This window comes from Xiphophorus maculatus, chromosome 1 (genome assembly GCF_002775205.1).
Source record: "Xiphophorus maculatus strain JP 163 A chromosome 1, X_maculatus-5.0-male, whole genome shotgun sequence".
In the NCBI taxonomy this organism is placed as follows: domain Eukaryota; kingdom Metazoa; phylum Chordata; class Actinopteri; order Cyprinodontiformes; family Poeciliidae; genus Xiphophorus; species Xiphophorus maculatus.
Window position 1 is genome coordinate 28,132,930 of NC_036443.1, and position 58,548 is coordinate 28,191,477.

General features: G+C 37.8%; 2 protein-coding genes across 4 annotated transcripts in view; both read left to right on the forward strand.

The window, feature by feature from the left end:
- The first annotated feature begins 2,168 nt into the window (after window positions 1-2,168).
- nfatc2 (nuclear factor of activated T cells 2) lies at window positions 2,169-29,485 on the forward strand. 3 transcript variants are annotated; one of them, XM_023341142.1, is made up of 10 exons: window positions 2,169-2,677; window positions 6,051-6,957; window positions 7,037-7,205; window positions 11,756-11,958; window positions 12,043-12,215; window positions 14,377-14,517; window positions 17,792-17,847; window positions 18,046-18,178; window positions 18,258-18,971; window positions 28,242-29,485. In XM_023341142.1, exons 1-10 carry the CDS (start codon window positions 2,620-2,622, stop codon window positions 28,295-28,297), a joined length of 2,610 nt encoding a protein of 869 aa, XP_023196910.1. In that variant the 5' UTR covers window positions 2,169-2,619; the 3' UTR covers window positions 28,298-29,485. The 3 variants fall into 3 exon arrangements, with proteins under 3 accessions (XP_023196910.1, XP_014330390.1, XP_023196902.1); XM_014474904.2 differs by lacking the exon at window positions 2,169-2,677 and adding an exon at window positions 4,853-5,232; XM_023341134.1 differs by lacking the exon at window positions 2,169-2,677 and adding an exon at window positions 4,853-5,232 and having other exon boundaries at window positions 18,258-18,965.
- Window positions 29,486-55,604: 26,119 nt separating this feature from the next.
- The window catches only part of kcng1 (potassium voltage-gated channel modifier subfamily G member 1), a 16,091-nt gene continuing 13,147 nt past the window's right edge, over window positions 55,605-58,548 (forward strand). The window contains exon 1 of the mRNA XM_005811110.2: window positions 55,605-55,750. The gene's annotated coding sequence lies outside the window, so the exon portion shown is untranslated. The remainder of the gene's footprint in view (window positions 55,751-58,548) is intronic.

Below are 58,548 nucleotides of genomic sequence, written 5' to 3' on the forward strand. Positions count from 1 at the left end.
TGTGCTCTAAGGAATACAAATTACTGATATATTTTTTTCTCTTTGTTGTTTATTTGAATGTGGACAAGTGTTAAATACAAGCAGATACTAAACACTAGAACATTTATAGCATTTCTTAACTTGCAATGCACTTCCCCTTTAAGATGTTACTGAATACAAAGAGTACATTTATGATCCCACTTGTTCTCAATTTAAAATCTTTACTAATTACATGTGTCATTTCCTGCTAATGTCAACGTTGATTCATAATATTTTTGTCTGCTTGTGGAGACATACCAACAGACGTTTCTCTTTAATGCTGAAATGAAATCTAAGATTAGATCAGAAAGCATCACATTTAACAGTTGACTCTTCTCTTTGCCTCTTGAATTTCTCTCCATGTGAAAGTGGGTCGTTTTCATATCAGACTTCCACTCATAGGATTTACAATCCTTGTTCCTCCTGGAGAAGTGAAACAGGGCAGAGTTTTGACCCAGACGGGTCTACCCCAATGAGCTGTTTTACAGTGACGGAAAATCCAACATGGGATGTCTGAAAAAGGAAAACCTCGACCGTCTGGACACTAGCAATTTTCCTTTTTCAAGCGACTGCCGTGATCATTTTACTCATTCATCATTTGAGTTGCATAAGTGCTCTATTACTGCGGAGGAGTTTCCATCTGGTAGACTCGGCTCCTGCGAGGTTCTCCCCAACATTTCGGGCTCCGGCCCCTGTGGTTTGCACGCTCACTGCTGCAGCCCTGTCCAGTGCACCGTCTTACGCAGGCTCCCCTCGCTCAGACTAACCCATGCCTCAGTCTGACACAGATCCTCTGATTGCTTCCTTCAGTTCGCACACTTCCTCACAGAAAAACCTGGGACTGAGAAAACAGACGTAAACTCAGGACCAGCCGCTGTGGTTAAGGCTGTGACAAAACAGATGCGGAGATTACTTCCAGCTCTGCTTGTGCGGCTGAGCCTGGGCTACACATGTTAGTGAGCCATTGTTTAGCTGCTTTTCTAGAATAGTCTGTTCTGGAAGCTGGATATAAAACTAAAGCCACATCAATGTGTGATAACCTTCCCATCAAAATAACAGAAACAAAACAAAAACAGAGCTGTTCATTTGTAGACACATGCAGTGCCTTGAAAAATGATTCAGATAGATAGATAGATAGATAGATAGATAGATAGATAGATAGATAGATAGATAGATAGATAGATAGATAGATAGATAGATAGATAGATAGATAGATAGATAGATAGATAGATAGATAGATAGATAGATAGATAGATAGATAGATAGATAGATAGATAGATAGATAGATAGATAGATAGATAGATAGATAGATAGATAGATAGATAGATAGATAGATAGATAGATAGATAGATAAACATCAATAATGTTCTCTTGTGAACCCAAGGCCTTCAAAGAATAATAGTTGTATTTATACAAAGATATAAATCACACAAAGGTTCACTTTGTTTATTAATTAGGTGATTTATGTAAAAAAAAAAAGAATTTATTTTGGGGTATCAAAGTAAAAGGGGTCTGAATACAATGTACACAATATTGCAGAGTTGTATTTGTAAACATGTGTAATATTCCTTCATGTCAGAATAATGTGTTGCTCTGGATTCTATATACCTTATTAGGTGGAAAATGAAAAGAAATGTCACTTTAGGTGTGTTTGTTTGCAGCACTAAGGCAGCTACATTTCTTGTCAAATCGGGCAAAACCTCCAGTTCAATCGGAAATGCCTTCATTCCCATCGAAAGTCGGATTATACAACATTTTTTATGTGTCCTCTTCCTGGCTGGGGTCAGGTCTTGTTCAGGTTTTATTCCAGTCCAGTATTAAGATGATTTCCAACACGGTCATGGAAAAAAACCATAAGTTTTTCCTTGAGTGGAAACAATCCAAAGCTTGTTGCTCAGGCGTTTTATTCAACATTTCAGTTCTGTTTGGACTTTTACATTCACAAAGGAAAAAAGAAAAAAAAAAGAAAGAAGGAAAAGAACTCCTAAAACTTTGTGATGATTTTATATCGTACGTTCCGTAATCAAACTTCTTTTTTATTCTCTTTCCTTCAGTGTCCTGACAGTCATTTCTTCATCTCCTACAATGAGGTTCTTGTGTGCTACTGTCTGAGAGAAGCCGCAGAAATGCCTTGGCGCGGGAGCAGGAGACGTCATGGATTCCTGAGTGTGGGGCTTTGCAGGAAAGCCCTGAGTCTCGGACATGGACCGGCTCCAGGTTTCCATGGCAAACGCGCACAAACAGGAGGAAACACTGAGGGAATCCCGTTATTTTACAGCATGGGAGCATTATAAACACCCAGAGCGAGGAAGGAAGCCGCTCTCGATGCTTAAGTAATCCTCACAGAGCTCGAGGAAAGGGGGGACCTCAGAGCAGAACCGCTACTGAAGCCGAAGCGGACGCACGCTCTTTGACTCTGAAAGGGAGTTTTGCGCCGCCTTAAGTTTTTAAACAATAAACGAAGATTTTTCTTTCTCTCCTCGCAACATCTAACCGAAGAACGTCTTCTGTGCTATGCTTTTTCAGGGAGAGTAATTTTTACTGCATATATATACTTTTTTTTTTTTTAGTATTGTTCCTTTTTTCCGCTTTCTTCTCCAGATGTTTAGAGAGAATTGGAGGCTGGCGCAGTACCACATGATGAGGTCCATGGATCAAGGTACTGCTGAAGTGTTGTGATTATCTGGTAATCAATCAATTTGATTTTTTTTTATTGTAAATGCAGCTTAGCATGACTGAAGTGATGAACTGGAATTTGTTTTGTATGAACGTTTTATGGCTCAAAGACAGATTTTCTGCTTTTAGCCAGCTTTGGAGATAAATTTCGCTTTTAATTGTTCTTGTTTTTGCACAAAATGCTTCAAAATAAACCAAAATCAATATAAATGAGAATATTAAATATGAGTATATTCATAGATAGGAGTTACTGCTGACAGAGCACATACCTCTGCAGCCATGGGTGTAAGGGGTGTAGCTGCGTGTTGTTGCGTCGTGCGTAAATCCGGGGATACCCCGAGGAGAACCCGAGATTCTCCTCTGTCAACAAGGAGCGTCTGACTACGAAATTCAATCCAAACGCAGACATTAATGTTTGGAAAAGTTATGAAACTGAAACGTTTTAAGCTTACGACTATATTTGTGGGTTGCAATACCCTTACAGATGCCTTTTTAGTTTTGCAACAGGTGAATGACACGCGATAAGCTCCGCTGATAGCCGCTACAACCCGTCAGACACCCGGGGGCAGCACCAGGCCGTGAGTCAAAAGGCGCAGATCGCTCCTCTGGTGACCAGAGGTGTTAATTCGCTTCCTGGTGTTCTGTGTCGAGCAGAGTTCAATCGTTCAACCTTTTCCCCACCAGCCAAGACTCTGCCTTGCGCATCTAGACGATGTTTTATAACTCTATGCAGCAACGGCATGGTGCGTTCAAGTACACCTTGCACATAATCAATTTAAAAATAGCTCTAAATGGTTTGATCGACTTATATTACCAAATCTCAACCAGGTCTCAATCAAGCTTTTTGACATTCTTGATAATTTTCAGGTAGTTTTACTGCTGTAGATTGGCTTAATTAAATAAAATTTGAAACATCAATCAGTTCTATGCTTTAAAAAATCTTTAAAAAAATGCTTCTTACTGTAAAAGTAAAATATAAAAATGAAATCAGAGTTATCAGAAATCTCCCAATTAAGAAATCCTATATACATATTAAATGAAAGCACATATAAATTGAGCAAGCTAATGTTTTTGTTGCATTTCTTCTTACTATGAAGATTTACGTGGCTCTATTTTTGGCACAGTTACCATGTCAACAAAGCTTAAGTTTTATTTAGGATGAAAAAATATCACTACATAAGAAGTAAATCAGCAGATCACATTACATTTTCAGTAATATTCAGTGTTTATGTTTCAGGCACAAAATATATTAGGGTAGGTGTCCATTCTAAATCAATAAAGCAACACTAATGGCAACAATAGTTGCCCATGCTCAATTCTTTGTTTTAAAATGTTGCTTAAAGCAGTTTAGATTACAAACATATTAATAGTTATTATGCAGTAATTCAAGTGTAATTGATTTTAAACAGTGAAATCAGTGAATAGACAGTATAACCGCTGTTTTAGATATATTTTATCATTTAATAAAACTTAAAATCTGAAAGTGCTTCACAAGAGAACCCATTGGTGTGGGGAGCCCATTCTGCCAGGGACCTATGAGTGCAGAAGCCCTCTGATAGAATACAAAGAGCTCTCCAAGTCAATAAAATACAATTTATTTGCGCTCCAAAATAAACAGGAAGTCATATGTCAAAACCTTGGGGAATTTAGTTGGAAGCCAGGCAGCAGCATTTGGATTAAAATGTGAAGTTTTACTTCAACATGTGAGAAGTCCATTATAATAACCCAACAATGGAGAAAAACAAAAGTATGAATAATTATTTTCAGCTTCCTGCTTTAGATAGTAGAGCTTAGTTTGGTAATATTTTTCAAGAATGAATCAGAGACTTGAAATGTACCATTATAGTAAGATTAGAACAAGATATATATCACATATTATAGCCAAGAGTGTTATGTAAAATATGCTGAATATCATTCAGTTATATTTTATTATTTGAAACGATGTTTAATCACTTTTAAGGCGTTTTAATGTAGAGTTCCCCAATGTCCGGCTTACTTTGAATGCACCATCTCTTTAAATGCTGCCGTAAATCACAGAATAGACGCGCATTTCGACGGGGAGGGGGACGTCGGCGCGACACAACACCTGTTTGCACTTTTGCTCTTTGCCGCTCGACGCATCTTCTGAGGCGGGGGTGGCGTGATGGGGGCCTCGGTGATGCACTGAAACAAAAAAAAAAAACCCAAAAAAACTCACACTCTGTTGCTCAGTTCGTAAATAGACCCGCCTTCTTTCTGAAAATAACCGCGGAGAACTGAAACAGGAAACTTGTGCGCCGCTTCACCTTTTTCCAGCTCATCAGATGCGGGATTTGACGCTCAAACACCAAATTGGCATCAGCCGGCCGCGCACATCCCCAGCTCTGCTCCCAGAGGAGTCGGTAGATCATTTTTAGAAAATCAGACAGATGACCTCCTTCTACGACGAAAAGGATCTGGAGGAAGACCTCAGTCGAGCCAATTGCCCTGATGAGGATTTGCAGTTTGAGTACTTGTTTGAATATGAGCCGCCTTGCAGCGACTTTGCAGGAGATCAAGGTTTGTCCGATGGTTTTTGTTGACCTGAGCTGACCTCTGCTTCTTCTGGGGTTGTTTTGCTTGTGGCTGATTACCATATGGCCTGTAAAGGTCTGTTCATTAGAATATAAAAATAAACCAGGAAGCAAATATGACACGCTTGTTGTTGATGTGGGATCAGATAAGAAGCCATGTGAGAGAAAATGCCAGAAAGTTCTTGTGCTTTCAGCTGATAAGTACATATTAATGTATTTAGTTTTTTGTTTAGTTGGAGAGGAAGAAATATTGTATTTTTTGGTTTTTCAGAAAATATTCTGTTTTGGAAAATATATAATATTTGGAAAACATGTAATTACATCTTCCTCACTGCTCTCTTTTTTCCTCCATCACTATAATCCCCTCATCACCCTTCCTGACATTTATTCACAAAGATTAAGTATCAGCTGGTCAAATTTACTATTAGCAAGCAGAGTCTGAATACACACATTAAATTTATTAGTTACCGGATGGCATGAGGCAGGCGAGATATTACTCATTAAGGCAGCAACTAACGATTCTTTTAGGAACTGATCTGCATAATGTATATATTTTTTATATTTTTATATAATTTTGGATTAATTACTGCTCTGAGCGTGTTGTTCTTTGAGCAATTTACTTTTTATTGAGTCTGTAATATGATTAGTTGACAATTTCAAGAATTGATTCATCACCATAAATTGTTTCAACCCTATTGCATATTTTAATATTGCAGTTAAGATTAAGATTCAATAAATTGTACAGCTCTCATCTGATATTGGTTTCTGCTTGTACTTAATATCTTGTGATCCTTTTTTCTGCAGATGACCCTGGCCTTGCCTCTCACAAGGTCCTCCGTCCTGAATCTGAGCAGGTTTTCCCTTTGGATGAGCAGTACAGGATCAAGTCCTGCAACTCCCCTTACTCCAACCTCAACCCCGAAGTTCTCTCAGGGTACGAAAACCAGGAGGCCAGAAACTACCTGGACAACACCCGGCCCCCAGGTCTGGCCCTGAGCCCCCGGATCGAGATCACCCCGTCCCGAGAGCACTACAGTCATGGCCGGGACTCGCTGCCGAACCAGCACCTGAACCTCAGCCCCAGACCCACCCTCACTGTGCCCGGCCATGAGAGCCTCGCCTACCGTGAGCCCCAGTGCCTGAGTCCCGCCAGCAGCAACTCCTCCACCAGCTGGCACTCTGAGAGCTACTCGCCCTGGGCGTCCCCCTGTGTTTCACCCAGTAGCGGCCCAAATCCAGCAGATCTCTGCCCCCGCATGCAGAACATCCACACCTGCTCCCCACGCACCTCCCCGGGTACCTCCCCTCACACCAGCCTTGGAGAAGACGGCGGCCTGGGAGCACGCTCGCCCTCGCCCCGACCGCGCTCCACCTCCCCGCAGGGCAAGCGCACCTACGAAATGTACCGGAATCCGGGGCTGATACCTGGGCAGCGGTCCCGCAGTCCGTCCCCTCACAGCGGCCAGGAGAACCCCAACACGGGAGCTCATTTCACACACGTTGTTGAGGGCGTGAATGGATTTGGCAGCAGTCAGCCAGGCATGGTGCCCACCAAAATAGTCAAGACCTCCAACCAACTTTACGCTTTAATCCCAGAGAATCACGGAGACGGGAACTACTGTGATCAGGACATTAAAACCAAACCTGCTGCAGAGCCTTTCTATGTTATCCCATCAATCTGGCCCAAGCCGCTGGTTCCCAATCTCTGCAGGTAAGTTGGTGAAAAACCAGGAACTTTTGAATCTCATGTCTTTCAACATGAATAACTAATCATCTTTGTCCATTTGCAGCCTCCCATTGACCACAGCCCCACCACTGGAGTGGCCCCTTCCCAGTCGCACAGACCAGTATGAGCTCCACATTGAGGTGCAGCCCAAGCCGCACCACAGGGCTCACTATGAGACGGAGGGAAGCAGGGGCGCAGTTAAAGCCCCCACAGGAGGACATCCAGTGGTGCAGGTATGTCCCAAAGCTTGAATACACCAATACAACTCCATTAAGCAGAAAATATTTATAGTGAAAGTTTTTGTTTTATTTGTACTTTGCTTTATGTAGTGCTCTTACTTGAAGTAAAAGGACAATTATTTTTTTGATTTTTATTTCAGATTCAACCTGTAATTTAAAAATCAGTTCTTTGAGCAAAGCCTTATCATGGAGACCAAGGAACACATCAGACTAGTCAGGGAGAAAGTTTACACCAGGGCTAGGTTTTTAGGCGCAGGTGTTCAACTCCAGTCCTGGAGGGCCACTGCCCTGCAACTTTTAGATGTGCCTCTGCTGCACCACCCCTCAATAGAATAATTAGGTCATTAGCAAGGCTCTGGAGAACTGAACTACACAGGAAGGAGGTAATTAAGCCATTTCATTCCAGCGTTTTGTACCTGTGGCACATCTAAACCCTACAGGACAGCGGCCCTTGAGGGCTGGAGTTTGACACCCCTGTTTTAAGGCAATATCCCAAGCTTTGAACATCTTGTATATCGCTATTAATTCTTCTGTCTCAAAGTGAAAACCAATGCAAACATACCAAGACATTGGGTGTGTCCAAATTCAAGGCCTTTTGTTAACCTCAAAGACCAGGAATTTGAAATTTGACTGTCTGGCCTTCAGATTTATTCTTGCCCATACCCCAGTGTATGTCCTGTTGCCTAGCAACATCGGCGGTGCTAAATACAAGGTGGTAAAAATGGAGCTTGAAATCTTGCTGAGTGTTTTTATGGCTGGTTTAATCTTTTTAATTATAGAGGCAATATTATGTATTTTCCAGACACATAGTCCCATTTTGTAGCACAATCAAGTACCATCAAGTTACCTCCAGTTCTTATAATAATGCTGTATGCATCAAACATAACTTAAACCAAATTTGACTTTGCAAGGTAACACTTTGAAATTGGCTTCTGTCTCTTTAAGAAGCTTCGACTTTTATAGACGCTCTTTAACTTTTTCCGTTTGTTGAGAAGAAGTTTGTATGATAAACTCAGCAGATTTGCAGTTTCGCCAAGTGTTTGCAACTTGCTGCTGCCGCTAGTCTGGAGGAGCTGAGTGAGGATGGGCTGCTCTGTAGGACAGAAGTTCGGCTTGGGGACTGCAGCTCAGAGGAGGGGCTTTGTGGAAGTGGGCGGAGCTTTGTGAGAGCAAGCGTGGAACCTCCTCCCCAAAATGGTTGCCAGGGGAGACTCAAAAATTTCTCAAACATTCATCAAAGAATCAAAGCAACACTCCCTATTTATTTTTAATGAAGGGATAATTTTACATAATACCCCCTGCAACCTTTAGTAAAATCAATGAATTAAAATATTATTTAAAAAAAATTAATATTAAATAACACATCTATAAAAATGACAAAAATCTGAGAGCAGAATGGCGTTAAGCTTTTCTTTTTTGTCTCGCTATACTTTAGTATATTTTAATCTTTACCCCTCGCCTGTGCTATCTCCTGCTTCGTCCGCCATTTTTACAAGAACAAAATTCTACCATTCGGCCCTCAATGCATCTTGGGATAGGGTGGGCAGCAAAGGACACACCAGACCTGACCTTCAGGTCTGTGTGTTTGTGGAGGACCCTTCAAATTTGGAAAACCATCCTCGCCCTGGCATAACGAGTCTCAAATTCGACCGTCGACCTGAATTTGTACACAACCATGGCAACCTAAACTGGCAGCCTGGACAAGGAGAGCATTTATCGGAGAAGAAGCCAAGAGACTCATGGTCTCTGTGGAAGAGCTGTAGAGGTCCATCCCAGGAGGAAGAGTTTGTTGACTTTACCTTCATTAGTCATGCACTCCACAAGGTTGGCCACCATGCAAGAGTGGCACGATTGTTGAATTGTTGAAAGAAAGCCATAAAAGTTTCTGTTCCCTGCAGTTTACCATTAGTAGAGGACACAGCAAACATGTGGAAGAAGGTGTTCTGTTCCGATGTGAGTAAAATTAAACTTAACGACCTGTGCAGGAAAATTACCAGTGCACGTCACCTTGAACACATGAGCCCCAACATTAAACATGGTGGCACTATTATGCTGTGATAATGCCTGTATTCATCAGGAAAGAGTTCAAAGGAGGTTCACCTTCCAGAAGGATAATTATCCCAAAACCTACAGCCAGAGCTGAAATGCAATGACCTAGAACAAAGCTTATTTATGTGTTAAACTGGCCTAGTCAAAGACCAGACCAGAAATCTTATTGTTTACGGTTGTTTTTTATTCAGTCTGACTAAGCTTGAGCTATTTTAAATGAAGAACAGGTAAAAGTTTCAGTCTGTAAATGTTGAAAGCTGGTAGAGACATAAACTCAAAGATGTGCTGCTTATCGCAGCTAGAGGGTTCTACCAAGTGTCAGGTCAGGAGGGCTGAGTATAACTGCAAAAATTTGTAAATCTTTCCCTCCTCTTTGCGGCTATGTGTTACTCCTTGGTCTAAAATCTAAAAGAATCAACTGAAGTTTGTGTTTCTAACCTGCCAAATTGTGAACAAATTTAAAGGAGTTTAATCTTCTTTTCCAAGTTGCACGACTCTTTAATTCAGTGTGTTGTTACTTCCTACTTCATGATGTTGTGTGTGTTTATTGAAATATATGAGCAATGTGCGACTCAGGCAGCGTTGCTGTGACAACTCGTTATGCATCAGTGTTGCCCAGCTGTATGAAAACACAAGATGCCATTTCTCACTTCCTTAAACAAATCATAGATGGACGCTCTAACCTCAGATACACAGTATGACACATAGTAACCAACTCAGGACAACCCTCAAGACTGAACCAAGAGTCTGTGTTTCTCACTGACCTGAATTCTCTTCTTTTTTCTACTTTCCAGCCTAAAATAGCTGTCTGTGTTGCATCCTCGTCTCATGGTTTTAACCACACACACAGATCTGTGTTTATGTAGTTTTGAGTTCCTCTTTCACACTGTTTCGTTTACTGTGCAGCTCTTGTATTAGGAAGCAAAGTTGAGGTACTGGAAAGCTGTCAAGGCATGAGAAAATAAAAAAAGAAGAAAAAATACAGAAATGGTTCCTGTCGTTAGGGTAATTGCAGTTCAAGAGGAAAGAAAAAGTTTTCTTAATGTCGGTCACGGTCCTAATGCTGAAAGAAAACACAAATTGGTTGTGGCACAGTTTCAGCCGGCCGTAGTGGCCATAAATAGTTTCAGCTTCCTTCTTCTTCGCGTTACTGTGGCAACTTTTCTATACTGTTTTGCTCCTTTTCCATTTTCCGCCCAGTCCCTGAAGAACTCGCCTGAGGTCAGAGCTGCCAGGTTTGCCAGAACAGCCGGACCTGGCTATCCGTGGCCGTACACTTTGCCTAAACTTTCCTTTACCTCTCTTCCACTCCCTCTGCTGCCTTTTTCTCTGAGCAGTCCACTTTACTTTTCCTCCACTCGCTCGCTGCCGTGACTCACTGCTCCTGTCGCTGCCATGCCAACCGGCCGACTCCTCACGCCTTCCTTGGTGTTTGCAGTTCACTCCTGCACGCCGTGTTGTGTGTCCACCTGGAGATGGAGGGAATGCGTGCTTTCACGTTGCCATAGTTTCTGCAGACACTGAACCCCTCTTTGAAGTTTCATGGTTACAACCACCAGAGCAAATGGTAGTTTGGAGAGATTGTTTCTAAAGTTAAGAGAACTTGAAATAAAACTTTTCTTTTAGGTTTGATTAAATCTTTCTTGTAAGTCAGCTTTGCTTCAACATTTAGAATCTAGTTCACTCATTCATTCTGCAGCAAGGGTCATGCTCTATGCAGTTTGCACAAAAACAGCATTCTGATGCAAGTTCACACCTTGTGGTTTTTGCAGGTTTCCTCAGAAAATACTCATGTTAAAAGTAGCATCTTTGTCAGTACAGTGTCACTTACTTTGCCAAGTCTGCAAGTTAGGCATGATTATGATCTTGTTACATCTGCTATCCAGTGTAAATAACTTGAATGTAAGGTTGGAGTCAAAGTACACATGCAAGTATAATTTCTTGCTATTCTTAAATTTTAATAAGCATCGCAACATGAATAATTTAGGTAAAAGAACAAGTAGTGATCAGGTACAGATTAAATGCATTGATTAACAAATCCCTAATTAGAGTTAAAACCTTTGTAAAGGCATGAATTATAGCAGCCTTACACAATGCAATAACCTCAAATCAGTTTAAAAGGGTTGTAACCGTCACCTTATACCAAATGTCAAGCATGGTGGTCGATGGATGGTTGTTTGAGCTTGTTTTTCAGTGACAGGACTTCGAAGTCTCACAACTATTAAGCAAATCATAAAATACCATGTATAGGGAATTATCCAGTAAATTGTGAGGCCATCTGACAGCTGCAGTTTGATGCAAAATTGGTAATCAAGAAGTCACTAATATCAAACATGACAACAGATCTTCTCTTTATTGAAAAAGGCTTGCTATCTAATCATAAGAGGGAAAAGAACAATCAAGCCCAGATGTTTTCTTGTTACTGTTAAGTTTCATCAGTTAACAGAAGAAGGGGCAATGCTTCAGTGCTGACTGTGTGTGTTTTGTGTCTGTAGTTGCACGGCTACAGAGGCAAAGATCCAGTTGGCCTCCAGATTTTTATTGGTACCGCAGATGAGCGCATCCTGAAGCCTCACGCCTTTTATCAAGTTCACCGGATCACCGGCAAGACGGTCACCACCAACAGCTACGAGAGGATCATCAACGGCACCAAAGTCCTGGAGATCCCATTGGAGCCAAAGAACAACATGAAAGCCATGTGAGATGAACCCAACAATATCGGTATAAAAATGCCTCCCCCAGGTTTGCTCACAATGCCGTTGTTTCATTTTTCCTCCCACAGAATCGACTGCGCTGGCATCCTGAAGCTCAGGAACGCCGACATCGAGCTGAGGAAAGGCGAGACGGATGTCGGTCGGAAAAACACCCGGGTCCGACTTGTGTTTCGCGTGCACATATTTCAGCCTGGAGGTCAGGACGTCTGTCTGCAAGTGGCCTCGCATCCCATCGAGTGTTGTAAGTTATCAATAAATGTATTATTTATACTTTTCATGGGTTTTCTGCTGGTTATTAGAACCTGCCCAGTGAGGTAAAGCTAAAACTTAAAGTAAACCTCATTACCTACATTCAGATGAAGTTGGAGTGGGGCTGATAGCCCAGAATCCTGAGAGTAAAACGCCTCTTTATGCAACCAGGGCTTCCATCCAGCTGGTGGTGGCTGCAGGTACCTGTTTGTATTTACTCAGTTCTGAAGTTTGTGTTTGGGTACATTAATGCATGTGTACACAGAGTTATTAAGGTGCTGGATGTAATCTCAACTCAAACAAAAGGTCCCCTTATCCACCTTTGATCAACAACTTGTCAGGTGTGATGAACTGCCTGCGATATGCTTCTGTTACTGACAAAAGTCATGACTCAAAAATCTCTCTGCACTGCTTGCGTTTCATTTCGTGGAACAATTTTTGCAATACTGTGTTTGCTGCAAAACAGATGAAGAGTGATGGAGCTGCATGAGTCTCTATTGTGCCAGCAGATAAACACACTGAGTCAGAGCAAGCCTGCCCATGTCATCTTCTTTGTTTTTTTTGTAACATTGTAAGGGGAACAAATTTATTCAAAGATCACATGGTTGTCACTAAATACAACTTCCTTTAAAGAGTATCACGTTTCGCTATGTAATCAAGTAATAAAGTCTGAATGGACTTTTCAGATACTGTGGGTTTAAAAATTGTGTAATGATGTAAGAAAAAAAACTTTTATTGTAGTTTTTTTCTGTTGAAGCTATACTATTTTTGATTTAAATATATGGCTGGTCTCAGTGTAGTGCTGGAAGATGAAACCCTGCTTCACCTCACAAGCATTTTGAAATAATTGAATAAAAAAAAAAACAGTGCCGCCACCACCATGTTTTACAACAGTTGTGGGGTTTGTTTAGTGATGTTCAGTGTTATTTTTGCTGCATATTAACTTTTTGTCAACTTTTTGTCAACTTCTTCTTTGTACATGTGTTCATTGAGATTGCTTGTAGCTTCTCTGCAGATTTAGATTTTTTGCTAAATAATGTAAGGAAAATCCAACTACAGCCACTGAGTCTTTTTATATCAGATTAATCAAGTACTCTATAAGTGATAGCGACACAAACAAAATGTACTACTTCAGAGTATTAGCTTGGGGAACGGGCCTTTTAAACTTTTAACATTTGTTTTTCATTTAAGCTGAACAGAATATTTTTACATTAACTGTAGAAATAGTTTTAAGAAGATTTATTTTTTTCAACAACAAGACTGTATCAGAGCTTAAATATAAAGAATACAAAGTTTCTAAACTAGAAGCTAGAGCTAGGTAATAGCCGCTGCTTATCTAGCTGTACCTAAGCTAGCCCTAACTAAGTTAGCTATAGCTAGCTTACATTTATCAGACTTACAAACAAAATGCACTTCTGCAGATTATTAGCTTATGGTTTTATTTATTTTTTTAAAATTTGTATCTTTTTCATTTGAGTTGTACAAACTATTTGTGACATTAACTGTACAAATAGTGTTAAAAGGATTTATTTTTCCTCACTGGGTAACCATGACTGTTAGAGGTTCAATATAAAGAATATAAAGTTAGACAAGTTTTTTTGTGCAGCATCTTTAGACTTTTTAAAAAGACTTATCAGACTTTCTTTAGCCCCTTCCTATAAAACAGTTAAACATCTAAACTGTTAACCTCTAAGCTGTAGTGACTCCTCTTAATAAGCAGCACAAGTTGTGATTTGACTCATTTAAATTGCCAACAGTTACAGCGATGGCTTTGATTATTGAATGACTCAGCATAATCTCTTTATTGTAAACCGCCACCACTTCTGGGGAAATCTGTAGTTGTCCCCTAGTTAGAAACCAGCATTGAACATGTTAAAATACTGTCATTCAGATCACTATATAAAGAGTATTTTAATCAATAGTTGATGCTTGGATTAGATTGTAATGCACTGCATATTAGTGTGGTCAAAATTAATAAAATAAAAACGCTTTGTTCAGATGTGCTCTCATGTTTGATCTGTCCACAGACATAAATGATATTTAATATGCAATCATATAAATCAGGGAAGCAAAGGAAATCCTCCCACTGGAGAAAGTGACTGTAGTGGAAAGGCAGTAAAAGCTCCACACCACCCCTCTGTGTGTCCCTGCAGCTCAGCGTTCTGCACACGAGCTTCCCATGGTGGAGAAGCAGGATATGGACAGCTGCTCCGTCCTGGGCGGCCAGCAGATGATCCTGACTGGGCAGAACTTCAGCTCCGACTCAAAGGTCATCTTTCTGGAGAAGAGTCACGGTGAGTGTCCGAGAACACCAGCTCCATGGAGGAGTCTGTAAAATGTTTAAGGCCCCTCTCTGTGCTAGTTACACAACGTTGTGTCACAGTAACGCCGCAACCAGCAAGCATAATTAATGAGTCATTGTGTTTGTGCAATAAGTTCCTCGCTGTTGCCTTTCTTTTCATACCCGTGGTTGTGTAAAGGATAACATCAGTTATTTGCATGATCAAGAGGATGATGCTGCAGCCTCACTTCCTATTACCCTTCAATGACTTCCATGATATCTTATCACTCAAAGGGGCCTTTTGTTGCACTGTTCATGATTCTGTGTCATGTACAGTACAACCTTCCACGTACATTTTTGATAAAAAGGATTTCAGTTGGTTTTTATGAGCAGTGAAGATCAGTTGTAACGTCATTGTTCCCTTTACTCTAACAAGCACCAGCATATGGTTTGAACTTTGTTTAGAATTACGTTTCCTTGTTTCTGCTTGCATTGCTCTGGGCTGTATCTCTGTTTAGCACAGTCTATTTACCTCTAGGTGACGATAGAACAATTTGCAGGTCTGAACAGGAGTTTGCATATATTGATCATTGTTTGATTGTCAAATTAATATTGGGTATTTTTTACAATATATTTGACATGTTCTTGTTTAAAAGGGCATAATTTTCTATGGTTTTAGTTGTAAATCAAATAAGAATTCGATGAGCAGGTTTAAATTAATCTTGGATTTATTCCAGACTCTCTCAAACCTAAACCCTACCCAACCAAGTTGCACTTTGATTGTAAACTTGTTGTACCCATAATCAAGCTTTTGAAAAAGTCCTGGCTCGAAAGCTAAGAATAAGGAGAACTGATAGTTTATTGAGATTATGTTGTCTAGTGATGTAATTCTGTATAGCTTCCAAGGAAACTATTTTACCCAGAAAGAAATCCAAGAAACGTCTTCCAATCAGAAGCTCCTCCACTGGAAATCAATTGGATGAATGACAAATAGATTGACATGTTACATGTACACATTCATTCATTTTGTTGACTATGCTTAACACATTTAAAATTTTGGTAACAAACCGAAATGATTTGAGAGGACTCTGATATCCAGTCAAAGTGATACCAGTAGCTTGTCAAAAGGGATGCAGTTTAGTTGCAACTTCTTAATGGAAAGCGAACCAAAATGTCAGGTGGGTGTCAAGTTAATATGACATCCATGCTCATGATAAGTCTACGTATACTTCTGATTGTATTTTTGATTATTTTAGTTTATCAGATTGCTGTGGCATGTTTTTTTTGTTTGTTTTTTTTACATCCAGTAACTTTTCAGCAAACCTTATGTCCTAGTTACTTTTTTTTCTCTTGTCTGGGAATCCCTTCTGCTGTTTTGCAAGACGCCACAGAAATTGTGAGAGGAAATCAGAAGAGAAAGCTTACAGAGAGGGATTGCCTTTGTTTTTGGAGACTTTCTCTATGACACAAAGTTCTGAACAAGTCCAGCTGTGAAATCCTTCTGAATGAGTGACAGCTGCATCTGGCTGGAGCTCCCCTGACTCTTGTCTTTGGACGGAGAGAGCTTTATTTGGGAAATAACTGCATCCCGAGCCAAACCAAAGCAACTCAGTCTCTTTCTCCAGGTCCATCAGCCCTCCTCCCATCAGAGGTAATTGTTAGTGGAGGAGGGAAGAATCGGGGTCTCCCTTAGAGAAGAACTGCAACAGAACTCAAACAATTCCCAAAGCCAACAGAGCAGTAGGGTCATCACATTTTGCAGAAGAAATGGAGAAAGTTTCTCATGAAAAAAAATAATAAGACCAAGAAAAAAAAGTTGGCAGTGTGTGTGGAATCCCCCTCTCTTGCTGACTCATTTAATCCATGTGTTTTCAATCTGTAGCTTGAGGGTTTCCCACCTAAACCTGCAACACTTCTGTGTGTTTGCACTCAAATGCACCACTTGTTTTATAGATTAAATCTCCTGTGTAAAATCAACTGTTACTACATTAAAGCCTGCGATTTTTCTTTTTTGCTAGCTAACATTAGCAGCAAACAAACATATCTTCTTCAGTCATATTGCTGAATGAGTGTGTTTCAGATGACCTACAAATTCTGCTTCTAAGTGTGCTGGTTGGTGGGACAGGAAGTGGTTTCATCTATATTTTATCTACAAGCACAAGCTGCATCTTCAAGCTGACGTTTAACCAAAACAATATGCAGGTTTTAATGGAGGATTTTATTTATTAAGGGAAAAGAAAAAGCTTTCCAAACCAACTTGGTCCTCTGTGGAAAAAGTAATTGTCCCATAAACTTAAAAACTTGTTGTCCCACCCCTGCAAGCAGCAACTACCATCAAATCTTTGCAAAAAAAAACTGGCAATTAGTCTCAGTGTGGAGCAATTTTGGCCAATTTTTCTCTGCAGAATAGTTTTAATTTGACCACACCAGTGGGTTTTACAGCATCAATGATTTTTTTGATGCTGAAAAACCTTAATTTTGTCTTTTTGAGTTGTTTGGAGGTGGATTTGCTGGTGTGCTTTAGATCCTTTCCAGCTGCGTAAGATTGAGCTTTAGGTCACAAACTGATGGCCAGGCTCTTCTTTCCCAAACTATTGCCACCATTTTTGATTCCTGGAATGACGTTCTGATAGTTTTATGGAAGACATAAATTCTACTTTAATCTCAACAGTCCACAGACTGCCATTTAGATCATCTAAATTATTTTTAGGAAATGTGTTTCTTTTTAGTCAGCCGTGGTTTTTACTTCAGACCTCCCACAAGGATGTTATTGTTGCTTCACGTTTAATGTTAAACATCTAACGTGAGTTTAGTCGTTTGGATTATTTTATGATCTCACCTAGTTAATTTGGCAAACCAACCAACCCTGGGGAGGAACACCACTGTTATATATTTTGTTAATTTGTTGGTAATTCACTGTTGTCCACTGGAGTCCCCAAAGCGTGGAAATAACTTTGTAATCATTTCCAGACTGAAAAATGTCAATGGAATCGTCTCGAATTTTCATAGATTAAGGCATAAAGTGTTTTCAAAGATGTGTCATTTAATGACATAACGAGAAGGGGAAGCCATTTGTTTTCAAATGTGGCCATGTCAGTTTTGATATCTTTGTCAAACTGAATTTTTTGTGTGTTTACTTGGTTATTTGTTACTTATGTGTAATATTGGCTTGATCTGGAACATTTAAATGTGATCAAAGAGGCAAATGTTTTTTTCCCACCACTGTAGAACTGCTTCTCAGAAAACAAACCTCACAAACTCTCTTTTTACTTTCTCTTCTGTTCCAGATGGCCAGCAACTCTGGGAAATGGAAGCAACGGTGGACAAAGACAAGAGCCAACCTGTACGTATTAAACATCTGTTAAATAAGTAATTCTTCCACCTATGGGACATTTTCTGTTGGAGCTCAGCTTAAATATGTTTGGCATTTAAAGGGATAGTTCACAATTTATGAACCATCTGGATTTATGCTAAAGAAAGAGACCAATAGACTCTTTAACCGTTGGTAAAACATTAACCGTATTTAAAAATTATTTTGCAGAGCATGCTGTTTGTGGAAGTGCCATCTTACCATGATACATCCATATGCCAACCTGTCAAAGTGAACTTCTACGTTATTAACGGCAAACGGAAGCGCAGTCAACCTCAGCATTTCACCTTCAACCCACTGACATGTAAGGATCTGGGGCTTTGGGTTCTTTTCTTGTTTTGAAGACATTTCATTGTCTCATTTGTTTTTCCTTTATCTTTCAGCTCCTGCCATAAAGACAGAACCTCTAGATGAATATGAAGCACAAAATATGAGCTTTGGTATTCCTCAGATCTTGGGCTTATCGCCTCAATCCTATTACCACAACCCTCGCGGCATCCTTCACCCAGACAATGGCCTAATGTCCGGCATGGCTTCCTGTCAGCGCTTCAGCCCCAACCTTCCAAACCAAGACGCGCGTTTCCAGCAGCAAAGCCCGGCTATTGTCTACTCTCGAGGTGGGAAGAGCCTCAGTAGCAGCCCAGGCACGTGGCACTCCGGCGGGATCATACCTGACCCCCACCGGTCAGTGCTGGTCCACACAGGCTCACCAGCTCAATCTGTAGGTCCCATCAGTTCAGGCCAGCACCCATCTATCATCCAGTTCTCCCCTACCAACCACCACCTGCTCAGGGCTGGAGACGCGGAGACTCTCCCTCCTCCTCAGCCTGATAACCAGCAGATCCTTTTCTGCGATGACTACCCTCCGCAGGCTGGATCCCACTCACCTGGACACCCCCAAGCCCAGGCAGCGGTGACCCACCAGCAGCCATGTCCCACCGTCATCCAGCAGCAGCAGCAGCCGTTTGGGCAGAAGGAGCCCCAAAAGGTCCGGGTGTCGCCCGGGACACAGCCGATGGAGGTTACCGAAGAAGAACAGAGGAGGGTGACGGTCAAGGAGGAGAACTTGGACCAGGCCTACCTAGATGATGGTGAGTGTAAGTTATTGCTTTTACGCTCCCTGTAGGACTGCACGATGCTGATAGAAAAACAAAGTGTGTCATGTCTGTTGATATCATTAATTATTGATTAGTTTTTTGTTTTAAATATTTAAAATACTACAAATCTGGTGGTGTGACCTTTCCTGTTTCATCCAGTTTTCCATGCTGCTGTTTATTTTTAAGCAGTTATAAGATGCGGTGGCAAAACCTTAAACTCCTACTGCACCAGTTACGCAACAAGTTGTTGCTAGGTAACCAAAGAGTGAGTGAGTTAGTTGATGCCACCCACCTAGCTTAGCTGGCTGTGAGAGGTTGAGCAGCTTTAATCTGCCTACATCCCCCAGAATGCTGTGCGGCTCTGAATCAGAATTCAGTGAAATTATTGAACATTTTATTGATATTGATTATGATGCACATTGTTATAGAGTGATTGTCCAGCCTTTTGCTCCCTGTGAGTGTTGTAATGAGTAGCTCAAGTGAAATGATGCAGGCGGACAAAGCCACTGAAAGAAATGGATGATAAGAACCAGAAGCGGCGATATGAGTTCTCTTAAGAACAATTCAAGGATATTTACAGTGTCTGCGCCATCTGTCGCTCCGATCTGTGCTCCATAGTATCCTCTGAACAAAGCCAAAAAAAAAAACAAAAAAACTGTTAAACCAATCCATCCAAAGTGGAAATAATGGCTGGTTTGAGTCATATGTTTATACTTGCGCTTGTCAACCCTGTTTCCCTCTGACTGAATTAATGTCTGGCCACATCCAGCAGCAGGCAGAAGGTGGAGCCTTTCCTTGTTTTGGAGTTAAAGGTTCATTATCTTTGAAAGTAAAGTGACAGGCTCTGAAAAGCAGCACACCATCTACTTTATCACTCGGTTGAGATGGAAAGTGTTTTAACAGGATTTAGGTTTTTCATCTACCACATATTGATCTCAGGCAAAATGAGAAACCACAGCAGATAGATCAGTGTAAGATTATAAAACAATATCTAATGCTTTAAACATTCAATTCAACATCAAAGATACTTTATTAATCTAATAGGGAAATTAAATGTTGCAACTCAATTTTCCGTTAAAGAGTTGCTGTGGACAGGAAGGATCTCCTGTAGCAGTCTGTGTTACATTGATTGTAAATAGGCATCTGACTGAAGACACTCTGGTTTTGAAAACAGCCTCGTGAAAAGGATGCTTAGGGTTGTTGAGGCATGTTCTGCATGGTTACATAAGAAGAGCTGCAAAAGTCTTAAGTAAAACTTGACAGCAGACTGACAATATTGTTGTATTCAGAAAAAAGAAGTTTAAAATACTCCTCTCTGCAGTTTGCTACAAGCCGTGTAGATTCTGTCACAAATGAGCAGAAGGAGGTGCTCTGGAAAGATGCAAGAGGGGAAACACCAATGACAAATTAGTTGAGGAAGAATGATGGAATTATACAAAAGGCAATCAAGGAAGAAAACCAGTTAAAGACTGCAAAAAACTCAAGTAGCCATTCAGAGCTACTATGGAATGGTTTAGATCAAATCAAATTAAGCTCTAAATCTAATTTTTTGGCAAGACTTGAAAACTCCCCATTCTTTACAAATCTTGCAATTTTGTAAAGAAACGTTTGTATCTAAATATATAAAACTGACATAATAAAAAACACTGTTTGTTTCTATGATGTATTAAATCAGGAAGCTGAGTTAATCACACTTTCCAGATGTTTACTTTTTGAAACTATTTAACATTTTTGTCCCCCCCTTGAAATTATATTTTTTTGTTGTCCACAAATAATTCTAACGTTTGCTTTTATTGATGTTTGTGGATGCTAAATGCTAAAATATATTTAAGTAACACTTTTCGTTTTTGGTTGCCATCCTCCACTGATCACTCTGCTGGTTGCACTGGTTCACCTGACACCAACACACATCAGGGCAGGAAATGTGCTTTTATTTTATTTTTCTAGCCAAAGACTGAGCCATTGGGAGAAAAAAGTGTCACTCTGCTGACCGCCTGGACATGTTGACACTGTTATGAAGTGAAAAACAACTTCCATGGCAACCATTGTCAAACAGTGGAACGTGCTGCCTGGGAGAACTGGGGAAAGCCTCCCTGTTTGTTATAGTTGGCCCGGATTTCTCCTTGGCCTTACGCCCCTCTGTCCTGTGGGGGAGCCCACCAGAGAATTAGCTTTTTTTCCGACCACAGGATTCTGCCAATCTGGCACAAGAAATTCTTATTTGCAGCTGCTGCCCTCTCAAAATCCAGGCCGTTCCCTGTAAGATAGCGGGGAGGGCGGAGGGTGGTTTGCAGGAAAAGGGAAGGAGCTGTGTGTATTTGTGTGTTTCAGTGGAAAAAATGAAACAGCATTAAAAAAAAAAATGAAAAAAAGCCAGCAGTGGAATTTGTGTTTTTTGGATGGGGCTTGCAGGGCTTTCCTCCACAGTAAACAGCAACAGAACTGTGAGCCTGTGAATTAACAAGGAGTTGGAGAAACAGTAAAACTGGGTCTCCCCTTTGATCCTTCCATCTAATTTTCCAAAGCCTCAATTCCTTCCGTTTGACTAAATTCAAAAAACATTTACACCTGTCCTGGAGAACTCTGGAAAACTACTTCTGAAAACAGCAGCCATAATCAGCAGGGCAAATAAGAATTAAACACATCAACGTCACATTGGTACTGATCACAGCAATATACTCATACAAAGATTACGCTGTGTAATTAAGTATGACACAGGGAAATAATTATTAAACAAGCTTGCTGAAACATGTTTAATGCTTTTTTAAAATTATTTTTGAGTCATTCTTCAGATTGTTTGTTGTTTTCATCTGTTTGTAATGGGATTCAATTGTGTGGGCCGTTCATTGCAGCTGCTATATTTTCTAGCTCTGAAACCTGCTCAGAATTTCCTTGGCTTCGTTTGGGATAATTGTCTTGTTAAAAAAACTAATCCCAGGACATTTCTTTATCTCCAGTCTGCCAGAACCATGTGCCAAAACACAGACGCATACCATGATGACTCCTGTACTGTATGCTGGTGTAGGGGGGTTGTAAGAATTTTTCTTCTGAAAAAATGATGAACCAAACCTATAAACCCAGTATTTCATGGGTTTATCATGGTGTCTGCTGCTAGCTTTAAAAATGTCTTTTCTTCAGGAGTGGAGTCTTGCGCAGTTAGCGTGTAGAGCTAAAGTGATGTACTCTCTTTTGCTCTTGACCAACTCTTCTGATTAATCTTTTCACGTTTCTGTCAAAAACCTGGAGAGAAGCACCTGATTATGACTATGATTATTGTTGCTCTGGATTTCCATATTATTGCCCAAATGAAATACTAAGATGTTTATGCATTGGTCAGTAGCCACTGCCATCAAAATGTTTTGTCTTATATCAATTTCTACTAATAGGGTTTAGATTTGCTTCCTACATGCAGACTCATTTAATCTGTTTTCATGGCTCTCTTTTATGTTATTTTGTTCAAGTGTTTCACTTTGTGACTTAAATCTTGATTTTCTGACTAATTTTGTTTCATTTTGTGTGAATTTAATGTCAATAGGCCCATTAGAAATCTATTTACTGAAAATACTTGTCTTCCTCGCAGTAGGATGACAGTATATAGGCGCAGTCATCCAGTAGCAGCTGGATGGCTGCGCCTTATCTCTGTGCTGTCAGTGCTGCTTTAATGAGAAAGATAAGAGGGACTTCCCAATATCAAAAACAATAATCAGGAAAATCCCCGTCTGTTTGGCCAGAAGGTATCAAGTTTTGTTCCTAGAACCATCAAAGACGTTTTCACCAAAGTGAAATTGTCAACATTGCTCATCAAGACAAGTGTCACAGCCTTTAGTCATTTTAGAAAGAGAAAAAAAGAAAGTAGAGATGCCACATCCTGGTATCGTCACAATACTGTGGTTGAGAAACTGTCACATCTCCTTTGAGCCTGATTGTGACTCGTAAGTGTTAAAAAGTTTGGTTTTTCGTTCTGAACCCCAGTTTCTGCCACTCAGAGGGTGTTTTACCTGCAGCCCCCGCGTCGGTTCCCATCCCTTCAGCTGCTTCGCAGAACAGACCACATGGTTAGCAGCATTTGTTACAATTGGTCACCAAAATAAAACATTTAGAAGCCTGACTTCCCTTTACATTATTAATTCAAGGATGTCTTGCATTGCCAAGAAAAAAATGGGATAACTGACAGGTTGCAAAGGCTGGGAGTGACAGGTTTAGTGGGGGTGGAATAAAGCCAGGAGGCAGTGGAGCAGGTGAAATCGTTCCAGCAAGCGGAGATCAGGGCAGAAAGATAAAGCACACAGCAACAGTCCGGCGGGCCGACATTAGTCTCACCTCACTTCCGTCCCATTTGGAAGGTTTTCTCAGCTACATATCACAGTCAGACGTAGATTGGTGACAGTCTCACCAACCGGTGCACACATGCTTTCAGGCATCCTGTGAATTAGTTTTCATAGCTTTTCTTCTTGCTGTGAGAAGTTATTTTCTTCTAAGACTTTGCTATTGATATTGCAGCTGGGCTAGCTGTTGTTTCTGTGAATGAAAATGGCAAAATTGTTGCATTTCATCCAGTTTTGTTCCATTTGGTTTTGATCTTGCTGCAAAATTATAACCTCAAATTAAAGAAGTAAGAATATAGCAGTTAAAACAATAAAATTAATTACATTTTCCACTTTAACAGAGCTCCTTCCTGCTGCGTCCTAGATGCACAAAGTTGCTGTTATCGCAGATCATTCCTCCCAGTAGCTGTAAAGCTTTATAACCATGAGTCTTAATGACTCTGCTGTTATTTGCATGTCCCTCTTCTTGTAAATAGTCTTTTATGATGTGCACATACTATATATACATGCACATTTTTCTTTCTCTAAAGGAACCTGCTCAATACTTCTAATCTGAGTATGTAATTTTTAATAACTGCATAGTATAATTTTTCTGATGTTGTAAATGTGTCCTTACTGTACAGTCTCTTATTTTTATATACATTTTACCTTTTGTGTGAATATGCATGCTCCCACTTCTTCAACGCCTTCGTTCTGTGGGACGATAAAGAATATTTTCATTCTTCTATTAAGACATTAAATATAGTGTAACTCTTTTAATAGCTAAGATTATTTTAGATCTATTCAGTCTAGTTTATTTATATGGTGCCAGTTTGCAACAAGTGTTCAACAAGACAGGAAGGTTGAATGTCAGTTGATCACCTTATGAGGTTTTATTTCTGATAGAAAATATTTTAAAAATAAAGAATCAAATTAAGTTGCTACTGCTGAGAGCTAAAGAAAAGCACGGCTTATCAGAGCTGATTAGTCTGAATACCGTACTAAAAATCTCCTCTATTAATGAGTAACATGTTGTTCTAGCTTTAGGTATTTCTGAAGGAAATCTGAGGAAAATGAAAACTGTAAATTTATAAAATAAGTTTTTTCTGTGTTTCGCATTTGCATTCCTATGAAGCTACACTCTTGTTTAAATAGATCTATTTACAGACCATACAGTTGAAGGAATATAAACACACAGCAGCAGCGTTCGGTCTAAACTCTGCCCTTTAGATGTCGACACCAGATTTGTGGTTTTACTGTCCCTTATCTCTGCTTTTCTCTCCTTTAGTGTCAGCGCTCGGCCACCTTCACACTGCCTCATAAAGCTTTCTCAGATTGATCGAGTCATACTTGACCTATAAATCTGCCACACATACTAACAGCGCAGCACGTAGCTTGAAAACCTGAACACACACACACACACGCCCACGCATGTATATACACACTCCAGCTTGTGCCAGGCAGTAGACAGCAACTGAGTCGGCTTCTGTCCAGGATGTCCCTCTCTACCCAGCCTTGGTTTGTAAACAGCGCAGCTATTTGGTTCATAACCCAGGAGCCAGACACTCGCCTATTGAACAGAGCAGCATTCCCCCTGGCTTCCCTCAAATAGTCGGTCCGTGCCAACTGTTCATTAGGCCTAGTAAAGCCGCACTGTGTGCTGCCCATCTGCAGCGGTCCTGTTGCTTCTCGAAGGCCCGCTTCACATTCAGGAAAAAAATCCTGTGGCCCGGCTGCGGAGATGAAAGTTCCTTTAAGGCATTGGGTGTCACAGGGAATTCCACCCTGCTCTAAAATAAACAGGGATGCTGATGTTGTGACGACAGCAGAGCGCCCAGTTTGGCTGTCACTACAGTCTCTGAGATTCTCAGATGCTGCTGGTGCTATAAAGTGAGCTCTGTGTTCAGTTTCCCATCTGCAAAGGATCAGCAAACCAAGGAGATGCTGAAGGACAGCAAGACTAATATTAGCCTGGTGAATGGAGCCTTCATTAGTTGTTTTTTTTTTAAAGACAATTTTTGTTGTTATATTTGACTTCATATTTGGAGTTGGGCTTGTATTGGATACCTATAAGCAATCAGAGCAACATTTGTTTTGAAAGTTAAGTATTATAATATTAAGGTCAAGCTAACAGTCATTCAGACCAGATCCTGGACTGTTCAAAGTATTTAAGTTCCAAGTCTAAAAGACTTCAGACTCCACTTATACTTGTGCTTTGAAGTTGCAGTATGTAACTTTTACAGAAATATGTTGTTGTTTTTTTTTTACATATTTGTTAACTGTCGTGACGGTAAAATATGAGTAATAATCTGAAAAGATCGATATCTGTGCAACTATTGCTGTTTGAAGAAATGCACTGCAGAACTGCTCCCAGTCAGAAACAGCCAATCAGAGCCAGGAGGCGTGTCTTAGCAACTAAATAGTGGTTTTATAAAAAGTTAAGACATTCAAAAACTGAATTGTTAAATGTTGTGACCCGTTTAGAGTTTGATTGGCATTTCTAGCTAAAGGTAGAGTGAAGTAGTTAGAGTCCACAAAGTTTGACCATTTCAAATCATGTATTTTAATTGCGAAAAGAGATTTAACAAAACAAATTTTTCAAAGTGTAAAAATTATAAATCCCACATAGCAAAAAACACATCTACTGAATGAGCTGAATTTTGTAAAAGTTGAATGGTTCAACTTTCACAGAGTATGGGGAAAGAGAAACATTAATTGTAGCATAAAGGACAAAATACTAGAAATTGAAAGTTTTGGGCAATTTTATATGACGGACATTTACTCTTCAATGGTCTGTGTTATGGTTGGGTTGATTCTAGCTGAAATCAATCCTAGATATTTTTAAATTATGGATAAGTGGCTCTGTAGGGGTAAGTAGCTACTGGAAACAGCATTTTCTTTCCCAGAGTTGATGCATTAAACTTGTTTCATGAAATTCAAACTTCACAGCATTCTCCTGTCACTGTGACAGATCAAATTGAGTGTTAATAGTTGCACTCTTTGCCTCTGCGATATGGAAATCAGGACTTTAAATAGAGCGTACGCAAGCTGGCCGAATTCCTCTGCCTTGGAAAAAAAAATTAAAGCAGTGAGTGAAATGACTCACTGTTGCACCCTAATAGCTTTGAATTTTAACAAACTGACTCATCTCTAACTTAACCAAAATTTACATCAGATGGGAAGAATCTATGTTTTTCTATTGCACATGATTCTATAACTATACAACCTGTAAAAGAAGTGGAAGTTGTAAGAATAATGTCAGTGTTGGCATTTCTAGCATTGCTTTTGAGCATAAAATTTCCCATTTTAGAAACATTTTCAGCAGACAAAGTCGTAACTGGTTGGATAGACTTTATTCAATCGTTTGCAAAAGTTTGCAAAACTGTATTTTAAATGATTTAATTTAATTATCTGATATATTTTGGGAGGCCATATTAAACCAAAGCCAAGTGTGTCCTTTTGAGCGTCTTGAGAGGCATTTGTTGATGAAAATAATCTGGTCCTTTAATGAACAAATTAAAAACAGCAGGGAATCTTTGTTGAGAAGTATTGTTTTCAGTTATCTTAACTGCTTAAGTGGAGTGATTATCTGATTAGAACTTTTGCTAGTTTGTATTTTGCACCAGAATAATATCAAATATAAATTTAAAAACTACTTTATCCCTTTTTATGCATCACTTCCTTAATCCTTATTGAATTTGTATTACAGTCAAAAAGTGCATCACAGCTGCAGGCTGTTGAAATGGTAGGAGAAAAAAAAATCTGATTCCATTTTATCAACCAGAGCCAATCAAGAGAAAAACAGCACATTTTATGGATGTTTACATATTAAACCTTCATGAAATATGTAAAATTAATATATCCCATATTTTCCTAAGTGACATGGACATATATTGTTATGACATAAGTCCAAAATCTGGATACAGGAATATATATAGGTAGCTTACACAAACTATTCATACTGAAAATGTTCTATGTTTATGTGTGAAATACCTACAGGAGATGGCAATTATGTCTCTTATTTTACAATATTGGTCATATTTAAAGTTGGGAATTTATAAATTAGAATATCTTCGAACACATGAGGATGAAGATTTATTAAGTATATGTAATCTTTTCCTATTGCAAATGTTACATATATCATGTTTCAGTATGGGAATTGCTGGTCTGCATTTTAACAATTCAGCTGCCGGTGTGCAAATGTTGCTCATCTCTATGGTTACAAAATCAGGATTTGCGTTTATAAAGGCTCCAGTTCCTGCCAAAAAGACTTTTTGGCCCATTTTTAAGTACTTGTATTACTCATCTGACCTAATGAGTTTTCCGAAGTAAACTGGGAGCATTGGCACCAGTCTCACATATTTGAAAACACAGACGGCTTTGAAACGTCAGAGATCGACACAGACGGGGTGGGATGACATGTGATGCATTGTTGGCATTCTTTGTTGCTCAATCCAGAACTACCTGAGCAGACTTGAGGAAGGAAGAGCAGTGTGCTGCAGGTTGTTCCCCTTTCCTGTTCTCTTTCTTCTGTGGAAGACGTGGGTTAATTTTACCAACAAAAATACATCCAAAAAAAGTCCCCCTGAAACAAGAAAAACATGTAATTGTTTGTTGGCATGTGCCCTATACAAGACCAACCCGCCCCCACACACAAACACACCCACACACACACACACATGTTGTGGTCCTATTTTTAGAACTGCGACACTATAAAACTTTCCATTTCAACCCCCTTCCTCTTGTGTTGATGCATTTGTAATCGGCTGAGCAACAGCTGGTTGCCTCCAGAGGTTCCTCAACGTAAACGCAGCTTTTGTTTCGTCTGAACTGAACCGAACCGTCAGACTGGATTACTTGTCTGGCAGCATATTTCAAGAATGAAATCATTCTATGTTGTCCGAGGGGATGTGTTTTGAAGTCAATTACCTAAGATAACATTTTCCTGTCTTTATTTGCTTTGCAGTGAATGAAATCATCAGAAAGGATCTGACGGGGGTTCAGGCCAGAGGTCAGACATAGACAACGGAGCGAAGCAGGAAGCGACGGCCTATTCCTCTTCCTGTGCTACTCACAGACACGCATCAATGCAATCATCTACTCTCCAGCAAGGTGGCGCTCATCCCCCTACAATCTGATCTCCTGGTCATTGTTTCCCTTTAAACATAGAGACCGGAACGTCAGCTCCTGGTTGCTGTGTTTGCTTTGGATGGTTTCCTGCAATAAACACTTTGTAAACAGAGGAGCTCATTTTACCAGTAACATCTGCCACCAGCACCACTAGGGATTACTGAGAAAACACAGGGACATGCACCTTATTTTGATGAAAATCTTTACAAGTATAACCTCAGAAACCATCTAAAAAGAGAAACGAGTGGAATAAAGGGAATAATTCCTTAAACACGTCCATAAAGCAGCTTTATCTGCTCTATTCCTACAATAAACTCACACCTCTTGCCTTATAATAGCAAAGATCTGGTTTGTAGCATGCAGCTATTTCACCAAAAATGTCTAACAGGTAATTGCAAAACCAAAAAATAAAGCACAAATCAATGTTCTCTTGTGGCTTGTAATATTTTTCAGCCTTAATTGCACAAAGTTTGTCTATAAGTTTCTTTCTGTTGCTTTTCCAAAGCGTTCATGCTCATCATCTCATTTTAAGTGCAATTTTGTGCTGGAAGACAAACGCACACAGCCTTAAAGAATCTGTAAATGAACTATTGTGACACTGCCTGTTATGCACTGTTTTCAAACAGTGGTTGATGTTATGGCTTCTTATATCATTTGAGTCATCAGAGTAAATGAATATTTTATGCTTGTTTTGCAATAGTAATTGTTACAGTAACTTGTGATAATGCAATATTACATATATCTCTGCACATATCAAGAGCCAAAAGTGCCACAATCCAATAAATAACTTTTAAACATTAATGTAGGCAATCATTTAAATAAAATTGTAATAACTACATTAAATAAATAAGTAATGCATTAATAATGGTTTTAATTTGTGGTAAAACTATATGTAATTATTCAGTATGTTTCTATGTGTCCTCCATTACAAGTCGACAACTTTAATCCAGACAGCAGTTTTTTGCCATTTGCCAACTCGGCTGCAGACCAATCATATTGTCTGTAGCAAAATCATCTTCTGTTGCAACACAAAACCTAAAACAAGTGAATAAAAACAAACAAATTCTTTATGCTTTCTACTTGTAATTAATATTGATTTAAATTATTTATACATTTAATAACTATTTGTATTTATATATATATATATATATATATATATATATATAAATTTTTTTATGTATATATTTGCTGATTATATTTATAATTTATTTGAATTGTGGCATTTTTCGGCCCTTGATATTCACATTCTCTATTTTGGTCTTGTAATTTTCTTTGTGAAATAAAATAAAAATGGGCATCTTTCTTTTTTTTCACAGTAATCTCTGTGGTTTTGTCCACAGTCTAAAGACAAAAAACTGTTTATATTGCTCTGTGTATTTGTTGCTTTTCTTTGCAGTCATAATCATTGTACTAAAAGCTGCCTATGCAAAGCTTCCTGCTTTCAGCTGTAAAGAGTGTGCGTATTATTATTATTATTATTATCATTATCTGTAAGCAACAGCATCATGTTAAGGGGGTAGAGCTGCAAGACTCAGTCGCACAGTAACAGTTTGTTTTCATGACATTTTATTTTTTGGAACATCATATTTTACTGAGTTACAGGAGGAGAAAAGTGTGAGTGTCTCATGGAAAATGTCAGTACAATGAACACTCCAAAGTGAAATAGAAGACATTGTCTTTGATATGTTCCATATTGACGATTATCACAGTAGAATGTCATATTATTACATTTAAAATTTGATATTTAACATTTCTCATTGAGCCAGTGGAGCACAAATGTATTTGACTTTTAATGAATGTAATCTGTATTAAATAGTTCCCCCTTTTTCTGTAAATAATAGATGCATTTTTATCAATGTTTCCAGAGCCTGAAATAGGAGCTATATGCTGTTTTTATATCATTTATCTATAATAGGGTTGAGTTATGATTATGTTCTTAATTCCTTGAATTATCATCAATCCATCCATAATAGTTTCTTTTGTTTTTATTATTTCACAATATTGAAACCTTTACTAACTGATGGATTATTCATGCTGTACTATTTCAGTTTTTTTTTGTAGATGTCTCTATGTTTATGTTGAAGTATGACTTTTCGTGCCTCTTCAAAAACCTCTTCTTATGGTATTTTTGTATTATTAAAAGAAGCAATAAATAATAACAATCATACATGCTAATAAGGTGTTTTCATTGTTTCAAGCACGCTGCCCTCATGAACACATTCAACTTGAATGGGTGTGAATTTTTCTTCTCTGGTTTCTAGCTCTAAATAAAAAAGATTTTAATTTTTTTTTTTTGTTTGTTTATTATTTATTGGAATCCACAGTGGAAAAATATTTTGAACATCAAAAGCCATAACCCAAAAAATACAAGAAGTTTTGCAAACATTATCAATTAAGTGTTAATTATTGTTATTCACCATCCAGTGTACCTACCTGCAGCAGCACACGGGCAAAAGGTAGGACAGAACCTGGACAGGTCACCAGTATGTCACATGACTACAGAGACAATCAGCCATGCACACACACACCGCCACACACACACGGTGTTAAATTGGATTGACCAGAGAACCAGAAGGCAACTGGTTAAAATCCATCAGATACAAATTTCATTCTGAAAGAGCCTGTCCACCAGGATTTGAACCTGGAACCTTCTTGTTGCAAGACAATGTTGCTGAGAAGCATTTACCAAAAAATGACTAACTCTTATTACAAAATGTTTGTTTTTTTGTTTTTTTACATGAAAACATCATAATTTGTAGGAGTTTTTTCACATCTGTTCTTCATTTCCTCATCAGGCTGCTGTCAATCCTGCTGGATCACCAGAGTAGTAATATTAACCCTTTACTGGTTTCTGGTGTTTATCTCTATCTCTGTGCTCCCAAGGAAAAAAAATACAGGAGCTTTTCAAAGAATCTCTAATAAAAGGGAAACCTTGCCTGAATCATATATCTGATTCCGGCACTCGCCATTTGTGTGCCCAAAGCGTAGAGGCTTTCTGGAAAGACCAATTAACCTAGTAGTCATGTTTTTTTTTGGAATGTGGGAGGTTGTTGGAGTATCTGCAGACTGCAGGGAGAACAAAAACTACATGAAGAAAGAGCCAAGACCTGGACTTGAAACCAGGACCTTCATACTGACAGGTAAAGCTGCTACTGAATTGTCCACCAAGCAGCTCCAGAAGCTTGGCTGTTTGAACAAAATGTAAATGTATAATTTATCGTTCACTTGTTTAGATCTATCACATAACATCTCAACCTTTCCCTTTGATTAAAGCACACATTCACTATTCTGCACAGCACAGATATTGTACCGATGATGAAAAAGTCCAACCAATGTGCAAAACATTCTCCAGAGCATTCCAAGGATCTTCAATGGGGTTAAAATCTGAACTCTGGTAAAAATGATCTGAATGTCTAGACTTTTCCAAGATTATAATGCCAAGCTTCTTAAGGCTCAAATTGTAAGAAAGTGGTTCATGGAGCATGAGACGCTAGGCATCACTTTGCCTGTCTTCTTACCCCGATTGCCCAACGTTTTGGAAGAGGAAAAATGTAGATTCATGAGATCACATGACCTTCTTCCATCACAATCTTAATTCTCTCTTGCAAATTGCTGTCTTTTTCTCTGGTTTTCCTCACTGATTAGTGGTTTTCTTCTGGCTACACAGATGTTCAGTCCCAACCCCTTCAGTTCCCGTCACATTGTGAGTGTGGAAATGCTCTTACTTTCACCATTAAACAACCCTTAGTTCTACTGCTCTTTTTACTTTGATTTGATGTCACCAAATGTTTAAATGACCACAGGTCATGATCACTCAAGGTTTTCTCTGACCACATTTCTTCCTCAAAGATGACGGTTGCCTGCTATACTTCCAGTTTTTGCTAATGCGTTGGACAGTTCTCAACCCAAGTTTAGTAATTTCAACATTCTTCTTCAGTGTTTTTTGCTTTTGCTCCATCTTTTTCACAACCACAGGACGTGTCTTTCCTGTGGTTGGGGTTAAATACTTGTTGCTAGCTGGAAGACAGTCTTTTTTTTGATCAGGCAGTGTAAAGGTACAAGGTGACTTACACTTGAAACATCCATTTGTCCTTCAGTTCCTTTTCCACAGGATGGTGCATATTTCCAGTGGCTAGTACCTTGGACAGGCTGCTGTAGTCCATCACAGTGACCCATTCATTACTTTACATTATATGTTATTTATACTTGGAACATTCAAATTATAGACTAACCCTCACACAAAGTTTAATATTTGTTTTTAAACATTAAAATATCCCCAAAATGGGCGTGAACTTAGCATCCGAGAACTTTATGAAGATATGCACATCTCTGGGTGTAAAGCAGAGACGGCTGAAAGGTGCCTCTTCTCTCTCTGTAGTGCACATTAACAGGAAAATTATTGGAGCAGACGGTGACTCATTCAAGCACTTCCCTCCTGCTCCGAGACACCAGCAGATGTACTCATGGGAGACCTAATCTGTTTGTTTATAATTCATGCAACATGGTAATAATCAGACCTTTAATCTCCAAATGTTGTGTGCTGTTGACATGGACACACGTGGTCGTGAACTGAACACAGACAGCCTCAGATCTCCCCCCCTAAACATCATTGAGAGGAGACCTCACATGGCCAGATGCTACGGTTGCCAAGGAAACGGCTTGTTTGGTGCAGTGTCCCGTGTCAGAAGGAGGGCTCTGTGAATGAACCCTGTGTTCAGGAAGTCTCTGGTTATGACATCATCGTTTTGGGTGAAAAAGCACCAAGTGGGCGTCGCCAGCGCCGCTCACACAGATATGCCTTGATGACTCATTCGGCCTTTAGCGGCGCTGTGGTGTAATGGCTTTGGAGTGCACACAGATTCGCTGCGTGAAATCGGACAAGAATGAAAGTGAGTGACTCTCATTCAGATCACTTCTGTGTCACTTACAACAACAACAGAAACAACAGAAACAACAGAAACAATCCGCAGGATGAAAAACAAACACACAAACACACAGGAACTCCAAAGTAACAGATTCTGCAGGAAACAGAACAGTAGTTTTCCTCTGGTTTCTCAGAGGCATGAGTCAGTTTCATTGCCTTCTGATGGGTAAACAGTTTCCATACTCACCAGATGGAGCATAAACCCCCAATCCAAATAAACGCAATAATTAAGTATACCAATCTAATGTTTGGTTTAAAATTGCTGTTTCCATTCTTACCACGTGATATTCCCTTCAGATGTCTTAATAAACCAATAAAACCAGAAACAGCCTTTAACCTGCCACTATACAGGCTCAACGCACATGTGAGAATGTGGGGTTCAGTTTGTAATGGATTAAACTCAGAATGTAGAAATACTGAAAGCAGAGAGCTGCAGTGACGAAGCCATGGTGAAGCGGTGAGCTCTGCTGACGCCCTGCAGAGGGAGACAAGAACATGTGAATGAGAGTCAGAAGCACAAGGAGCTGTTCAGCTGCACGCCACAAGAATCAAGAGACAGCTAATGAAGTAAGTAGGAAACACAAGAGCTCACTCTGAGGAATAATGGGAACACTGAGTACTTTTCTTTTTATCCACTGGGCTGGAAAATTCAGACACATTACAAAACCGAGAGGGAGTCTAACGATGGACAGATTAGAAAAGAACTTCCTGGCTTTTATAAGACATTTCAACATTTCAATGAATTTAATGGATTTGACAGCTTAAAATATATACCAATCAATCATTTGTTTTGTTTGATACTAACCATTCAAACATCCATCCCCTTCTCACTGATCTTAAAAACTATTCACTCCTCTTTTTTTTGAAACCCATCTTGATTAAGCATCGTCTATAAATGCTTTCTCCAGAGGAGGAACCTTGAGTCTAAATATTTTTTTTCTCCAATCTAAAGAAGTTTTCAATGAGCCCTTAAACATTCCCTCAGATCTTCTTTACTAATTTTACGTAACTAAACACTGTGATTTTTTAGTAACACAATAAAAAGCAGTGGTTCTATTCCAAGCTACCTTTTGATGATGGCAACTTTTCCATCAATTTCTCGTGGGATCCCCCAAGGCTATATTCTTGGTCCTTATGGGCTCTATTTAAAAATAAAACCACAATGTCTCATTTTGTTGTTACAGAGATAACGTGCAGATTTACCCTACAATGAAAAGTAAATCTATTGACTTCTCTGAAGACTTTACTAGATTGCTTGGAGGCCTGTAATGTATAAATGGCTTTAAGCTTTTTTAATCTAACTGAATAGAAAACTGAGGTCATTGTGTTTGGACCCTCACAACTCCACCTCACAACTGAAAAAATAAAAATAATAAAAGGCCTTTTCTAGAAACCTAGGAGTGATTTTTGACATAGTTTAACTTTTGATAAGCAGGTGAAATAAGCTTGTTTATTTAATATCTGGCTACTTGCAAAGGTTAAGCTATTCCTCAGTTTCTGAAACTTTAAGAGGGTATTCATGCATTCATCTCATCTTTGCTTGACTATTGTAATACTATTTATTAAGTGTTACTTTCAATGGTTAATTGATTGCAACTGGTCCAAAACACTGTCTGTAAGCACAGCAGGTGATGTGCATCTATGTAATGAAGGTGGGTGTGGTCCAAGGTGGTTAAAAGCTTATATCAAGGTATGCATAATTATTTGTCAGTTTCTTTTCAATGAGCCAAAAGAGAAAATTAACTGAGTGTGGAAGGTTTCTCAGAGGGATGCATCACTCTTAAAATGGCTAAGATGTTGAGACAAGATCACAGAAGCACGAACCGTTTTGTTGCAAATGGAAAATAAAGTAGCAAGAAACGTGTTGTGAAAAAAGATGCAAATTAAATGGCAATTTAATTCGCGTGAGAAAACGTGTTTTTCATTTAGCTGTAATAATTTTACACAATAATAGTTGCCCAACAATTCTGCACAAAAAGGCTTTATCCAAAGAAAACCAAAATCTCACTTTTACATTCTAAATTAACAGCTTAGGTTGACTAAGAGTACTGTGGTTGATGATTAATAAAAAAGAAATCCACAAAAGTAAGACTGGCCTGATCATTGTGCACACTGTGTATTCAGAAAAACACTGAGTCTTTGTGCTCATGGCCATTAAAGCTAAATATAAAACTGGTCAAAGGCCCGTTTTAGATTTATTTCTTCACTTTCAAAACGTTATGGGAAAGAAATATTACAAAACATAAATACTGGTAAAGCATGAAAAATATGTACCAATAAAAAAAGACACTTCTGAGTAAATGTATTTTATTTAAGTTTTTGTTTTAATTAAACAGCCTTCACAAATTTATAATTGTCACACAGACATCAACAGGGAAGCATTACTCTGTACAATATTTGAAGCAATATTCTTTGCAGGTTCTTGTTTTTTCTGTTTTTTTGACAACAAAACCAAGAGTAACTTCCACAAGCCTTTTTTCTCAGTGACCTCTCAGAATGCAGTACCTAACAAAAGAAAGTTTGCTGATGAAAAGATGACCAAAGCTTTGATACGACCATCCCTGAATCAAAAAGGTCAGCTGTGTCCAGCCTAAATGACCACAGCCCAGGAAGATGACCTCAATTCCGGTCTGGGGCTTTGGAAGTTCAATTTTACAGAATATCAAAAATTACATCAGTGTTGCTCCTCGGCCTTCTCTTCATGCACCTTTGAAGTTCTCCGCTTTATCTTCATCTGCCTTTCAAACACCTTCTGGATCAGAAGTCTGTGTGTTTTGAGTTCAGCTCACCAAAATACAGTTATGTTCAAAAAACTAGAATCTCGTATTCTAGTTTAATTGCACACAATCTGAGATTTTGAAGCCTTTATTATTGTTAGATGTAATAATAAACCACATTATACCAATTATACCAGACTAATAAAATACATTTTAATACAGACATGTGGGATTAATTAAAACTAGATTTGATATTTGCTGAAATGTTGTTTTTTTTATTATGGAACAAAATTCCAGTAAGTAGAACATATACTCTATTGCACATGTGTCAAACTCCAGGCCCATGGGCCAAAGCCGGTCCGCCATAAACTTTTATGAAAATAACTGTTGTATGTTTAAATAATATTTTATCAATCAAATGAAAGCAGTTTTCAACAGAAGAAGATTACAGCCATGGGAAAAAAATAGATTTGTTTTTTTTACCATTTATTTAATTTACCAGAATTATTCTGAGATCAAAAGTCCGAATTCTGAGAAAGAAAAGTCTTTTTTTTTCCTCAGAATTATGACTTTTGATCTCAGAAGATTAAAGACAGAATTTCTTTTTCAGTGCCAAATTACATCAATGTGAAATGATGTTAAGTATTACTAAACTTTAAGAAGAACTGGAGTGCAGAAGCCGCTATTCATTCAAATTTTAGGGGTTTGTTAATGAGATTTACCAAATGCGTTTAACCCCAACAGGCCCTTTCAGGACGTTCATTATCCTGTGAACCAAAATAAAAGTGAGTTTGACACCACTGCTCTAACATATTTAATATGACTTCAGTTTACCTCACTATGACTTTTCCAGGTTTAAGTAACATTTTACCTCTTTACAAACAAACCATCGTATGGACTTGGTGCCACTAATCATCTAATCAATGTGTCAAAACTCTGCAAATCATCTGCAGCAATCGCTCAAGCATCAGGGATATACAGTATGTGAAATTGTTTTTTGTCTGAAATATTCAGAACCCTTAAACTTTTCCACAGTTTGTCACATTAAAACCACAAATTTCCTGTATTATTTCGACCAGCATGAAGCAATTAATTATTGTGGGGATTAAAAGAAATGCTGCAATTTTTCTATTTCTACCGAAAAGTTTACTCTTCTACCACTAAAATTCAAGAATGTCCAAAATAAAGTCCAGGATCATTTACAAATGATTTGAAATTAATCTCTTCTACTAGTTAATTTAAATAAGTTGGAAGAAGAATATGATTCTTAATGAACCGTGAAACTTGAAGTGCACAAATAGATTACCTCAAAGTCTGAGTACAAGAGGAGCTATAAAGAGTGGAACAAGTTAAGTTGCTGAACACTTTTTATCACCAGGTGGTGAAATCCCACTCTCTTATTTTAAGGTGAGCGGTGACATCAGCGCTGCAGTGGACTTGCTGCTCATTAAATCAGAGGAAACAGGCTCCACTGGTAAATACAGCAGCCGCCCACCAACAGTACAAGCAACAACTGCTCCACGGATCATTTCTGTGCTTCTATGCTTCCCACCGTCAGAAATGTCAAAGGTCTTCTGTTTGCATAATCCCCTGACAGTGGAATAATTGGGAAGATATATATAAACCTAGATTTATATAAGACACAGCTTTAATGATAAATGCATTACTATATATTTTATGTAACTTTGCAGGTCATTTATGCAGTAAAGCGGTTTGTCTGAAAAGTAGTTACAAGATTCATAAAAGTTACCAGAGCAAGGTTCAGGTTGTGTTTCTGCACAAACAGATTTCAGTCTGCATGCCTCATTTCGTTACTTCACCTTGTTCTGGTATTTCTTCTTTCTCATGTTTAAGTCCCCACCAGTGGGTGGGAATTTGTTTCGTCTGTTAAAAGTAAGCAGATGTGTGGGTGAAGGGTAAGGTAGTCAAAGAGGTTGTGAACACGTCATATTTATGATAAGACCCCAACATCACCGCCGCCCCCACCTCTAACCAGTTCCACTGGTTAAATGCACAATGTGAGCTGTGACAACTTTAAAGCTACATACCCAGATAACCATAAGAGGACTGGGTAACGAGCCCTTGATCTTACAATTTGAAAATTATTATAAACACACTTTTACAGGAAACAATAAACTCAAACAAGTTGGCAAATAGGACAAGGGAAAAAAGTACATTGAACACTTCACACCTGTCTATTAGTGGGTTAGCATTCTCCTATTTGCACATTTTCCTGTGGAAAGTAGTTCCAAATTCTTTGCAGAAAATTACAGCTATGCAATTAATTTATTATTATGTAGTCGTCTACATAATAATAAATTATTGTGTAGACAGAATTTTTCTATATAATCTGTCAAGACTTGATGTTTCAATCTCTCTCTAGTTAAGTTTGAACTATTTTGCAAAACATAATGAGCAAAAACATCAGTCTGCAGATTAACAAATTGGCAGATAAATACCTCCAAACTCTTTTTTACTGAAAATTCATTATCTGGAAATACAAGACACTGGCTGAAGGAGGTTGAATACATTTGCACGCCACACTTTTCAGATTAGTCATAGAAAAATGAAAAAGTTTTGAAGTTTGTAACATGAGAAAATACAGTATGAAGAGTTCCAAAGGCAATAAAGACTGTTGTCAGCACGTGTCATAAAACATTTAAAGTAAATTTAATTTAATGTGTTTTATGTTGCTCCTTATAATGGGATGATACCTCATTGCATCACAGCATGTCTAAAGATTAATGCTTGAAGTCTTAATGGAAGAGAAAGTGTTTACCTCATGGAGCAGTAACTAACACAATTTCCTCTCTTTTATTTACCTTTTAGCAACACAACACATTACAGTGCAGAGCTATACAATAAAGTAGATTCCTTTTTAGCTTGTTCCATCTTCTCTGTAACTGTTTTATATTATTTACTTCTTTACAGCTAATCGGTTTTTGTCTGAAGTTGACAGAGTTACATCATTCACTGTTGTTTGTTTTTAATGCAGCTTTTGCTCTCTAATTGTCGTCAAAGTGCGAGTGAGCGCTTTAGTGGTAAAAGCATTAAGTGCTGCCAGTAATTCAAATGACAATGATTCTCATATTTCACTTGAGATTATTTAAAGCGATGCTTCCCAGGCGAGAGAAGACGGTCTTATTCGTTTCATTTTAGAAATGAAACTCTTTGGCAAACACCTTCATTCTGTCTCTTTCAGTTGCCACTCATATGGGGAATGCACAGACAAGTATGCAGAAGCAACGAATAATATAAAATGTGTTACTTTCTTCATTTGCAAGTTTGATGCTAGTTGCAGTCCCTCGTGTTTCTGTTCTGTTGAAGATTTATGAAAGTGAAATTCTGTCATCTACTCCCTGATGATTCTGATACTGAAGATTTTTATCTTCTTCCAAGCTGGAGAAGATGGTGTGCAATCCAGATGTGTTTGAACAAGATGACTCTGCGCTAAACCAGGAGCCTCTCAGGTTTTTGCAAACAAAACACTTCATGATTTCATTTATTCAAAATTAATTGTGGGTTTATGGTTTAATTTAGCTTAATCAGACTGTTAATACTTTTATTTTTGCACAATTTACACAATCTCTGTAGACCATCAAAAGTTATTGGTTCTCTTGTGTCCCCATTTTTCTTCAGCTCACCCCACAAAGTTCTGCACATGATTCATACCTGCAGACTGAGCTAAACATGGAAACAAATAACTGATTTAGTAAAAATGAAACAAAAAAAAAAAACATAATTATTTCTTAGTGTGGGAATTATTTGCGACACCAACTATATGGTTTGGATTTTTTAAAACTATGTCTCAATTTGAGTCAATAAAATATAAATTTCTTTTAACTTTTAAGTGTAGAATTGTCTCTAAAAAATTTTTCTACTTAATTATTGGGACAAATTTTGAATTTTAATTACTTTAAAAATTAAACTTGGTAGACATTTTAATTCAAACATGTTAAGATAAGACATACAGACCAAACTGAACCTGACATGAATGCAACATTTTATATTTATTTTTGCAGAACTTGTTTATTCATCTCAAGATTGTAAGTAGTATACTGACTTTCAAATAGCATGAACTCCTTTTTTCACTCAAATAATTGTCCTAATCTGTCTTTTAAGAGGGAAAAAGTAGCAACGGGGGAAATATCCAATCTACCAAGTGAAGAGGCAACGGCCAAAACGTCCTGTTAATTAATCACACTTAGGCATAATGTGCAACCAGCTGAGAGTGTTTAAGTGCATCAATCCTATGAAACCACCAGACTGTAAAGTTCAGATTTAGAAACATATATCACAGATTTTTTTAAAACGCTGAGTCACGGTAAATATTTATGTAATGCCTGTCATTGTTCCAGTACATAAAAAAGACACAAACACATCTTCAGTTTTCTTCTTCTGATCTAATGGATGTTTCCCAGAGACAATAATTTCCCAAGAAACATCACAGAAACACAAGATCCTAAAGAATACAAAGCAGAGTGGATAGTGGATTGGTTTTAGAAGGAAGCTATTATTTTCCACACCTATAATCAAAGTCTTGACAATCAGCATAGCTGCTGAATTATAAAGTAATAGCTTTATAACACTGACAGGACTTGTTGACTTATAAAGCAAAGTAGATTTAGGGAGAAACAGAAAATAGGATTGGCATTTTGAGGTTTTCATCCTGTAATTCACCTTTTATCATTATTTAACATTCACTTCTTGTGAAATATAGTCACAAAACACAGACACCCCTGAAAGAAGCCTGAAAAAAAAACAAAAAAAAAAAACATGCCGCCTGATGGAACTAATGAAGCTCGTCTAATTGGGTATTCAGTTATTCTAAGCCCTTTGACAAACAGGTCATGCTCAGTGTTCCGCCTGGAGGGAACGGTTAATCATCCTAAGTACAGTGGGTCTAATTAAAAATATCCACCAGGGGGTAAAATAATGCAAAACTCAGCCTGACTGGATTTCACACTATAAAAAATCAGTAAAAGAGAAATCTGCAAAACTCTCTTTTTAGTTTTTTTATCCAATAAACATTTTCCCCCTGTTTTTTTGTTGTTTTTTTCACATTGCAATAAATACATCTTTACATACAGCACACAGCCTCTGACTCATGTTTCAATTCTTACATAGCAACAATGTAGTATCCATGGAAACTAAATTAAACTTCAGACAAAGGATATTTATATCATATCATCAGTAACAGAATGCAATCATTCTTTAAATAGTAATGATTCCCTCTACTAAAAGCTGATATTTTTGATTTGTAATTTGAGGCACTCCAACATGCGCTTACATGTGCCACTTAATCAGGAAAGGATTGCAAAATGTTTTTTTAAATGGAGAAATCTTTATAGTGCAGGCACCCTTTTAGTTTCTTTCTTTCTTCTGGGGCAAAATGTTCCAGTTGTAACTCTCAAAAACGTCTCTCTTTTAAATATATTCCTGGCAAATAAGAACAGATCATTTTAAACACATGAATAATCAAAAGGATAGTTTTGTTTATCAAAAGGACATTTGTGACAGAACTCCAGTAACATTTTTACTAGATAATACCTTTTTTTAAAAGTGAATAACAAATCAGTTCAAAATGGGCAACACATTTCTAACCCATATGCATCCCACCTTTTAACCAGTGGTGTGGAGAATATTCAAATATTTTACTCAAGAAAAGTATTTACTTTAATGAAATATCGATCAAGTAAAAGTAAAGAGTAGGTGCAAAGATTCACTCGAGTAAAAGTAACTTGTGGGTACAATGCTTTTTGTTATTAAAATATGTAATCCAAATTTACTTATAAGGAAACAATAGATCTTCTATTGAGAGTGAAAAAGGCAATATTAGCCAAAGGAATATGACAATAAACCAGGTTTAGTTTAACAATTTAATCAGAAATTGTCATGGTTTGAGTTTTTCTGTGTATTAATTTTGAGTGTCCTCTGTTTCTGAGTCTCCATGTTGTCCTGTCTCCCCTTGATTAGTTCCCAGGTGTGTCTCGTTCCCTAATTACCTCCTGTGTATTTAATGTCACCTGTGTCTCTGTGTCTTTGTCGGGTCCTGGTCTCATTTGGCTTGTTTGTATGTGTCGTCTCCGTCAGCTGTCCATTCATTTCCTCCAGTTGCTACCGGCGTTAAGCCCTGGATTCTGCTCAGCCTATTTGTTGGACTATTGTTGGGCTTGTTTCATCATTAAACCTTCATTTCTCATTTATACCTGGGTCTACCACGTCTACCTCACCGTTACACCCCCTACTTATGACAGAAATGAGTTAAATTTATCCAGAAACCTGTATAATGAAAGTGGAACCAACAGAGAAGTTGTCAACATAACACACTGTTATGTTAAATCTTAAATATAAGCATGATATATAAAAGAAAATGTGACTGCAATGCTTTGCTATTAATTGTTAATACAATAACTAAACATAAAGGTCCAAGATTCAGGAAAATGGTTGAATTAAAAAAATAGCAAGAGAGTGGGAAAAAGGTTATGCTAGCTTGACTTTGACAACTTTAACATGTAGATGTGCTGCAGAATTCGGTGTGTTTCAGTTCAGCAAATGAAAAGGCGAACCGCACTAGCTGTCTGATCACCAATACAGCTGATGTTTAATTAATCTCTGCTGGGTTCAGACAATCACTTATTTATTATCACAAAATAAACATCAAGCCTGAAAACGTAAAGGACTGAATGTTCAGTTTTTGTGTGTGAAATGTTTTGCGTTTTTTGGTGTCGATTTGTGATACTATTGTAGAGCTGTTGTCAGTCAGTTTCTATAGCAACTGGTCTGTGTGTAGTTTAGCTGACACTGAGCGTGAGAAGAAAGAAGAATACAGTTCTTCTGAGTTATTTCTCTCTTTTATGTGGCGCACTGCACTAAATTAATAATAACTACATCTCCAGATTTTATTTTGTTATACTGCGGCAGCGCAGCTACAGATGGCAAGTAAAAGAATCGTCTTTTTGCCCTCTAGAATTGTGAGCATGCGCAAAATTTCCAGATGTAAACAATAACGTGCAACATGTCTCTACTCACTTTTAGCCTCTCAGTGGCCACGCTGACCTTTCACTGCTTTTAAAAAACATTGATGCACAGTATATGTTTGTCATTTCACAACTCTCACAGTTATCAGATGGCACAGTTTTCACAGCCATGAGTCTTGCTGCTGTCTTCAAAGCCAAAAGTCATCAGCAGCTCCCTGCCAGCAGGATGACTCCTAAAACCTGGCTGCACAGTTGGAATTCACACATTCCTAATTTCCTAACCGGACATTATTATTTTGTTACAAAAATTGCTGAATGAAAAATGAAAACTAGAAGTTACCATTCTCAGTTAGGATTGATAAAGATTCACAGTTTTTTCAGATGAATAATGAGAGAGAAGATTTTATAGCTTTCTTCAGATGATGATGTCACGGCTTTGTAAGGCTCTGATAGGGTAAGCACAACATTCGAGTTAATTACGGTTTTATACTGTGGATGTATTCTAAGGCAGCATCTCAAACTCACGTATTCTTTGTGTGACATCATGGGAAATTAAAACGAAATTGGTCAATCAAGACAACAGGAAGAGTTATGGATCTCTTTAGGTGTAATTTCCAGCTGCCTGGAGTTGAAGCACATCCTGAAGCAGCATGGGAATATCCAGCCACCAGACCTTTCAGAAAGGTGACATGTCCCAGACATGAACATGGTTTTATGTGACAAACGTATTTTTTATCCCAAAAAGTGGGATAAAAAATATCCCACTTTTTATTTGGTGAAACAAGTCCACCAAATAAATAGGAAATAGTAATATTTCATATGAGTAATAGAAATAGTAAACTTAAAAATTTGAAGAACACTTAAAGCATTCTTTAAAAAAATGGTTTCTATCATTATTCTGGAATTCAGCACATATAAATAATTTTAGGAATCCTTAATGACCTAAACCAGCAAAGATTTACTCTGATTTAATGTCAGACGGTGAGAAAAAAAGGATTACTTATTTGCATACAGTGTACATGTAAATATGTGGTTTCAACTCTACAGGAACGTAGTCCAGCTGATTAATTGACACAAAGAACCTGCAGGGAATGTGGACAGTTTATATATCTAGAGAGAAATGTAATGTACTGGTTACGGTATTTCAGTTTGAGACTGTTGAAACCTTGGTGTGTATTTGCATATTAAAGCTTTGCAAATTAATTATGCTTTTTTTATTTACATATTTTGAATGCTTTTTTTATGAACATGCAACCCCCATACAGAAAAAAACGCCAAGATCTTCAGTGTTACCAACTACCATGCAGCCAAACAATAATAATAATGAATAGTGACCAATCTGTAAAAATGCTTATCAAAGTATCAGAAGCTCATTTTCGTAAAGTTTGATGTTTGGCAGGGTAAAGCAGAGCAGTCATAGGAGAAGGTAATAACTTTCCATGTGTGCAGCAGTGGCAAGACTTTTGCATGTGGTTTATTTTCCTGTGATGACAAAACAAAAAGTGTTCAAATAATATTCACAACAATAAGTTAAACAATTTTGTGCTTGCAGTTTTTTAATGTTTGGACCATTTTGAAAATAATCCTAGAAAAGAATTAAGTAAATTAATATCTGAAGACATAACCCAGATTATTTTGCGTTTTACTAGGGGGTTGGGAACTTTTGATTCCCCCAAAAATCTAAAGTGTAAATTAGAGATTTCTTGTGGTAAAATAACTAGACACACACAATCATTTTTAAAAACAATGATTTGGAGCCCAAGTGTGAATTCATTTTAGATTTTATTCAATCTACAATATGGGGTCCAGTAAATAAAAACATTTCCACCAACATTTGGTTCAGTGTATTTTAGTAATTTACACTTCAATCTCAGACTTTTTGTAACCACAACTTCTGACATGTTAATTGACCACTGTTTTAAGGAGGTTTGGTCTTCATTTAAATTGGTTAAAATAAGTGTATGTGTGTGTATAATTAATCTATATAATGTCTTTTTTTTTCAGAAAAAAATTAAGCTTTTGTTGTGGAAAAAATACTATCACTATCACAGTATAGTTTATTGAATATTATGTTATATGTTTGACCTTACCTACATTTTCACGATGTAGGATTTAGAGAAAATCAGCAGTAGATTTAAGCTTGTGTTGCCAGTTTTTGTTATATTAAAGTTCAGCTGTTTGTTGCATAATCATTTCAACCTGGGAAAAACTATCAAATATGACATTACAAGAAGAGAAAAAGGGATGTGTATGGCTTTTTCATTTTCAGTGAATTAGAATATATGACCAAAAAAATGTCATTTGTCTCAAAATGTCTTTAGAAAACAACCTTTAAGCAGGTATTATTATAAAGGTCACATTTCTGTTTGTAAAAATAGTTATTATGGGTTTGATGTAATTTAAAATATGATGTTTACATTAACTGTAACCAGAATGTCATCATAATTAACATAAATAAAGGCTTTCAAGGATCCATCTGTGTACAATTAATCTATATTAATCCATATTATGTGTTTGGTGAGGAAGTTTCTAAAATAAATTACTTCTCGTTTGAAATTCATACTTAACATTAGAAGCTCAATGTAAGAATGCAGATTGATCTTCAAACTAAATATCTTGAGGTAATGGGAGGCAAAGACGGTTAAACAACTTACACAATCAAAAGCAAAACTCTTCATTCTGCAGCAGCTAAAGCATCACAAAAATGTTAAGCATGGGGTTGAGACCTTGAGCTATTTTTAGAAACTCTTCCATCTGAACACCTGACATACGAATGTGAGAATCTGCACAAAGAGCCTTTGTTATTACTGCACTGCTGCTGTTTCCTGCTTTGTTTTAAGGAAGGAGGTAATTTCTGTCACCTAAAGCTGTAGCTCTCTAACAGTAACATGTCAGCTGGATGTTTTTCTTTGTTTGTTTTTCTTGCTGTTTTACAAGATGAGTTAATGAAACACTAGTTGAAATTGTCTTTCATCCTTCCAGTTTTGGAGAGTTGCCTTCATTTCATGAAAAAAATCATGCTTGTGATATGTTTTTGGTTTCTTCTGCTTTTTATTTTTCTTTTAATTTGCTTTGCTTTGATTGTCAACTTGTAATTTTTTGCTTTGGCAAACACTTTGTATTTAGACCAAAGTAGAGTCATAAATGAAGCATAAATCCTGACAGTCATACAGCTGCAGGAAGGAACTACAGAAAGCAAGAACAAACAAGTTCTTTAGTAAACTGTGTTTTAAATGTTTCAAACATGCCTAAGTAACTATCTCAAGGTATTTAAAATTGAGTGTTTGTTAATATCTGATCATTTTTGATGTACACACACACATTAATAAACCCCATTTGTCAAGAACAAAAGGAAATAAAGTGTTGGAAATCTACAACTGTGCTCTGAAAAGCAGAATTATGAGAAATTTAATTTAGATGTAAGCCTTGCTTGGATTTACTGTTGTAGGTTGAGACGGATTTCTGCAAAACCTTTTAATGAGTATCATGCAGCTCTCTACGTGAACTGCATAAGGCAATAAGACTCTTTTTACTAAAAGCAGTAAAAAGAGTCTTATTATGACTTCACTCCACCTTATGTTCATGCCGTATTTCTGAGCTTATATCTATTTCCCCTCAGAGCTCCAGATATGATCAGCCCTAATACCTTTTTTTTTTTTTTGACGGCAAAATCAAAGAGCGTCAGAAAAAGAAAGCAATAATGCAGAAGTCTTCACGCCTTCGGAGGTGTGTTTACTGAGCTTCCAGCCCTGGTGTCAAGAGACAGAGCTGTGCTCAGTCATACAGGAAAGCTAGGAGCTGCAGGTCTGCTCCAATGCTGTGACTAATCTTCTGAACTTTAGTCTCAAAACAAGCTATTTCAAGCTTGCTTGACATACAATACCTGTCAGCTTTTACAGCTACTGAATAGTGAGTAACTGTATATTGATTTCAACTTGATTTGCTTGTCATTTATTGTAGATAAGCAGTCATCATCAATAAGTTAAATCATCTCTTCCAATTAGACTCATTTGTCAGATTGAACTTCAGTTAAGCTGGTACTAAATATACTCGTCATAAAGCCCACATTTCTGTATCTAAATATGCTTTTTTGTCATTTTGTTGTAATATTCTGACCTTAAATGTCATGTTTTCTTTAGCTAAAAGAGAAAAATAATCATAATTAACAGAAATAAAGGATGAAAACATAAGTCTCTGTGACATTTAGATATATAATGTGTAGCTCAATTCATATAATATTTTATATGAATATAATATATTATATGAATAATATGACATTATTCATATAAAATATTTGATTATATGATATAATATAATCTCATATTTTATATGTATATATATATATATATATATATATATATATATATATATATATATATATATATATCTCAATATGAATTCAGCTATATGAGTAGCTCAATTCACATAACATATTATATGAATTGAGCTACTACTGAAAACGGCCTTAAGACATTTCTGTTTAACAAAATATTTGGTTAATTTTCTTGGATATTGGTTTAATCTAATTTATTTAATCATTTTTAGCCATTACAATTGCTTAAGACATAAAGGGTATCATAAATAAAATCTATTATTATTGCTACTAAAATAAATTAACTTTTGAGTAAAGTTCTAATTTACTAAATGTGTCTTTATGTTGGGCTGCACAGTGGCACAGTTGGTAGCACTGTTGCCTTGCAGCAAGAAGGTCCTGGGTTCGATTCCCGGCCGGGGTCTTTCTGCATGGAGTTTGCATGTTCTCCCTGTGCATGCGTGGGTTCTCTCCGGGTACTCCGGCTTCCTCCCACAGTCCAAAAACATGACTGTCAGGTTAATTGGTCTATCTAAATTATCCCTAGGGGTGTGTGTGTGTGTGAATGGTTGTTTGTCCTGTATGTCTTTGTGTTGCCCTGCGACAGACTGGCGACCTGTCCAGGGTGTACCCCGCCTCTCGCCTGGAACATAGCTGGAGATGGGCACCAGCAACCCTCCCGACCCCATTAGGGACAAGGGTGAACAGAAAATGGATGGATGGATGGATGGGTGTCTTTATGTTAAAATGTACCAGGAAATTACCTTAAAAAAAACAAAAAATTGAGACAGTTACATTTCCAACTAAACAAGCGCACACTTTGTCCTTTTGTCAATTAAACTCAATTTCTCCAAGTTATGTATCTCACTGAACTAAGTTTCAAAATGTACTTTTGAAGTGATAAATTAGAATTGTAGGTTTGCAGTTGTCCTACTCTTTCCATTTTCAGATCATGAATTGAACAGTTCTTAATGAGACGTTCAAAGCTTGGGAAATTGTGTCATAATCTATATTACACTGCAGTGGTTCATAATATAAAATCCCAATAAAATACATTGAAGAATACATTGAAGTTTTGTTTACTTTGGGTCTGAATACGTTAGCAAGGTATTATTGATTAAAAAAAACTATTTCTTTTAGATGCAGCCTTTCCTTGGGTTCTCCATTTTCAGACGCACCGGCTGTTCCTCGTAATGTGTTAATATATGTTAAATATGGGCTGCTAATGTTGCTTAGTGAACCATGTGAGAATACTACAGCGTTGATCCTCGCTGCTGGGATCTGTGGATGTGACCTACAACTAAAAGACCCATTAAAAGCTGATCTAAATGCTCTGATATCATCTCAGTTTGAGTCAGTGTAATTAAGCAGCTCCTTACTGCCCATTATGTGGACCTTCATGTCTTCATATTGCTGCATAATTTGCTTTGAGTGAGGACTGGGAAAAGTGAGCTTCATTTTTAGGAATGATCGCACCACAGATGGACCAGTCCACCTGCCAAAGGAGGTTTCTAAATAGATTCCTGAGCAACTACAGGGTGGAATTGGTTGAGCATCCAGGTGGGTAATTTAACGTTTAAAGGGCTTCAGGCTGAGCTATAAAGTTTCAAAGGAATCAATTTGGCTCCAAAGGCTCACTGAAAATATAACAAACCCGACTAAGATTACTTTCCTCTAACGTCTGACATCAGATGGGTTTTTTTAGTTCCCATCTCCCGTAGAGCTTCAGTGTATTTTGAGGTTCTCATTGTGGCACTAATTGCACGGATCTTAAAGTCGAAGAAAAAAAAAATATTTTTTTTAAATCAATATTTAATTACTTGTAGTGAATCTGTCTAGCTTTTTCTGTATGTGGAGCATAATGTTGGAAACATTTTGACCTGGCAGCTGTCAGAAATAGGCTTAAGTCACAGACACCTCCCACTCATTTCCACGCCGTCACCCACCGCGTTCTAACTTCTCTGCTCTGTAACTCTTGCTTTATAGAATAGGCAGTGCTGGGAAAGAGCTTTTGCCCCTTACAGATTTCTTTTTTTCACACCTACATCATCATTTTTTAAATACCAGACAAAGGCAACCTTAAAAGGTACAACACGTAGTTTTTAAATGATGATTTTATCTATAATTAGGGGGGAAACATTATAAACTAAACCTAATAATTGGCTATGCCACTTTTCGTTTTAGTATAGACCAAGTTCATAAATCAGGATAATATTATTTCAGTAACTCATATATAAATTAGACAAAGACCGATATTTTAGCAGCTTTATTTTTCTTTTAATCATAGTGATATTCTGCTAACAGCTAATGAAACATATACAGCAGGTCAAAATCAGAAATGAAAAAAGAGAAGCAATTTTTAATGGTGCAAAACCTTTTCAAGTTACCAGCTGTTTCCATTGACCATAAAATTAACCATAAAATTGCAATTACGAAAACGAATTTGCTTAATGGAAACATTGGCAATGTAGAAAAAAACTCACTGTTTTTGATAAAAAAGTTTTTTGCACTTGGATCAGGTGGTTTTTCAAAACTATTACAATAATGTGAATCAAACACATTCTGTTGCAGGAACATAATGCGAAATTATCGAAAATACTGCAAAGTTGACACTTTTTCATGTACTTTTACTGCAACTTTCCATTACAAACGTCATTGTTTACCAAACTTCATGACAACAATCAAACATTTATAAAGACTGTTTCATATTTATGACAGGTGTTGTGTCAAGTCTTATGCACACCCCTTCAATTAAATGTTACTGTATAAAAGCAGGTAGATTTACTGACAATTGAATATCATGATTTAGCTGAATTTCATGCTCTGGTGTCTTTCCTATTTTGAACAGTGGCTCAGAAATTTGTGTCATATTGTATTCATACAAAAGAGGAACATGCAGTCATAAATTACTAGCACACAATTAAAATTAAAGTATAGAGAGATGTTTTGGTGACATTTATGTTCCAAGTGCAATAAGTAGGTCATTAGCAACATTATTCTCCAATGAATTTACTCTTTAAGGTTTGATTTCCATATGAAACGACTGCAGTAGAAAAATAATTTAATTCAAGGCTTTTTAGAATCAGCTCTCTGCTGCTCCTCCTAAAGCTGCACACCTTCTTCCTGGCACAGGGTCACATAATAGGAAAATTAGATGATCCGTCTTTTTTATCCTCCTACACTCCTCTTCCCAGATAATTAGTCTTCATACAGCACAAATTGCACCTATACTGGAACTCTGAGTAATTTCTCAAGTATTTTATCACTTTACATCAAAAACAGTCATTAAAAAAGTGCATAATGAACATGATCCTCATTATTATTAAGACATTTGTCTAAATTATTTTAAAAATTTGTTTCAACAGCAGCTGACACGCTCAGAGGTTTTCATCACAAAGGAAGCCATTTTGGTTCCTCTGATGACAATGGCACATTAGAGAGCAGCAGCTGTTGAACTAATGCAATAATGGAGTGAAAGAGACTGTTTGCCTGTTAGAATGGAAATAAAGAACTTATTCAGACAATCCCTCCCACAGTGTATCCACCCCCTGTGACTCTCCATGGTTGAAACAGTAGAGCCTTAAAGTGCTTGAATGGCTTTTTTCCTACTTAAATCTTTCTCACTGCAGTGCTGAAATGTCTGTGTATCAGTTCAGGATTAAAATAATGGTTGGAGTAATTTGAAAGCCACATGCTTTTAGAAAATCAATGGTAAACTCTTGAAACTTTGTGGGTATGTTTTTGTGTTTAATGTGGTTACAAGTTTGTTTTTTTCCCCCCCCACAGACTGAGGGAGTCAGAGTCTGAGTGGTCCTGTCCATCTGATCGATAAACCTTTCATCCGTCCATTCAGCCACTGATCAACTTTAAGAGAGATGATCTAGTTTAGAAAATGCTTACTAAGAATTTCACTTCAACATTTTAGTTCTTCACTACCCAGACATCTTCGCAGAGGAAGTTTTTTTTGACACAGTCTGGAGGTTGCCTCACTGAACAGCAGTTATACATGGCTACGTAGAGTAGCTTTTTTAAAATAATATTATTGATTTGCTGTAGCTCTGTCAGGAAAAAAAATAATGATTTTTCTGGAAATGCCCATGAGAAATGACCAAAAATGGCCAAAAAGGGTGCAGACATGTCTAAATTGCCTCCAGTAATCTTACAATTATAAAGACCATTAACAGAAAATACAGTTCAAAGTCAACATAGTCGTGTTGTCTAACATGAGTTACAAGAGTTTATAAAAATTGGTTTGCATACATTTGTGTAACTGGTAATAGCTTAGCATTTTTCTATTTCAGGAAAAGACATGTGTCAAAAAAAGGATTTTAATCTTTGCTCACCTCAGTGTCAGACATTTTAAAGTAGAAGTATTATGTAAAACCAATGTTTAACATAATATTTTAATACCATTCCTGGAGTGTTGCTTTATTTCTTTCATGCATTTTGGAGAAATACATTAGTCTCCCTTGGCACCCATTTTGGTCTCACCTCACCTTTTCCACAAAGATCTTCCGCAGAGCTGCAGTTTCCAAGCTGAGCTTCCACCTCACAGATCTCTCAGCCCCACTCAGCTCCTGCAGACTAGCTAGCAGCAATTAGCAAACACCTGGTGGAACTGCATGTCAGTTGAGCTCATCATACTAGTTACTTCTCAGCCCAATGCTGGTAAAACATTGTTAAAAGCTTAAGCAGGAGCTTCTTAAAGAGACAGAGGCCCATTTTCAATTCTGAAGTCAAATTTCTTCCAAGTCCTGTTTGATATTTACAGCATTTTTCTAACTTTAGCTTACATACCCTGCATTTCCATAATAAATGTGTGCAAAACTTTGTTGATATTCAATTAATGTGTGACTCGAGTGATGCAAAAAGATCTTTCCTGTCACGATGTGCGGTTAGCGGTGGTGAGGCAGACGCAGAGGACCCAGGTGAAATGAAGAAAATGCAGATTTTAATGATGTTGTCAGAAATACAAAAATCCAAAGTGCAGGCAGCACTGAAAAGAGCAGAAGGCTAAGGCTCAATACTGGTAGCAACTAGTAACTAAACAGACAGCTGACAAAAGACTAGACAGCAAGACAGATAAGACACAACAGATTCAACAAAGAACAAGGAACACAGGTAGCATTAAATACACAGAGAGTAATCAGGGAACGAGACACAGCTGGGAACAATCAAGGGGTAGCCAGGACAACACTGAGACTCAATTAATTGAAAAGGACACAAAAACCCAACTTAACACAGAGAAAAACACAAAGCCTTACATTTCTATTGCAATTTTGTGAAATACACTGATTTTGACATTTTAAAAGACCACCTCATCCTAGCGCAAAAAATGTTAACTGCCATGTTTCTATTAAGCAACATTATTTTCATAATTTCAAGTTATGCAATTATAATGGCAATGGTACTCGATTGTGCTATAAAATGGAACTGTGTGCCTGGAAAATACATAATACAGGCCCTTTAATCTTCTGACACTGAAATGAGAGAAAGCTTGAAGACAAACAGATTGTTTGCTGTTCCCAAAATATGCAGCTCATTCATCTGTTGTAGCCTTGATAGTGCTGCATTTTATTCTCTGAAAGAAAGTCATTTTGACTACAAATGTTCTCTGATACGTTTTCTTTTATGATCTTCAATATATTGTGTGCAACACCAAACCTTTTTTTGCATAAATGCACTGCCATCTGCCTCTTTTATTTATAACCTCAATGTAAGACAGAGCTTTAGTGAATCTGTTGAAAGGTCTATTTTTTTTATTTTCCCTGCAGTTAAAGGGAAGATAAAAGGCACCTTTTAGAGATAAAAGGTGCCTTTGAAAGCGAATTTGACTGTTGAGCACAGGGGGATGAAAGTATCTTAAATAAGGGGGTGACATTTTCTCAAGACAGAGCACAAGTGGAGCAGAAGAATCAGTGACTGAGAAATCTTCTCATGAAATGATGAAAAACCAACAAACTGAATCAGTAATTAGTAATCAGGACTCAACAGGTGACAACCTGCAGGCGCAATCACTGATGAAAAGACCTCTGGAGAAATGCATGCTTTGCTTTCCTAATCTCATTCTTCTTCTTTCGATATTTGGATGGTTTTATGTTTTAAATATGTTTTGAAACATTTGCCAGCGGTTTCACCAGATTGGAGTGAGAAAGCGCAGCATGCCTGAATCCTGGTGTGCTGCATGTGGATCAGGATGAAGAATTGCAAATACAGCAAAGTGGATTTGTTATTTGTAGTATTTCTGAATACCTTTAGACTTTTTGTTTGTGTGCACTCTTATCTCAGCTTGCCTGTCAAAGAGAAGTCATAAGGAAATGTTATTTTTCCAGCTCATTATAACTGTTTTGAGACACTAACATGTCCTGAAACGGATGAGTAAATTACCATAAAAACCAGATAATATCAATAGATATATAAGCATATTATAATATAAACAAGAAAAAAAATAATTAACGTTACGTTGCACTATTTTTGAGTGAATCACACTTGAATTTATTTATTGATCTGACTTAAATTCAGAAAAAAGTGGCTTTCTGTGTAACGTAATATGAACTGGACCTCTTTGTCTTGTAAGGTGTCTCTTTTCTTGGAAATAAAGAAGAAAATAAACAATCACATGACAGGTTTATGCCAATAACACAGCAAAAAATCCCAGGTCATGCAAAATCTGAGGACTGCACAGATGCCGTTAGTAGTTCTGTCACCTTGCAGCAGGAAGTTCTTTGGTTTGAATCCTGGTCTGCAGTCTTTCTGCATGGAGTCTAAACAGATTGTGAACATAAAATTCATTTTCTATCCCAAATTCCAAATCTGACAACAACAAAAATAAAAAATAAAAAAATTGGAGCGGAGTCATGATGTTGTCATCCCTGGGACGTCGACCTCATGCATCACTGCATAACGCGACTGAAAAAAGAAAGTATTGATCGCAACATCTCCAGCCTGAGTGTGAACTCATACAATTGAGATTTATCTGATGATTTGAGTGGAGAGGAGGAGGAAGTCAGGAAAAAGGTCCTGGCTGTAGGTTAAAGAGCAGCTCAGACCGTTTCAGACTAACATTCTGGACGCATTCATCCATCCAACCTGCTTATCCATGCAGGATCATCAGGGGAGGCTGACCAGAAATGTTAAAAGCTCTGTATTTTATCAGCCTTACCTTGTATAAGCTATCAATCCAAACATGCAGCTTGGAATGAGAACACAAATAAATATGATAATCATTTAGTACTGTGTTACAGTTTACACATCATGCCCATATATTTCATTCACCTTAATATAATAGCAGTGTCTGAGAACCCAGGCGAAGTTTTTATGATTTTTTTTCCACCTCAAAGTTCCTGTGCTATTTTTGCAGCCTAATGTTATAATGATGGAGCTCCTTTCCTTTGTGTGTATTATCACAATCATCAGTTCCCTTGAGTCACCCAACAAACAGCGGCTCTGTTCCGAATCTCAACAACCCCGCACAGGAACTGCACTTGACCTTTCCTTCTCTGCATATGTCTCTTTGTGAAAACGGCCATAAGCAGCTGACAGGGGAGGGAGACTACGCCAACAGTTTTTAGAAAAGAAAAAGAAAAATTCAGGTCTTTTCACTGCACCATTTTGGGTCATTACTGAACTGATGTGAAAATAATTTGCTGAGATTGACCTGTCATGTGCAGATGTGTGTTCATTTTCAATTCAGAAGGGAATATCAGACTTTACAAAACATGGTGAGGTTTTTATTTTGTTGCTTTTCATTCTTTCTTTACAGATTTTAAATAAAATGCACAAATATCCATGTAATTTGTGAACATTAGGAACATAAAAAATAGATATTAACATTTGTAGCATTGTAAAACATTTCCTCTTCATCATCACCATCAATGTACCTTATGATAGCATTTCCCACCACTTCTCTAAATTTGGACACCCTGCTGAGTCTCAGGCACCCCACAGCAGCCCTTCTCTCCTCCTCTTCCTCCCTCGCCTTCAGTCGAGTAACCCACTTGACAAACATAAACCTTCACGTGAATTTACCAGCAACAGACGCAGATTATTCCCATTTAAAGGTGAACAGGGAGAACAGGATATGCGGTTGCCATGGAATTCTCTCAAAAGCTTTTGGCAAACTGGCACATCCCACTTCTGATGTCAGCAGTCGGAGAAGGAAGCATGGAGAGAGGGAGGGAGCGGGGTGAGGAAGGAGTTCAGAGAAAAGAGCGAGAGACAAGGGAGAAGGGGAAGGGGTGAGGGAGAGAGTGAGGGAGTGAACGAGGGAGGCAGCCTGTTGCTCCTCATCATCAAACAGCCTCTTCGTACTCCACAAGCTCCAGCGCCTGTGTTGAGATGGAGCAGAGTTGAAGCAAGAAGGAAACACAATTCTTCATCTTCATGTTTCCTGAGCAAGGATACAAGAGCAAAGTAAGTATCTTTTCATTAAAATATAAAGTAAATGTGATTTTTAAACTTTATTTTTCCCGATGCAGTTTCTTTTAAGCAAGTTTGTCCTTGGAGGAGTTTTGTCACAACTTAAAAATCACAGTGCAGCGTGGATATTTCCACAGCTATCTGAATGAGGGAAAAGAGAGCACTTGTTACCTGAGAGCTCCAGAGAAGATGTGCAGAAATTTTCCCCATTTTTTGACACCAACTGGAGGAGAAACAGAGCAAACGTTTCCTGCGAAGTGAGCTTCTGATTCAGAAAAGGCATTATTTGTCTTTCACAGATTACAGTGATTTGCATGCTGGATACTCTGCATGTACACCATGGTAACAAGGCTGTGGCCACATTGCAGAGTGTTATGATCTGTAAACATTTCCTAATATCTGAGAGACAGAGTCCGGCTTGGACACTAGATGCTCTGCATCATTGTCTGGATGGTCATTTGATACCACATTCGTGCCTCAAAATCTAATTATTTTTTTAATGAGAATTGATGAGGGAGAAACTTTCACAGCACTGAGTAATCAAAAACTGCAAAACCTGGCTGATGTTTCGAGTCCGTCCATCATTTCCAAGCACAGACCATGCTCTCACTTTTAAGATGATGGTAGATTATGGCATGTAATGTGATTATATGTCCGCAGCTCTGATGCATGGCCCGAGTCTTTGGGGTCAGTGATATATGATATGTAATACATCAAAAGTTCTCCCTCCTTCAGGTAATTGTGACCATAATGAGATGAACTAATGACTTTTTCCTGCTCTAATAGAGTCTGTCTGATTCTCGTCCACAAAGAGGAAACCATAAAGTAATTAAAATAAGCTGTTCTCAGGTGCCATTTCAGTGTAATGTTCAGTTTCCTCTGCACTCACACCTGGTTAAAAACGTGAAAAAAAACCTGAACAATTTATCTTTGATTCCTGTACATAATCTCCTAACATTTCTTTAAATAAATCTTTCCACTTATTCTGTTTATTTTTAGCAAAATGCTGCACCTATTAATTCCTCAAAAATACATGTAACTGAAGCATTTTTTATTTTATTATTTTTTAGGTTAATCAGAATGTCTTAAGAACTAGTTTAGTTTTTATTCCTGACTCGCAGCATCTGAAGTTTTAAATATTAAATGACACAAAAGCCCTTTTATTTCAGCCACGCTTCAAAATGAGGATGACAAGAGAACATGGCTTTTAAATCAGGTGTTGGTTTTAAAAAGTCAGGAAAATAACTACCAGCTAATTGGTTGGTCTCAAGTCTCGTAACAACCAGCAGATGCCATTTACCTGCCAACATGTTGTCTTTTCTCTCCAACAAGCAGTCAAATGAAACAAAAATTGAGCTTCTTTGGATCAAACACTTCATGTTGATATGGAAAAAAAAATTAAAAACCAATTAGAAAAGTACTTCATAACCACCAAGTTAGAGGATTTGTGATGCTGTGGGTCTGTTCCTCTTATTGTAATCACATAATGTCTAAATTTGGATTGTCTGGAGGTACAGTCTTTAGAGGAACGGTCAAAGATCCCTCTCTCTTTGGATGCCCCTATTAGTGAAATGTTGTAGAAAAAGACAAAGGGCTGTAATGTTGGCTAAATGTGGTTCTACATCAGCAAGATTGCTAAAAACTTTGCAGTTTGTATTTTTGTTAAAAGCAGGTTTCTAGTTAGATACAAGCATTCAACATTTTTCAATCTTGTGTAACTGTGATAAAAGGTTAATAAAAAAATCAACTTTTTACCTGATGTGTTGACATGTGTGGAAGGTGAGGTTCAATGTGAGATGAATGTAAATCTAGTAGACTTTAGCTCTAGCTTCATTTATATACAGAATGTGATGGATTAATATTAATATTTGTGTGAAAATGTCGAGACATGCAAACTATTTAGTCAGTTTTTATTTTAATGCTTAGCATCAAATCAGGATGGGATGAGTCCCTTACTCCTCTTCTTGATCTTCTTCAATTTGACTTCACATCCATCACTGGAAAGCCCTGTGGCTGTTTGTCAGCTCCATTCATTCCATCTCATCAACCAGAGCACTTTTTCACTCTCTGTGTTTTAGTGTTAAAAGTTCATTTTTTTTATTTTTTCAAACCAATCTGGAATCAACTATTGCCCTGGTCAATTCAGCCCACAGAGACCAAGCGAAGATCCTTTCAAACCTGGCAGACAGGGGAGGGTTTCCGCTGCAGGAGGATGCGCCCAAGCCGATCCTCCGAGACATTTATCAGCGTCTCCTAGACAAACAAAAAAAACTTGTTTACATAGCCCTGCGGCAGTTAGGTGGTCGCATGACTGCTGCCCTCACAGGAAAAAAAAGACATCAAAAAGATGAAAAATGATGCACACAGTCAATACAGAGAACTTAATGTTATGCAATCTTTATATAATCAAGTTAGATGAGCACTCACAAACAGTGAGAGTGTGCAATCATCCACTCAGGAAAGAAAAATGCCTGGGATGGAAAAAAAAAAAGTAATATGGTTATCGACTAAATCTGAGGTATTGATGTAAAGTTAGGAGGTTGCTGCAATGTTTTTTTCAGACAGGGGATAATATGGAGCAGCAGTGCTGAAATGTTTGGATTTGTTGGACCAAGGACAGACAGAGCTGGCAGACAAACTGCAGAAACAAAGTGATGGAGGTGTGATATTTCTGCTGGCTCTTTTCTCTAAACAGTCTCATCCAATTAAAAAGTTTGTTTTGTCTTGTTTTTGAATAGCAGATAATTTTTTTTACTTCCTTCGCTGATCAAATGTGTTTAAGCCTAACTCGC

What these genes read in the sequence shown, in the direction of transcription:
- nfatc2 (XM_014474904.2), top strand. Translation starts at nt 5,103, where the DNA reads ATGACCTCCTTCTACGACGAAAAGGATCTGGAGGAAGACCTCAGTCGA. An exon ending in CTGGTTCCCAATCTCTGCAG is followed by an intron (nt 6,958 to 7,036) that starts GTAAGTTGGTGA and finishes GTCCATTTGCAG; the next exon opens with CCTCCCATTGACCACAGCCC. An exon ending in CTTTCTGGAGAAGAGTCACG is followed by an intron (nt 14,518 to 17,791) that starts GTGAGTGTCCGA and finishes CTTCTGTTCCAG; the next exon opens with ATGGCCAGCAACTCTGGGAA.